This window comes from Aplidium turbinatum, chromosome 14, assembly GCF_918807975.1.
Source record: "Aplidium turbinatum chromosome 14, kaAplTurb1.1, whole genome shotgun sequence".
NCBI classification, from domain to species: Eukaryota; Metazoa; Chordata; class Ascidiacea; order Aplousobranchia; family Polyclinidae; genus Aplidium; species Aplidium turbinatum.
This window is the reverse complement of record NC_137485.1, coordinates 771,895-843,983: the sequence shown is the minus strand read 5'-3', so window position 1 is coordinate 843,983 and position 72,089 is coordinate 771,895. Positions and strand designations below refer to the sequence as shown.

The window sequence follows — 72,089 nt, the reverse complement described above, 5'->3', positions numbered from 1 at the left end:
ACACGCGTGCCAAAGTGGGGTTGTAACCCCCAAGGCCTAACCCCCCCCCCCCTCCCCTTGGCTATGCCACTGGCCATTGATATCCCAGACGTCTTCATGATATCCCAGTATTAGTCAGGTTCGTTATGTAATTTCGTTCAAATTTTTTGGAGATTAGCAAACCTATACATTTTCGGAAAGCTTAGACCATGAGGAATCCGAAAAATGTTGATTACATTTGCAGAGATGTCCCCATGGCCGCCATTTTGAATTTTCAAAATGGCCGCCGCAGAATATATATTTTGATATATCTCGGCTCCTAATAAACTTAGAAACTTTATCAAACATGCTAATTCTATATTTTAAGGGTCAAGAAATCCATTAGAAGCATACCTAGATACCAAGCGTTAAGTGCTTTGCAATTATCCGCCATATTGGTTTTCAAAATGGCCGCAGAAATTATATTTCGTTACATTACTACTTCTTCTTCTTCGTTTGAACCTTGTTCTTCGCCACTTCAAGGGTCGAGGGGCTCTGCCTTTTACCACCCTTGGGCAGTGGCGGCGACGCGGTTTAAATGTTTGGGCAGGTGTCGAGCAGCCATTGAATTGATTCGTCATCCAGTTCACGCAGTCCACGCACACCATTTGGCGCATGGTAGATGGCGCAGTTACAGATGGTGTGGTCTGCGGTTTGTTCCTCCATGCCACACTCACAGATCGCGGATGGAGCCATCCCCCATTTGTGCATGTTGAAGCGAAATAGTCCGACGCCAGTACGAAGGCGGTTGAGCCGCACCCAGGCCTTCCTGGGCAAATGCATTCCGGTTGGATGGTGGCTGGTGTCGGAGATGAAACTTTGGAGTCTTGAGGAGTTCTTCTTCCACTCCGAGCTCCATTGGTGGTCCGCCCAGGTTGCCGCACTGATGGATTGGTCTTCAGCACTTTTCATCAGGAGTTGTGCGGCACGTACAAATGGGTGTCTCGATTTCAGTCGCCGAGGTTTCTCGTTCACAGACTCGTAGAGACTTGAGTAGAGTAAGTGGTTGGGGTTCGTAGCTCGACGAGAGAGAGACAGGATGGCTTCTTCACGACGAAGCTCAGCTGGTTGGATGCCTGCAAGGACAGGGAGATTTTCCGATGGTGTAGGTCGCAGGCATCCTGTCACGATACGCAGGGCGTCGTTTATGGCAGTGTCGATTTGATGGCAGTGGGCACTGCGGCTCCAGACAGGTGCACAGTATTCTGCTGGAGCGTGAACTAGCGCGATGGTGGCAATGCGCAGGGTATCAACTCCGGCTCCCCAGCCAGAGCCGGCCAGACGCCTTAGCAAAGCTGTGCGTGTTGAGATCTTTTTGCGTAGTGACTCCAAATGTTGACGGTAAGTGAGCGACCTGTCCAGGACTACCCCTAGATATTTAGGGTTTGGGCAGAAGGGCAGGGTTTTTCCATTGGTGCTGATCTTGAGCTCACGCTTTGCTTCCCGGTTGTTTAAGTGGAAGGCTGTCGTCACTGTTTTGGTTTCGCTGAGCTTCAGTCTCCATCTCTGGAGGTATGCCGAAAGTGTCGACATGTCCTGGTTTAGAGTCCCTTCTAATGTTTCCCAATGATTCGACAATTGTAGAATGGCCAAATCATCGGCATAGGCATACTTTGCGGATACCGTGATTGGCAAGTCGTGGGTGTAGATGTTAAACAGAAGGGGGGCCAGGACAGATCCCTGAGGGACGCCATTTTTAAGGCGTCGTAACCTGCTTGGTTTACCACTTCCGGTGGTGAGAGTAAAGCTTCTGTTGTAAACGAGCTCCATGATCATGCGGACCATGTGCCTGTCCGGGAGCAGGCGGAGCAGTTTGCAGGTGAGGCCTTGGTGCCATACAGTGTCGTATGCAGCTGTGAGGTCGAGAAACACAGCACCAGCCTTCTTCTTTGCCTCAAAGCAGTCTTCGATGTCTTGAGTCAAGAGAGTGACTTGGTCCACAGTAGATCTTCCATGTCGAAAACCAGCTTGCTCCCGGGGCAAGAGTGGGTCTATAATTGGTTCGACTCGAGTGTAGATAAGACGTTCGAAGATTTTAAAAGGGATGCAGAGAAGAGATATAGGTCGATAGCTCTTCGGATCCTCTTGTGGCTTATGAGGCTTAGGGATCGCGACTACTTTGGCTCGTCTCCAAATTTTGGGGATCTTGAGTTGGCATAAGCAGGAAGACAGGAATTTTCGCAGCCAAGACTTCATGGCGGTGCCAGCATGGAGTACAAGTTCGGGGCAGATGTTATCGGGACCAGGGGCCTTACGGGTCTTAGTAGATTGTAGGGCAGCGGTGAACTCATCCGACGTAAACTCATCAGAGATGCTTTCCTCGTCTGGTGTTGGGATTTTCCAGAGATCAGACGTTTCCCTCTTTACAAGTTTGGAGAACTTGCGATCGCCTATTTTGTAGGTCCCATTTTTCACCAGTTCTGATGCGATGTTATTGGCAGTAACGGGGCATTGGCGGGAGGGGCGTGCTGAACGACCTGTAAGGTTATTGACAGTACTCCATGCTATCCGGCTAGAGTGTGTAAAGTCGATAGTGTTGACGGTGTTTTTCCATCTCTCAAGCCTCCTTGAGTCTAGCCGATCGAGCAGTTTTGTTGCGGCTGAGGTAGAGGCAGCACCTGGTGAGGCACGAACATAAGAGCGGTATAAATTTTCGCACTCTGAATCCCAGCACGGCGTGTAGTTCTTTCGGCGGCCGCGAGGGATAGCTTGTTTAGCTGCGGATTTGATAGCACGGCAGAAGTCTTGGTAGGCCTCATCCACGTTGGCGGTAGAAGGTGATGGTAGTTCCGCCACATTTTGATTGGTTATGAGGCTGTAGCGATTCCAATTGGCCTTTCTAAAGTTCCATCGCTTCACTGGGGCACTTGGGATGGGAGAGACAAGCTTAGGAGCAGTGATGAGCGAAGGTCGGTGTTGGGAACGTGGGAACTTCTCCAGCACACGTCTGTCAGAAAGAGAGCTGTCTGTGTCCATGCTTGCAAAGGCCAGGTCAGGGTTGGTGCCCGTTCCCCAGCGTCCGGACCAGAAGCTGGCTGGATCTTTTGGGTTGTAGAGGAGGGCGAGGTTGTTGTTCGCAGCCCAAGTAGCCAGGCTTTCTCCGTCGCTGTTGATGTATTTGTAACCCCAGTCGGTGTGCTGGCAGTTAAAGTCACCAGCATAGATACTGGGTGAGGGGAATGCGGGTATAGATGATGGGTTCAGGCGTGAGGATGGTGGCTTGTATACATTGATGATGTTGTAATTTTCAATGCTCACACAAACCCATTCTATTTCTTCATTGACTGAGGAGTTTGCAAGCGTCCAGTTCAAACTCTCATGGACGAACGTGGCGAGGCCATGTTTCCTGCTTTGGGTTGACCCAGCTAGTGAATAGTGTGGAATTACTAGCTTGTCTGCAGAAGTGCAGTGGGTCTCCTGGAGGAGGATGACAAGAGCTCGGTTCTTATGAGCGAGCTGCTCGATCACATCAATCTTGCTGGATGTGATGCCCTCAGCGTTCAGCTGTAAGATGGTGGGACGACGGTAGGGGAGACTCAGGTAAGTTGGCCCAATGGGCAAGTTGGCCCACTCTAAATAATTTTTTAAGTGCAATAGTTATTGTGACGTATCATACGCATACCGAGAAAATGCTGTTGAAACTACCTTATCACCAGGTTGGGAGGCTCTAGCAAGCAGTATAAACATGTGAGCACGATTTTTGTATAAAAAATCACGATTTTTAATTTTTTTGGATTTTAGAATTTTTTAGATGTCGATTGAGTTTTTTCTTACTGTATAAAAAAGGTTATTATTTAGTGAGTGCAACGCTAGGGTAGTTATTAAGGCTTACTTTGACGGTGAAGCCGTTGTTAGAAGCTCAATAGTTTGATATAAATTTTAGTTTTTACAATATGGCTGCCATGCAGGGAAGTTGGCCCATTTCGTGGGTGGGTACGTTGGCCACCATGGCCAACATGCCTTTATGAGATATTATATAGAATGATAATGGACTAATAAATACGATGACTTTTTTTTCAAGATTGAAGTATCAAGTAGCCTATCCAAAGTAAGTAAATCGCGGCTTTACATCAGCATTAAGCAATCAATAACAATAATTCACTTCCTAACATCGTCTTTATGCCATAGATTACGACAACTTATTCCTAAACCATATTGTAATAATAAAATAATGGTAAGTAATTAGATCAAGAAAACCAATCGTGGAAATGTGTCTCAGCAGGTGTATGAAGCAGAGTTTGAGGAGAAAAAGCTTTTCTACTGTTTAATATACCAAGAGATGGACATGCTGGCCTCGTGGCCAACTTACCTTCCATGGTGGGCCAAATTACCTGCACAGGCGGGTAAGACGGCCCATTTCAATTTTTTCGGAAAACTTGAAAAATTACATACTTAAGAATGTTGGTTTGATGCAAGAATATGTCTACTTCTAGAGTGATGAATTCTCTATTTTTCAATAGCATTCGCTTTGACATATGTTTTGTTATTAGCTCACAAATTCAATTTTTCATTTTGCTGGGCCAACTTACCCGAGTCTCCCCTACTTGTCGACAGTGGGACTGCCGCGCTCTGAAAAGAGCGGTTCTCGTGGGGTCTTGTGCTGAGCGCTCCGGGTCTTGTGCTGAGCGCTCCTGGTCGCTCCGAGACATTACTACTTATATACAGTGTTACGTCGTGTCTGTCCGTAATTAAGTATAAAAAATGAAAATAATGAAATGAAAAAGTATTTATTCGTACTTGTTGTCCGCGTACTGGAAAGGCACCACACAATGGAACAATCACTGTAGTATATCAGAAAGCAAATGTTCCAGGAGAACTAGTCGCACCAAAGCTCGATCTTACTGCAGGTAAGAACTTATCAATCCTTCCATATCATGTGCACATTAAGCCATGTGCCAAGCCAAAACCAGAACTTGACAACAGAGCACGGAGGTTTGAGGCCAACACAACAGGCGTTGCTCAGTCAAATGAACTGACCCAGTTAGGGTGGGTCACAGCATGTACTTTGTCCAGAGCAAGAGAAAATGATAAACAGAGCAAGATCCCCGGATGGGCAGGATACAAGTCACTCATCTCATCTTGCCAACCACTCACTCACGTTGGTGCACTGCCCCTGCTACCTGAAGTTGCCACGAGTGGCCTACTATGCTGACTGTGATTCTACAAGTAGGCTATCCCAGCAGAAGACGTTGGTTGTTGGTCAGGGGTACTCAACTGTGATAATCTTCGACATGGCCTTCTACGAAAAGGCAGTATAGTTGCTAGACGCAAGGGTCGACCTGAAAAAAGAAATTGTTTCCAGACTGGGTGAGCTGCATGCTGTGATGGCTGCACTAAGAGCTCTCGGAACTTCCATAGAGAACTCTGGGGTTGATGATGCCTGGATCGAAGCCGATGTGTATAGATCTGCGATCACAAGACAAATTCTCAAGTGTGCGCACTACAAGAGAACTCTTCGTGCACACATCCACACTTAAATAGCTTTGTAAAACTGGCCTTGGATCAGTTTTTCACAGAGAAGCCACATCTGAAGATTATCTGCTCAAAATCAGCAGATAACGTCCAGAAGGCATGTACATCGTTATCTGATAACAGAAACATTACTCTTGAATCCGTCTCGACTGCTCATGACCATCTGGAACGAATCCTCATAGATGAAGATGTGATGCAGCAGTCGAAAGCATGGGAAACGGAAAAGTCCTCTAATGCGATGTTCAAGTCAATGATGAACTATGTTCACTGTGAGGAAACAATCTTATTATTTGTCGAGGCGTCCCGGAATGCAGATCTCAATCTCCATTTGCAAGCTGGTGAGGAACTGAATAAGCCCTAGATCGGATAAAGTACAAGCGCCTTTGGCCACGTTATATTGCAGATATGCATGACCTGAAAATCAACCACCCAGAGACTTGGTGTGAACTTCAAGAAGGCAATGTGTTTGTTACCAAGGGTGAGATTCCATTTGTGTCCATTGGTGCAGATCGTGCATGAGAGCAGTTCAACAAGATGATGAAAGTCCGCTCTGGACTAATTGGCATTCTAACAACACGAATTAGGGACAGTAGAATATCGGAAAGCGCAACTACATCCGCTTTTGGCTTATCCGCAACACTAGAAGGGTTACGATTTTTTCTGATTTACAAAATAATGTACATTTTATAGGTTATATAAGAAAAATGAAGTTGGTTTTAAAGTAATTTAAGGTTTTTAGTTGAAAACAAGCGAGCAACAAAGCGTGAAAAAAATGTCAAATTGGCAATTGACCCTTCTAATGTTGGCGGAACAACGGAGTTGCGCGTCCCGTAATCTACCGTCCCTAAACACGAATGCCCGGCAACGTTTTCCTGGCTGCACCAAAGATGTCGCGCCTCTGAGAAAAGTTCAAAGAGCAGTTTGGAGACACTTCTTCCAAAAAAAAGTCACCCTGAAGTACAACCAGCCACTGTCAGGAAGGAGCATGAAGCTGTTGACAAGATAAAAGCTACCATACTGAGTCACGGAAATCCATTCGCAGTTGAAGGTGATGAGTTGTATAACTTCATCACACACGCATGTGTTCCACAAGAAAATGTCAAACAGATCCTGACCGTCGATGAGCAGGGACAACAGCTCTACAAAGAGTATGCTGCAGAACGCATTAATGGCGATGTCAGCTTATGGGCACCAGTTAAGAAGCAGAACAACCCCATGTACATGTCAAAAAACAAGTAGGAAACAGTCAAGGTTCGTGACCAGTCGGTCGATCTGAAAGAAACAAAAGATCCCTACGAGCGCTTCATGGTCCTATCCAGATCAAGCTGGGACATTGACCAGAAGAATGCTATCAGTAACTATGAGTTCACCCTCACACCGAGAGCACTATTCGCTCCAGATGGATCAGTTCTACCATGCACTGATAAATCAAAGCTCATCCATTGCCTGCAGCATCTGGTTGAAACTGATGGAACAGAGCATGATGCGCATGAACCAGCATCGGGTGGACAGAGAGTTGACACTGCTAATGCAGAACTGTTACCATCGGCATCGCACATGAGTCAGAAAATTGCCATTGTCAATAGCATGGTGGTCGTTCAGAAGATAACTAGAGCAAGACGACGAAAAGACAAAGATCCCGTCTAATACCAAATCATGGATGACACCAGAACCAAGCACATATACCACTGAGTAGGTTCCTGTCCCATGACCAAACGAAAGCAGATTTGACATAGTATCTTGCTGAAGAAGTAATCGGATACAACAAGCATTCTCCAAAGCTGGTGATACTTCAGCGTCAGGCCACACCAGAAGCAATCTTCAAACATCACGTTTGAAGTGAACAATCACGAAGCTGACACCTTGATGATCTGCCCCCCAGCATCACAGCGGAGTCTTGGTGCGCAGTTAATCTTCTTCAGTCTGGACACAGACGTTCTTGTCCTTGCTGTTGCAAACTACGACCAACTCTGCAAACACTCGTCCATTTCCATGCTATCAGGTACACTGGTGATCGCACCAATATGGAGAGCTGTAGGACAAGAGAAGGCAAAAGCATTACCCGTATTCCATACTTTCAGTGGAGCTGATAATGTTGGCAGATTCTCAGGATTGGATAAAACCAAGTGGTTCCAACAGTAGGCTACTTGAAGGCAGGAATGGAAACAATCAGTGCACTAATACACTTACCTGAGGACAGCACACTATCTCCGAATGTTAAAGAAGTGCTGGCAGCTTTGTCTGCACGATATGCTGCCTGAAGGGTGTCCACATAAACAACAATCCAGAACTGAGGTGGCACCTGTTTTGCAAGAACTTGGAGGCAAATCAAAACTTTCCTCCAACAATTGGTGCATTAGAGGAGCACATTGAACGCGTGCGAGTTCAGAGTCGTGTCTGGTGCCACACTAACTGTCATGTGGCAACAGCTCCTTCATCCACTTCGGCATGGCTACCATCAGCATGGAAGTGGGATTTCACCTATCACCACAAAGATTCTACCTGCACCACAAGCCATTATTCAGCTAGACCAATGCCAATGCAAAACCAACTGCTCAACCCAGAGATGTTCGTGTCGAAGGAACAACTTGACCTGCACCGACTTGTGCCTGTGTGGGATAGACTGCGAAAATGACGTTGACTGTAATGCTGGAAATAAGACTCAGGACAGCAGCTGTTGGAAAATGTTTGTCCAAAATATGACAGTGGCGTGCAGGCTTGCTTCTAATGATTTTCTTCGTCAACATAACTTAGTACTAGCATGTTATTGTTGAATGTAGTTTATATCTCAACTAGTAATTAGTAATGGAAACGAAGGGCCATCTTCGGAAACGAAGGGCAAACATCATCATCATCAATTAGTAATGTAACGAAATATAATTTCTGCGGCCATTTTGAAAACCAATATGGCGGATAATGGCAAAGTGGTTAACGCTTGGTATCTAGGTATGCTTCTAATGGATTTCTTGACCCTTAAAACATAGAATTAGCATGTTTGATAAAGTTTCTAAGTTTATTAGGAGCCGAGATATATCAAAATATATATTTTGCGGCGGCCATTTTGAAAGTTCAAAATGGCGGCCAAGCAGACATCTCTGCAAATGTAATCAACGTTTTTCGGATTCCTCATGATCTAAGCTTTCCGAAAATGTATAGGTTTGCTAATCTCCAAAAAATTTAAACGAAACTCTTTTTTTTGACATAGTGAACCTGACTATATGGTTTTAGTTTAGACTTTATCCATTTCTCTCTCACTAATCACTATAATAGGCTTACAGAACACTATATGCTACATTGGCATACCTGGGGTGGGGTAGGTGGATTGGGCCATGTATTTCGTATTGGCCTAGTCTATAAAACAAGATTGTTACAGTAATTGCTTTGACAGAGCAATGCAAAACATATTAAATGCCTTAATCTACGTCGTTAACTACTAAAACATTTTTAAGGGGGGGTGGGGGGGGCATGGCCCAATGGCCCCCCCCCCTGCGTACGCCACTGCAAACACTAATAACTTTTTAACTTTACTAATTGAATTTTTAACTTAAATTTGAGTAGCCTACAAAAAGTGAAAATGGCTTACCCTCGAAAAAAATTAAGATTCAATGATTCCTATGTTCAATTTGGTTTCACTGTGATACATTCTGGAGGAGAAGAAAAGCCGCAGCGCGTGCTATGCTGTAAAGCTTTAGCAAATTCTGCTCTAAAACCTGGCAAGCTGAAAAGACATTTGGTAACACATCATCCAGATTATCAAAACAAAGATGCAGATTTTTTTAAACGGCAAGCTAATAGTTTAGTTAGGTCAAGATTTGATAGCACTAGTGATCAATGGAAGGAAAATGCTGCAGGGTTAAGGGCCTCCTATGAAGTTGCAAGAAAAATAGCTATCGCTAAGAAGCCTCACACCATCGGAGAACAACTGATCTTGCCTTGTTGCCAAGTTATTGTAGCAAACGTTTTGGGAGAATCTGAAGCTCAAAAGCTGAAGCAAGTGTCTCTGTCAAACGACACTTTGAGTACTGTAGGAGAATATCTGAGCTATCGGAAAACATTTTGTCACAGGTGGTGTCAAAGATACAGAAGTCAATGTCACATTGATACCTAGCTCAAAACATGTTAGATGTAATGCATAATATCAAGATCATATTGAACCAAACGGAACCTAACATAGATTGATAACACCCAAGCAGGTGCACCCAATTTATTGACGTGTGCATTTTTAATTGCATGTAACAAATAATTATTATTTATCGTTTTTGCGCTAATTTGCCTTAAGTTTTTGGTGGACCGTGAGTAGTTGAAAAAATCGCAAAGGGGACCGTTCAAAAAATTTTGAAAAAGTTTGAGAACCACTGTTCTACAGAGTTGTGACCCTGGCCTTGCAAATGACGTCCTGGTTATGAGAAATGACATCGCCTACTTGTCAGACATATTTTCCAAATTTAATGAATTGAAATTACCCCTTTAGGGTAACGAAATAAGCTCGTGTTGTATCAGCGAAATTTAGCTAGACGAGAATTTTACCAATTCTCAAGCTTGCATCAACTTGATACCAGTGACAAAAGCATATCTGATATTGATGTAGAGACGTGCAGCAATCATCTTCAAGAAGTACACAAAGGCATGGGAGTTCGATTCCAGGATTAGTGTTAGGTTCGATTCCAGTTAGAAATCCATGACTATGGATAATCGACCCATTCTGTGATATTTCCGAACATGGAGCTCTTGAGCAGGAACTGATAACATTGCAAAGCGATTTTGCACTCAAACCGAAGTTCAATATCTCGTATCAATTGTTCTGGCTTCAGAACCAAATCAAAGAGAAATACCCTCACGTGCGGAATCGGGTCAAACTTTTTATCTTTGCCTTTCCCAGCTCATACTTGGTGAAGCGTGTTTGCAGTGCCATGAAAACGCTTCTGGATAACAAAAGAAACCGTCTTGACATAGTTAGACGGGGAGACTTAAGATTGCTCCTATCCAAACTGAAACCCGATATCAAGAGGGTGATGACATTACACCAACCTCATCCGTCTCACCAGAGTTGGACTTTAATTTGTGATGAATGGAAAACAACTTTGGTTTTACTTTTTCGTCGAAGGGGGCGTTTGATACTCTGTTCGTTGTCTAGGGTGGCGCTATTAAAAAAAAGGTTTGGGAAACACTGATCTAAATTGGCACCAAGTGGGTGAAGCATATTTGGAGGTGCTGTAAACAAGCGCACTTGTACGGAGTGTGGATGTTCTAGCACCCCAGGATGTTCCAGCTAGGCATCTTAGCAAGTTGTTGCTTGATGATAGCTTAGCATGGTGTTTGTAGGTTAATTGTCGGTCGAGCTTCAGATAGTTGGTCGAACCATCTGATTATACGCGATCGCTTGTTTTATCTGACTTTGCTTTGTGAATGTGTGTTATTGATTATTCTGCATTTATTCGCAGCAAAATAAACAATCTAATGTAATAATGTTTCCACCATATGGTCGATTTCTTGTCCAACATTCTTTCCATACATGGTTTAGATAATAGTTCTTGATTGTTTATAAAAGGGATAACATGGTTTTAGTCGGTGAATGTTTGGTTTTGTAATGGTGAATTACTCCAAGTAGGCTATTGCAAGTCTTTGATTGACGTCAGCATATCGCTGAGGTATAGAAGAGGGTTAGGCGCCAGTAGCCTACTGATCTTTGAGGAGCCCTATTTTATTTTCAAGTCTTTCTTCCTAGACATACGTGAAAATAGCGAGGTCCTGTCATTTTTTAAGAAGAGTCGAATATTTTTTAGTTTTGCGATTTTGAGCATTAAACCGTCACGCCAAACTACGTCATATTCCGCGGATAAATCAATAAAAATCACACCAGTGCATAGGTGTACGAGCCGGGGGTGCAGGGGATGCAATCGCACCCCTGATCTGTCGAGACTTTGGGCAAGATTTCTTACCTATCTACCCTCCTTAGTCTTCAAAAAGAGAATTTTTGAAAGATACAAATAATGCCAACCAACAAAGCTTGAAGTTGATATTTGAATGCTACACCGTGGAACAGGATTTCCTGGAATCGGAATACCAACTTTTTCGCCAACTCACTCGAAACAGAGAAATCAAAACTGCTGTACAATGTACAAAATTCCTAATTTCAAATGGATTAGAATAAAACTATGCCCCACTTTGCACAAGCTGCAAAAATTCTAGCAACAGTTCCTGCAACTTCATGTTCAGCTGAGAGTTTTTTTTTCCGGATTGCGACGACTGAAGACAAATCTGGAATTCTCAGTGAGATCAACACGATTGTCAAACTTAGCTTTGTTGCACTTGGAAAGACCAACAAGAAATAAAGTGGATGTCAATCGCATTGTAGATATATTTGGACAACGAAGTGAGCGAAACAATTACTTCTTTTTAATTTGTGTATACCGTCCACCAGTCTACCACTGCATTTAATCTACTAAGCTACCGTACTCAGGGCCGGATTAACCATTAGGCTAACAAGGCTATAGCCTTAGGCTCTGGAAAATTTCGGCCCTCAAATTTTGTAAGGCTGATACTTATACAGATCCAACACCAGAACAGTAAAGTTTTTGCTTAAAAATGAATGACGGAGTTGAGTCAATACTTATGAAGAGCCCATTTCCAAAACCACGTTTCTCACTATCGTTTTCAATGGCATTGAAAAAAAATTGTGTCGGCTATTTTGTTTGAAAGTTCTGTCACCAACAGGTGCAAGCATTGACAAACTTAAAAGTTAAAAATATGCAGCACCAACCATCTCACTGAAATTGATTTAAATAAATCCATAAAAGATTGCAATAAATTCAACCGGTGAAAGTGCGAAAACGTAGATAATCCCATTATTTTTTCTCCTATTATCTAGCTAAGCTTGATACAAAATGGAAATAACAATCGCAGAAAATGTAATAAAAGCCGTGATAATATCGCAAAAAAACGTATTTCGTTTCGGAAGTTTACGTTGGAACAGCAAAACTAAATATAACTGGATGTCGGCATGAATCAAATTTGGTTAAATTTTACATTAAATATGCTTTTGTTGAATACTTTAAGGGGGGGGGGCGCGAGACTACATTAATTGTTCTGAGGGGTCGAGGTGGAAAAAAGGTTGAAAACCCCTGGTTAAAGTGTCATTAGGTGACGTATTACCATGTGTAGGCTACCTACTATCCATTTCTTTCCAAAATCTTTTTCATCTACTTCAAATTAGACAATAAAAATTGCGTTTGTTTCCAAAACCAATTATGCGCCATCATTAGCCATTTTTATGTTATTTTGCAGTAAATAATTTCAATTTTTCATGTAGGCTATGTATTTTTATTACTTTTTGTAGCTTGGTTTGCAAAATTAAGCCCTTCTCTAGTAAACAGCTTTAGGCCTACAGTCCCTATAATCCGGCTCTGACCGTGCTCATTACTTTTTAGCTTAGCGGTTTTAGAGGCATGTACCGGTAGTACTGCATTCTACTGGTTCGTTAGTGTAGTGTCAATTACACCCTTCAATTGTCTTTTGATGAATTTGTTGTTTTGTAAATTAGCATAATGGTAAGCTATAGCCTACTTATCATACCAGTGGCTTTGTGGAAGTCTTGTCAGTTGATGCCTTACACCGCTTTATTGCTTTTTCTTACGTGTGTACTTTTGTTTAGGCGCAGTTGAATATATTTGGGCAAGAAGTCTTTCGCACCCCCAAAAAATATGCTTCCCGTACACCTATGCACCAGTGTGTTTCTCATGATTCGAATCCGGTTATAATGCATGATGTCAGAGCCAGCAGTTGTTCAATAGACAATGGTATTACGATTTCTTCTAAAGTATGTATTCTTCTAAAACCAATTTGTTCAAGAGAGGGGGACGGTAGGCCTCTAAGTAGTTCGACAAATGGGCTTATTTGGTTCAAGATCTCTGGAATGAACCCCATAAACTTTTTCGTTGTCAGCATTCAACAACAATCGGTTGAAGCAAGTGGGCAACTTCTATGTGCTGCAGCATTGAGTGGTTGCCGCAAAGCCATAACCCTCAAACGCCGCAAGCTTTTCTCTGAAATCAAATCACGAAGAACACAAAAGCTCCGATACATCGCCTCGCATGTTTGCTGGCAGAAATAAACCGAACATTCACAGTTGCCTAGCAACGGAATGCAGTAACTTTTATTACACAGAATATCCATCGAACGACGTCACATAATCGTCACAATCCATCGAACGACGTCACAATTCAACAGCATTACCTACCAAGACAGTCACTTCACTAGAGCGACACCTTGTGAAGGAAAATAGACTGCGATACTATGGCGAAAATAAAATCTATAAAAATTTAAGTACGCTAAATAAACGTTGTCAATATCATGCAATCAATAATGTGCAACGAACGACAATTATGAATGAACAATCAGTGAAAGAGACAGGCTGCTTTAGGGGGCGCCTCTCCATAAACCACTAACTGTGACGTCATCTGATGAAGAAAGGTGAAATATAGAGCGGGAAATTAACGATGCTGTTCGATGACGTCACACAGTACCATGCGATTGATTGAGAGGAAGTTGGCCACTGAGTGAGGAACAGGAGGCAGCGATTGCTGTCTATATGACGTGGATGATGGAAATGAAAAGTAAACCAGCCAAGCGTGGCCGCATGAGGCTGACCAATCAGATCTGTCCAAGGTCAAAGTTCACGTCAGTCTGAGATACCACATGAAGGTGAATAATGACTTGGTCACAACAAGTCATTCCCTCAACAAATATTTCATGTATCAAATAACGAAAATACAACGCACGCTTGCAGATAAATAGCGATCTCTGAAATACTAAACTATGATTAGATGAAACAGAAAAGTCGCGGAGTTCCGGATGCGAACATCCACCATTGTTACGTTCCTCTTGGTTTGGCAACACTGCTGTCGTACTGACGTATGAGCTGCGACTGCGACACCACGCCGCCCTCTTCCTGAGAGAACGCGTACCCGTAGTTAGCGCCGGAGAGCGATCGTAAAGATGACGTTCGATCGCGGTCATCCGAAACCGCAGAGAGGATTTCGTGCGATCCGTTCCGCGCAGCCATTCCGAACATGTTCTTCAGCAACTGAGCTTTCTCGTTCAAACTGGAATGCACGTTCAATCATCATCATCATCATGACAAATCATTATCATCATGACAAATCATCATCGTCTAATGACAAATCATCATCATGACAAATCATCATGACAAATAATCATCATCATGAATCATCATCGTCATGACAAATCAATGATCAAATCAATGAATCATCATCGTCATGACAAGTCACCATCATGACAAATCATCGTCATGACAAATCATTATCATTATGACAAATCATTATCATTATGACAAATCATCATCATGACAAACTATCATCATCATTATGACAAGTCACCATCATGACAAACCATTATCATGACAAGTCACCATCATGACAAACCATCATCATCATCATCATGACAAACCATCATCATCATCATGACAAGTCACCATCATGACAAAACCATCATCATCATCATGACAAGTCACCATCATGACAAACCATCATCATCATCATCATGACAAGTCACCATCATGACAAACCATCATCATCATCATGACAAGTCACCATCATCATCATCATGACAAGTCACCATCAATGACAAACCATCACCATCATCATGACAAAATCATCAATTCAATTAAAGCGAAAATTGAAAATCGTTGATGAAACAGCCACCAAGCATAAGGTGTCATGCACGATCAACTGAAAGGATGCGCGTGGGGTTGCAATGACGTCACTGTGGGGTCACCAGCAAATACAGGTGCATCAAATAAACAATGTTAAGGGGGTATCGGTCAACCGGGGGACCACAAGTAAGTAGAAACCATCTATCTGGTTGCTGGATTTGGTAAGCATTAGGTTGCCATGGAAACATAGGGTTTACCATGACAACACTTCAAGGAGCATTTTATGAACTGACGGATTCCCACAAAGCAACAAACGAAGAATCATGTCGCCAGTAACCGACCCAGCCATGCAGGTGACGGAAGGCGGTGATTGCGTCATCGAATTAACATCGTGCGCTTCAAACAGCTACGTCATTACCAACGGGAGATTCGTCATCGAGCCAATGCTCATGACGTCACTACGCTACACTAATCGAGTCTACTTTGAGGCAACACGTCATCGAAACTGTACGAAACGTGACGTCACGATTGCGGTATCGTCAAATCTTGCCGTCAAACTAATTAAACGCTACCATAGCAACCGATCACAAGCACCAATAGGAGCTCACCACGTCAGCATTCTGTGCTCTCAAGCTCGTCCACAATGCAATGCAACAACCCCTCCCTGGGGAGAAACAAAACAAATCAACGTCCGCAGATAACGACGTCGCTCGTGCTTTGATTATAACGAAACAAGCACATGCTGATACGGGGGTCCTAGGGGGTTACAAGGAGGTAGTGTATGCTCGTACGCAGGGAGGCGCATTGCTCCAGAAGGATATCACCCTGAACAATCGGGGGCCCACATCATCGGGGGGTACTAACCCAAACACTTTCTCAAGTGAGCAACGTTGAATCGACGTAAAAGTGTGCACACTTGTTATCTGTCAAACGATGTTTCGCGGCGCTCTATGAAGTTGTTCATCGTGAACAACAGATGCCGCCGACACCAGACAATCGTGGTTGTGATGAAACAAAACAAGATTCCAAATTAGTGTTGGAAAATTAAAGTAAAGGTTTTGAGATAAAATTCATAACTTTTACAGCTTTTCAACGTCAGATGACAAAAATGTGCAAGAATTATGAATTCAAGGTTTGAGTGAATCATGCAAGCCTGGTGGCCTGTACTTACAGTGTTGCCAGGTTCGCTTAGTCATAGAAGGCGGACATACCTAAAGGCAACAAGACGGAAAATATAGCGCCAGGCTCTGAATAGGAGAGTTTGGTGCGTACACATTATACAATGAAATTGACAGAAATGTTAAAAATAGTGGCAACTGATTTAGAAAAACAAACAGGCAATGATAATAACATAAGGTATTACTTTCCAAAACCTCTACAGCAGTGGTTCTTAACCCACATGTGGGTAATTTCAGGATAGCAAACAAACAATGTCACAGGATGTAACAAACAATGTCACAGCTGTAAGTGGTAAAGTTGCTTTATTACTTACACTTTTTTTGATGTTTTGAGTCCGTTCAAAACAACCAAACAAGCACAGTGATATTTTATCATTTTTAGAATTGTTTCGTCATAGTGACTTATTTTTCGCATCATTTTTGTTGCCGGTTTTATGTATTTCGTTTTTGTGACATAATAGTAAGACTTTTCTTGTAGAATCAGTTCATTTACAGTTGTTTTATGAGCAAGCTTGATGGCTGCGTTGCTGTTAGCAGTTGTTTGAAGTAGTTTATATAGCTAAGTGTACATTTAGAGTTAGTGTTGAGACGAGCGAGCTATATTCTTTTGAAGATGAAAGCTTGGGAAAATGATGGGGAGAGCATATCTAAAAGTTGTGCAAAACCATTAACATGGTTGACCATGTTCCCTTCCACTTATCTCTGTGAATCAGCATTTTCAAGTGTTAGATCTGAAGTCAGATTTGCTTTGTGCAGTATCCAAAATCGCATCCAATATTGTATCGATTGTACACAAAAAAAGCGCAAGCGTCTCACTGAAACTATTGATGCCGTTCTTTACATTAAATGTTGTTTTTGCTGAATAACGCTGTTTTATATTTTTAATATGGTAAAATAGATAAAATTAGATTTTGGGTAATGGGACTTTGATCTGGACAGAAATGGGTAATAAGGGAAAAAAGGTTAAGAACCCCTGCTCTACAGTCTATTTCACCCTAAAAGGGGGATCGTGAGAAGGTCCTTATTCAAATAGATAACATTCAATTTGAATAAGGGCCTTCTGATGATCCCCTTTTAGGGTGAAACAAGCTATAGAGGTTTTGGAAAGTAATAACTATATTTGATGTAATTTCCTCTGCTTGGCTTTTTGCTTGACATTGAGCATTTTTGTAGCATTGATAGAATGTTTTGTTTAATATAAGGCATAAATGATAATGATTAAATATTGAGTATGTTGATCTTAGCTGCTGCTTCTGCACTGCATAAGCTAGTCCGAGTACAGCAGTGGTCAGATAAACTTCACAATTTTGCTTTCACTGAGACATTATACTTCTTTCAATATAAGCTGTCGCCTGGCACCACCTTTCCTCATGTATCACAACAAACTGTAACCTACTTCCTCATTAATTTAAGGACAACTTTCTCACTTTTCCGCTGCTGACCTCCAGAGGGATAGCCTGCCTTCTAGTGGTGACCCTGTAGTCATGGCAACCTAACCTCGCAATCTTTTCTAGACTTTCGTTGTCTCTCTCCTGCAATGAAACAACCGTCAGTATCATTACATCGATTCAACGTTGCTGGACGGGGAAAGTGAACCGAGCAATGTAGCTACAGCCCCAGCAAGTTGTTCGGGTTTCACTTGAATCAAACTTCCATCCGGTGGTTGAGTGCACAGGAAGGCAAAAGGGGGCCAATCTATGTGTCCACCTTCAGGGATGTCACCCAGTGTCTTGCCAAAGACACAATGCCATGTGCTCTCGAGTGGTGCCAAACTGGTACCCTTCCGAACGTTCGTCTGACTTCCCCACTATTCGATCACGCAAGCTACTTCTGCTTTTAAACTTAGAGCACAATTGATCGTTTTTATAACAAATGAACGTCAAAAGACGGTTATTGAACACAATGTTGATGATGGACCAACCTCTGTCGTGCAGCAGCCAGTATGGTAGGAGCAGGATCCATGTGCAACATCTCCAGCTCCTGGACTTCTTCCACCACAGACTTCTGGAACCTCCGTCGGAATCTACAATGGAAGTCCTCCTCATCAGTGGTGGAGGCACAAGCGACAAGCACGGTCTATCGAAGTTAGCACGAGGCGGTATTGGCCACAACACATCATATAGACGTAAAAGTATCAGTTTGGAACAAATCGGATTTCAACCGAAAACTTTCAGGTTCCGCTTCGTTCCAATGACTTGTAGCCACTATGTGTCGCCCTACACAAACTCATCAATGGTGACGAGATAGAAATTAACAAAAGTTTGTTCTCAAGAATAAGTTGAACGACAGCAGCCAGAGCTGCCAGACAATGTCAGTGAGATTTGAACTCAAAACTTCATACATTCGTAACCACTAGGTGTCACAGGTACTTACACTTTCCATAACAGGTCGCGAAACAGAACCGCCACTGGGAGGAGCAAGAGGCCCATCCAGAACACGGCCACGCCCAGCACATTAGTGGCCTGCCCCACCATCTCGGCCCCCACTGGGAAGGTGGGGAAGAAGTAGGAATAAGCCCCAAAATAAGCGAACCATGCGATGATGCTCCCCCATACGGCGACGTGGGTGAACTGGAACAAGAAGCAGTGTTGCCAGTTTCAACATCAAACAAAATATTGTGCCATTGAAAGTCTAAATTATTAGCAATTCATGCGCAGCAAAGTGCGTTCAGTGAAGATACAGGACAAACACATGAACTGTGAATAAAGAGGCGAATGTTTTGTGCCGATTACGTCACAAATATCAGGTTCAACTCCACATGCCTAATTCAAATAGAACAATGCCACAACTCACTATAGTCCATGTTCCTGACTCCATGCCTGCCTTCAAACACACGGTGACCACAGTATACTGCAAGCAACAAGTTGTTATTGATAAGCTAGATCAAGTCGTAAGCAAGCGACCTTGGTTCGAATCCGGACCGAATTTTTTTTTAAATTACTGCTGCTGATAGCAAAATATATACATAGGGAGGTTGTTAAACTATAGTTGCTTGGTTGCTCGGACGACGAAGACGCTCAAAGACGAAATGCATTAACATCAATTGCATCAATCAATTATAATCAACATTGGCCACAAACTACCAAGATCCGTACATCTACTAACCGTGTATATGAAGTTGCCCAGGAACAAATAGCCTCCAGTCTTCCCGTCACCGAAGACGATATCTGCAACAAGAAATTGAACGAAGTACACACAAGATGTTCTACGCACAAGTCACCACTGCAGGGTTGCCAGTGGCTACAACCACATACAAATTAAACCAAGGAAGTACTGACCGTATCTGAGAGCCAGGGCCGGTATGAAGAACAACATGAGGGAGTGGAGGGTGGCGTTGAGGAACATCTTCCAGAAGACCTTCGCGTTGTACTTGACCGCACCCTGAGATATCGAGTACAGCTGGGGGTACTTCAACATGACGTCACTGCTACAGGTGCGTTCGAAGAGACCCAGGGCCAAGGGGGGCAGTGATGTGAAAAACTGGGGGTGAAACAAAGCCAACATAATAATTGTGCATGAACATGTACGTCATAATGACGTAATCCCTAGGAGTACTTCAAACTGTACGAGATAACTGGCACAATTATTGAAATTATATAATCTTTCGATCAATTGAAGATTACCAACATGACAATAAAGAAACATGCAAGATCCGGCCACTTACAATATTGTAGAACGCGATGTTCCAGCGCTCGAAGATGATCTGTCCGGAGAAGCCGTTGAAGAATGCGAACCAGAGCTGGAGATTACAGACAGGAAGATTAACTGGGGGGGACTACCTCCCTACGAAGGTGGTTACCCTTACATGACGTCACAACAATGACGAGACCGCACAGTTGGTTTCGAAGGTTCGCGAGACTGCGCCGTCCACAGAGACGTTGCACGGGACCAACTCGAAAGCGATCGGCCTCCCGTGCGAGAGACAACGTCAATTCTTGTCAACATTACTTCCGCACATTGACCGATCGGTGGTAGGCTTCAATGGATTGCTCATGGTGACATCATAATGACAACGACAATGTGAACAATAGGACGTCATAATAATAGCAAGCAACGATGGAGTTTGCTGCCATCTAACAAGGACGTATCACGGCCTATAAAGGAAATATCGCGCCGCCGAGTGGAGTGATCTACAACCCCATCAACAACCACCAACCTCGATCAGGTAGAGACAGATGTTCTTGTAGAAGGAGAATAAAATGCACTTGGTCAGTCTGTTGTAGTTCCATGCCCCATGCACCAACAACAACTTCTGCAGGTACTTGAACTGAAAAGTACGTCATCACTGATTACGTCATGGTAAGAAACGTTTAGGAATGTATAAACTTGTATCGGTGACAAAACCAACTGCGCACCCGATAACACAACATCGCATCAGATGGAACCCATTTTGAATCAAGAAGCGATTAGGACCGCTGTATCCATCGCAGATCTGCGTTGCTCTAAGCGCTTTACAAAGCAGACAGCGTCAATGCAGCCGCATAGAGGTGCAACCGAGTACATCACTACACAAAATAAATCAAATCGACGAAGCGAACTGCGTTGAAGCGGAAGTTTATTGCCGATACAGAAAAAATTTACAAGTTTTAAATTATATCGCAAAATGTAAAACATGCTTCAAACCTTTCCAATACGTCATCGAACGAGTCAACAGACTTCGCTGCGGCTCTAGGAGGCTTACCTGTCCTATGGAGTAGTCTGATGAATTGGCGGCCTGCAGTCCCTCAAACCCGCTAATGCCTACCCCCACATGGGCGGCCTGGATCATGCTGACGTCATTAGCTCCGTCCCCTATCGCGAGAGTGATCGCGTGGCAGTTTGTCTTCACCTGACAACAAGCACCGCGTTAGTGGGAACCGCGTAGTGCTCTCGCGGCACCGGAAGACGGCGATGACGTCGCATGGATTGTTATCCAGCATTCGGCAAACAACGTAACAGAGGCGGGTTTCAGTTTCATATAATTTTGCAAAGTTACATGTAACTTGAAAATGATAGTTTTGTTCAAAACTTTAAAAACTCGATGAATTATTTGTAACTTGTTACTTTACAGTACAGACAAAAGTAGGAAACAGCTTCCTCACCAGATCCACGATTTCTGCTTTTTGAATGGGGGAAACCCTGCAGCAGACGACAGCCCTGCATGAAAGAGCCAAGTCGAGAAAGGAGGACCGCAACTCACAGTGGAGGGCGTGCTTGAGGGCGGCTCCCGATACAATCAAGGCCACGTTGTTCTCCTGCCGCACGAGGTCGCTCCCGATCTCGTTCAACGCGTCATTGATCTTCTCCCTCGTCGTCTGCGGAGGATGAGGAAGAGGATTAGGAGGAAGCACAGATGAGCTCCTCGTAAAAAAAGTAAATAGTCTCCGAAGTTCTTTGTGGCAAGAACATAGTGCTGGTTATAATGTTGCACGTGGAAGATTCCATTCATAGGATCCTGGTTCGACACCCGTGCAAGTTGGGCGTTGAATATGACTTCTCACCTCAACCCAGCAGGTATGGAGGCTGAATGAAGCTAGCGTTGGTAATGTGGGACGAGTGCAATGGGAACCTGGTGTGTCAAGCACCAGTGGCCGGTGACGTGAAGGTTTGACCGGATAGAATGTCGATGACCGTTTACTGAGGGGGCCACCTCAAATATATTCATTGGGCAACGCGTGCTTGTGTGACTAATGACGAAACAATCAGCAATTCTCACATCGGTTGACGCGTCGTCCAGTATGACGACAGACATGTTGTCGTTGATGAGTCGACACGAATAGGCGATGTTGATCGCTGTTTCCTGCTTGTCGCCTGTCAGCACCCAGATCTTTATGTCAGCCTTCGCCAACGTTGCTATCGTCTCAGGTACGCCATCTTGCAGTCTATCTTCAATAGCTGAGGCGCCCACTAGGTGTAAATCCTAAAACAAAATAATTCAGCAAGACACACTTCACGAACTTCTTCCCAGTGATAAAATATAAATTCATTGTTTAAAGACTTGATGCTAGCTTAAACTTAAGTTGAGCGACTCATTTCCATGATATGTTTCCGTCTATTATCTCAGAAACTGGCAACACTGCAACAACAAGCGAAAACATTCCTTCAGCTTCGGTGGCTGGGTCAAACTTTTATGGTTACGTTTCAAGAAAGCGGCCACACAACTTTCATCAGCCTCAGTTACCTTCTCAACGAACTCATAAGCGGCGGCGAGTTGTTCATCTCTGGCGATCACCGCGGTGCTCGCCTTGTAAAAGGTGACGTCGTTCCATTCCTGGAGAGGAACAATGTGACAGTGCGTCATTGATCGTTACGTCATCATGCATTACGTCATCAAACCGGCGACCAAACGACGCGCGGGGAACAAGCGTTCGAAACTGATTCGTGCGATTCCACGTTTTTAAAGACATTGATATTTTTCTGTTAAAACGATGAAACATTCCGCAGGAAAGCCAACACCGTGGCTTGGCAATGAAATAAAGGCCGCCAAGGACCACTCACCTTATAAGCATCTTCATTCAGCATAGTGTAAGCGAAACAAAGTGTACGCAATCCTTCCTTTGCAAAGTCCATCAGGTGGCGTTCGGTGTCATCTGTGGACGGGGACCAAGAATTTATTTTGGCCTCGCACCACACGCTCCACCAAGAGGCGGAATATTGCGGGTGGAAACGACACGATGAAGCGAACCTCACCTTTGAACTGGGAGTCCTCTGCCAACCGCTCGAATATGACGTTGTCCGCACCCTTGCACATGAGCATGATAGCGCCTCCTGGTGTCCTCACAATCACCGACATCCTCTTCCGGGTGCTGCTGAACTCAAGGACGTTCAGGATCTCGTATGTCTCCTCCTCGCCGCGCTGCAAACACCACTGTGACGTCAGTGCTCCGTCACAAGCGGTGGGAAGAATGCATTGCAAGGGCTTCACAAGCAAACAAGTTGACACGCAGTAAGGCCAATGAGAGGGGGGTAACAAACCCGCATCAAGTCAACATATGAGAAGCTGAATCTTCAAAAAAAAATTGGCATTTGATAATTTCTAAAAACTTTCCTGAAAAACTATGTTCCTGGTAGCAAATGATTGTGATCCCGGTCAGGTTGGCATCACCGTCGTGCACTAGATCGTTAGAGTGGCATTGTGTCATCACAAGTTACCTCAACACTTGACAGCAAACCTCTAAGAGAGACGCTTACCACATTGACTGTGACGTGTGTGGGAGTTCGCTCAGTGAAGATGTAGCCGAGGCTTCTTGCAGCTTTGACCATCGCTGTCTCGTCGGGGGATGACGACTGGTACCTGGACAGTCATAAACCAAATGGAGTTGAAATCACAAAAAACAAAACCAAATACTGACTCAATGACTCGACACAAAAGCAAATACTGACTCGATGATTTGAAACAAAACCAAATACTGACTCAATGACTCGACACAAAAGCAAATACTGACTCGATGATTTGAAACAAAACAAAATACTGACTCAATGACTCGACACAAAACCAAATACTGACTCGATGACTCGAAACAAAATAAAATACTGACTGTAACTGTTGACAAGTTGGACATTCGGGATACTTGTACTTAGTACTCACTCGATGTCGCTGTTCACTTCCATGTTGATCTCATCACGATTCGAGGTCAGGCCATTCTCTTCCTTGCCCATGTGCTCTGGTACCACCGTGTGGCAGACAGACATGAGGGTTACAAACTGTCTGGCCCACTTGTCGGCCTCCTGCAAGCAGCAGACAGAAGTTAATTGTATTGGACAGGACACAACATGGTGGTTACTATTCAAGCGTGTTCTAAACTCACAGAATTCTTTTCAAGTTTCATACGGAATTCATCATCGTCGAAACCTTGCCCGCTCATTGACCTGAAAGAATGCAGGATCAGAGAAAGTCCCTCAAACTTAAACTTTTCAAATCATCATGAAGAAGAACATTCACCTCAGCAATAACCCCACCACTCATCCATACTTCACCCCAGCAATAACCCCACCACTCACCCATACTTCATCCCAGCAACGGAGCACTTCTTGAATTCCATCCGGTTCTGCGTCAAAGTTCCAGTTTTATCCGAGAAAATATATTTAACTTGACCCAACTCCTCGTTCAAGTTGGAAGTGCGTGCCATCGCAGGGGTGTTTGTGACGTCATAGTACATGTCGATGTCCTGGGGAAAGATGCATTATGAATAAAAATTAGCATCTCGCACGTTACTTTTCGTCGTAGCAGTTCCCTTCTCGAAACACCAAGTACTAACAGCAACAACCAATATAGCTCCCGATTGATCGCGTGACGTATTTGATGACGCTTCAAACTGAAGTGCTGCAATCGACTAAACGACGCAAAAAAGTGCTTATTCAAATAGGAAGAAATTCTCGCAAGTTTAGTTGAACAAGTTAAAGCAGAACTTAAACAAATCCGAGCTTCCGGTTCAATCAATAACTTGGTAAGAATACAACAACAATATGGTGGCCCATGCACTACAGACGTCGACGTGTTCCTTACAGAGTTGATGAATATCGCTTGGATGAACTTGACAATCTCCAGAGTTACAAGGAGGGAGATGGGAACCAGGTTGTTGTACAGGATGATGAAAGTCAGGAACTCCAAAAAGAAGCCACGGGCTCCTTCTCCTGCAAATCAAACAACCTCTTATGTCACATCCAGTGTGGAAGCAGAAACCAGAAGCATATGACCATGGCTGTGAGGTCACACGGAACACATGACGATGGTTGTGAGGTCACAAGGAATACATGACGATGGTTGTGAGGTCACAAGCAATATATAGTGATGGTTTCACTATGTAGTATTATAACATCATCTAGGCTGCGATAGATTGACAAGAACACTCACCGTCCCCATCGATGTACCATCTGTGAGGAGTCTGCCCTTTCCACACTTCGCTGCCCACTGATGATCCAAGGGATATCACAAGCAGGATTACCATCAAAAACCAGATCTGAAGATAAAGAAGCATATGGCATCAATGTTCTTTAATTGAAGGATTCAAACTCTAACTTTCCATTACCCCACAAACCCCTTTGATCACGCCACAAGCCCCTTTCATTACCCCATAAGCTCCTTTGGTTACCCCACACACCTGCATATTGGTCGTCCTGTCCACATTTGACATCTTCAGTGGAGCTCTATTTGCGTTCTTCATGAGCTTCGATTCGTGGCCAGTATACACAACGACTCCGTATATCCACTGAGTGTTGCGCAGCATCGCACCGCGCAGCAACATCTGGTCGGGGCCAAGCGGAATGGACCTGTGAGGTAATCGAAGCACGAAAGATTTAGTTTAAATTATATAAATCACAAATTACAAGACTAAGATTTGTAAACAACCTGAAAGATTTGTCAAACTGGTTTGATAATACGATATGTATATTTTGATGTTATTTTCTGAAAGAAAATGTTGACAAGACAACTGTCCACAGACTCTTTGTTTGATGTTGCTGGAATTACTAAACGAAAAAACAAAACATGCAAACAACTCGAGCAAAGCGTTAACGCGATTATTTGCTGAATCTTCAAGTTCAATCAGCAATAGGATACTGTGTTGAATCTTGGTAACACCCATGTCGGGGTAGTAGCCCTCATCCTTGGACATTGCAGTGGAGAAGATGGCCACACCTCTATGATTGGCTATAACATTGGACAACACGTTTTGAATGGCAGGCGATCAAATAAAAAAGCATCAAGGATTCTTTTCAAAAAACTACTTTTACAAATATGAATAAAAATAGTAAAAAGTTGAAACGCCTTGATCTTTCTTTCACTTAACGATGATGGGCTCTTCATGTTTTTTAGGTTCTAAACTCCTCATTATGCCACCCACCTGCCGTCGTTGTTCCCCAGTGTTACATTTCCAGTGAAGTCATAAAGGTGGCGGTTCGGTCCCTCACACTCGATGCAGCCGCTGACGCGTTGGAGGTCGTCACTGCATCGGGCGCCACCGGTGGCTGGAAGGCCCTGGAAGTATCACAATTCACACAAATAAAAACTTGCGCAGATGATCAGAACTTAAATTGATACAAACAGCAACTAATTCGGGTGCCAGTATATTGCTCAACAACTCAAATGGCCTTTATACGTCCCATGCTTTCCAACATTCCAAACCTCAACTGGTTTGGAAGTTGTTCATATAACTGGGCAAGGAATCGTACCCAGGTCCACCAATCCCCGACCGTCACCTACCTGTCTAATCTTTAAGTTCGTCTCTCCGTCCAAGTTTGCGGTTTCGATGTAGCACATAGCTTGGGGTTCGCTGGATGAAAGAAGGATGAGATCCGCCGGAAAGAAGTGTCCGTTCACAACTTTCACAATGTCACCGACGACAACCTGAAAGTCAACCATCCTTCAAATATTTCAATCGCCCTGATGACTCCAGATTTAAAGCAATTGATGTGCCGGTGCATCACGTGACACGGGGGGTGCAACCATGGAGGGTGGATACGTTCAACGTGATGTTTGTAACTGGCGCGATCCATTGGACAGTTCAGGTTGATGCAAAGTTGCAACGAATCACGTGACAAGATTCAACCAGGTGCAGTGAGCAAGCAATGCGAGCTGTGTTTGCTACATCAGACAATAGCAATTGTTCAACAAACAATTGCAGTAGGCGAGCGCGCATGTACCATTGTACCTGTATCGGTCAAAAACAACCTTCTTCTTTGCCACCAGAACAATGGCATGATGGTTACGACGACGGGCATTGGTAGCACTGCATCATAATGGGAAGGTCTAACATACTCGTAGCCATGACAACCTAAGAGGTCATCAAAGCGACATGAAGATGCTCTCAAGAGGGCCCGACCACTGAGCATCACGGGTAAGTTGCTTTTATATAAATTTACGTTGCATAAACACGGTTCAGTCAATAGGATGGAGCGAAATTTCTTGAAGGTGCCACCCGGAAGCTTTAATGATTAAGCATCGTAGTCAGTTCTCGCATTAAAAATAAGGCTTATAGGCAAATTGTTCGTAAGCAATAGTTCGTAAGCAATTGTTCGAAAACTGTTTTTCGTACAGTAAAATGAAAGCGGTAAAACAATTCTTCGTAAAGCATTTCTTCGTATACATCAAACTTTAACTGCATGCACGAAGAAATGCTTTAGGAAGAATTGTTTTACGAAGAATTAATTTTATGAACAATTGTTTTACGAACAATTGCTTACGAATAATTTGTCGGACACCAAAAATAAGTTCTTTATTTACAAGAAGTCAGCGTCCGCTGAAATCAATGTACAATGTACATCAATTCTGATTTGGTTGCAAATGCATGTCCCACTCTGTACAAGTTGCAGCCCAACCAGCAAAGTGCCAATCATTCAACGGGCGGATAGGACAATAGATATATCGAGGACAAGAAGTGTTGAGAATACAGAACACATTGTAGCAACCAAGCCAGCAAATCACTACATTTTTACATTCATTTGCAAAGAGCTAATTCGCTATCTGGAAACACGTTCGACAACTGACAATACGTCGATTGCTTGGTAGACACATCATCTACTGGCAACACACACATATACCCGTTGTCAGATAGCCATCGACAGCGCGAACACCACTTCCTGGTGACGCTCTGTGATGGCGTAATCACAACACACACTGTGTGGTTGGCCTAACTGCAGTGCAATGTGTACAATGAACAATATGCCAACGGGAGGTATCCTACTTCACACCCCACAGGCGGGGCTTGGGAGGTTCTATAAGGCCTCACCTGGGTCCATTGGGCCTCAATGAACCTTCCCTCCCTGAAAACCTCAACAACTCTGTTGTTGACCGCATCGTCTTGCCGGTGACGTTTCTGAAAGAGCAAAGTGAATAATAATGTTTGTGGGAATGGAAGTTGGAAATTTGGGAAAGTATATATTGAAAGCACCTTCCAGTATTTTAACTTCGCTAACAAAGCAAACCGCGTCAGCTTCCTTCGACAGGAAACCCTGCTACAGTGCAAGCCTCGGTACAGGCTTCCTCGTTGCCACAATGAGCGCGACCTTTCACGGCTTCTAAACTGCGGCGTTTATGCTCGCGCGGATTGCTGAAAGCATGCGACCAACACATCTTATTCTTAGAAGATACAATTCAAGATTCCGATCTACACCTTATCAACCATTATAAAACCTTGTAACATAAATCTCAAAACGTTTGCCGGCTAATCCACGAAATGATTTCACAACGTTGATCACATCGGCGAATCGAGCTTATAACAAGAAAAATGGACGCGAGAAGCTTTAGTGCGTGTGGTTGTTACAGCGAAAGAACTCTTGAGTTTATTCATCGTCGACCGCACGATTGCTACATGGCTGAATGGTAAGAGCCTTGGTACGGCACTCACAAGGGGGCCGGTTCGACACCGCTCAACAGCATGCGGTTGTGTCTTTGGTGAGACGCAAAGGCATGTCTGTAGGTGGGAACAAAGATTGGCTTCCTTGCCTTCCCATCCACTTAATCTAAATTTTCCACCTGATGATGGAAGCCTGGAAACGATAAAAAGTCGCCTGTATGCCATTGTGACGTCACTCACGTAGTCTTCGATGATTTCTTTGATGGCTGCGACGAGAAGAATGAAGATCAATGGGACGATGGTGGTGAAACGGCCAGTGGGGGATACACCAGGGATTTGCTGGAGAGGAGGAGAAAATATTATATCTCTTTCAAGAATAACACAGAAGCGAACTATCTGATAGGACCTCCAAACAACCTTCTCAAATACGGAGACAACTTTTTACAATAAAAACTTTTACAATTTGAAAAAATTGTCTAGACTAGAACTAAAGTAAAGGAATATCAAAACATTAAATAAAATGTCATTTGATGCATCGTTGATGGTGCTAAGGACTCACTTGTAAGACGCAGATGATCAAAAAGAAGATGTTGAAGGCCTTACGGAACTGCTCGAATAAAAACAAAGGCAGAAAGGAGAAAAAATTGTACTTGGCGGTGCTGCAATACATAATGTCATCCATAACATTTAAACTACAATGATGCTGTTTTAGGTCAAAGATTCCCTGATGCTTGAAATATCTTGTCCATCATCAGGCAGGTTAGTTCCGTTCATCTATATAGAAGGAAGTTAAACAGCTGAGCTTATGCATTACGTCATCACCGCATCCCATGCAGGATGACGTAATACAAGGTTCCCTCGCACAATCGGATTTGTCAGAAAATCTCCTCACCTGATGGAATTGTTGAGGAAAGATTGCTCCAGCACTCCTGGACAATTGAAATATAACTTCCTAGTTCCTAGATCTTCCTGAGACAACGAGGAGGAGGAAGTTGCTGCAAAGATATGAACAAAATAAGTCGATGCAGCTTGATGACGTCACATGACGGACATTGCTGAGTTGGGAATCCACGAGTTGCGACATTCCCGCAACCGCTGAGCCTTTGTCGAACCTGGGATGGTGATTATAGTAGCAGCTAGAGTAAGCGATCTACCGATGACGTAAGCTCTGGTTAGTTGTGCGTGGGAGGTTTTGCAGCATGTGATGGATGAGGTCACGTTTCTATGGTTACGCTAGCAGTAGTCGCTATTTCGTGGCCACCACACAAACAAGATACTGAGAAGCAGCATCAATATGAAAGGACAGATTTACAAAAGCTCAGGTAAGTCGTCTACGTTGAGTAGCACAATGGGTCTCTAAAGCAGAGGTTTAAGTATGTCACTGTGCAGTAAGTTTTGTAAGACAGAGAACCAACCACCGTCATGGATTCGGACAACAAAGCCACTCACAGCAACGACCAACATCTATCCCAACCATAGAGAACTCTCAAGCAAGGGTCAACCAACCCTGTTCACAATGCGAGCTCCATTCAAATCTTGTGAATAATTTATGCAGATGACCGGTTGCCATAGCGACGCGTAGAATAATTCAAGGTAGCGGCGCGACCGTGACGTCAACATGATCAGTGATGCCACTAAAGGTACAAGTTGCAGCAAGGAAGCAATGGTGCTCCTAATGAAGTCACAAAGCCAGAGATTCGGTGGCAGCAACATTGCAAGCCTGAGCGACAGGTGCTGAGTAAACATTGGTCTAGTGAACACTTCGAGCTTATCTTGCTCATTACATCAATCATTGCCGGATCAATGCAAAATTCACAACAGGCTAGTTTCAATTGAAGCATCGTTAATATTCGCTTGGCTGATATTGAGATGATGACGGTGAACAAACAAAGCTATGATTGACAGGTGAAAATGGTTAGTTTCGAAGCTGAACAATATTCACGTCCATAAAGTTCACAGAATCAAAGCTCTTCGCTTAATCGTTCTAAAACTTTCATAACATCAAATTTTCATTCGAAAATATTTCAAATTATTCTTACAAATTTTCATTGGCGAATGCATTGGGTGATTGCATTACATGGCTGGGCGATTTCACTTTTTACAGTAAACTATGTCGAATGCATTCCCATGCCAAATCCCGTTAGGATCGTTTTATAGAAGGAAAACCATATTTTTTGCTACAGTAACAAGTTGTACGCGAGCATCTTTCTAGATATTTCATTGGATTAAATGATTGAAATAAAATGCGTTGTCGAAACATGTAACACACCACGGTGGCCAACCCTCAACTAGTTTGGACAATTGCTCTTTGAATGACCTATCACGGATACTGGTGGTTGACCAAGCACCATTTGTTTAGTCCAATGTAGACAAAATATACAGTTAAGTTAAGCTACCATAAGCATTCTTACATTCATCGAATCAACGGACAAAATTTAGACAAGCAATCGATAATTTAGAGCGTTCTCACTTGAAACCAGTCTAGCGTTGGTCAAACGAAACGAAAAGGTTTTGAAAAGATTTTAGAAGCGTTACACACCGCACAGCCATTCTGTTGAAACACATCGTTGGGCACCGATGCATAAAGCTCTTTCAGTCTTTCAAAGTACTAGGACTACGAACATTGAAATAAACACAGCAGAATTGATGGTTTCAAATCTAGACAGAAAAGTTTTTATTTGACTTCATGAGTGTTACTGTATTTAATTAGGCAACAGAAATTACAAATCCGGTGTAAATGAGACATATACAGATTCCCTTCAATCGATGAAAGAATCAAAAGACACAATTTCAAATGTTTGATGCAGTAAAGCTTGAGACGCGGATCGAAACGCAACATTCCGAATTGAAGCGCAGTAACTTATTCAGTTTCAATAGCAGCTTAACTTAATGAAATGCAGCGACCGTTGAACAGCACATCACATTTTGTCATTCTAACTTTTTCATGTGACCATTTTGGTGGTAGGCCATAACTTTTGGTGTGATAAACATTTTATTGATTGACTGAATGACTGGTTGGTTGCATATGCATTGAATAGTTCATTACTTAGCAGGAAACAACCACACATCAACATGCAAGCTAATTGGGAGCCTAACAACATGAAACGGTTTCCAGCAATCGCATAATCATCATCTGAACTCAATATCACAATTTATCAAATTAGAACTTGAAATCTAAAGCGACCATCGCCTCTTGTTGCTCGATACGAAGGTCACCAGGTAAAGCATACTTCAACACAAATTATTATCTTTATTGCCTATTCCCAAATATTATCTGTTTCAAACTGCGCCAACAGCTTGAGTTTCCTGAGAATAAGAAAAATTAAAACTAATACACAATGTTTTAAAGCCTGAATACTGAAAATTTTGGGTGTTCATCATGACAATTATCATTTCTAGCACTAGTTGCAACGGAATGGCCCGTTTCGGTGAGTCCGATTCGTTGAGTTCGATTCGGTGAGTCCGATCCCTTAACGGGGAATTTTTTCAATTATTTTTTTGAATTATTGGGTACCGTAGCATAATTATCATTGCCGTGTTAGGGTTAGGGGTTAGGAGTTAGGGGTTAGAGGTTAGGAACTCACCGAATCGGACTCACCGAGTAGTAGCAGACCCAGTTGCAACGTTCATCTGGTGAAAGTGAAAGCAACAACGAACAGGTTGATTTATTGCTTTACTGACGTTTTTTTTGTCTCCACTGCTTCGAATGTTTAATGTTTTTAATGTTGGAAGTTTTTACGTAATTTAACGTGGAAAGTAACAGCTCACACATCATTGGCCAATCTTTAAAATATTGTGTGTTTTATTTTTTCTTGCCTTCAATCGCACTGCAGTATATAACTTTGTAAAATTTATGTTGTATGTTATATGCTTTTGAGGATGCGCATTGTCATTGTGCGCGAAACGTCAGTGAAGCAATAAACCATCCCGTTTATTGTTGCTTTCACTTTTATCAGATGAACGTTGCAACTAGTGCTAGAAACGGTTTAAACCCCAATGACTTTCACAAGTAAATGTCCGTCATTTCCGAGCTAACAGTCAACCAACCACCAGCACAACAGTTTCACCACAATTCCATACATACAGGAGGCTTGTGACTTGGACAACTAAAATTTTTGTAGTCTTTCGAAATTAGATTAGAACTATAATTAGAGTAATTTAAGCTTTTAAAAATTAGACTAGGATTAGAATTAGAGCTACCCAAGATTTCACAAATTAGAGTAGAATTTAAACTAGATTAGAATTAGTTGGACGCAGTTGTCACATATCTTTTTTTAGTTGGATAAAAACGCCAATGTGGCAACTCGGGATTAAAGTATCATTCCATTACAGCGCCAAAACCACTTATAAACGTCATTATATACATTGTAACATTGTGAATTAATCGATTTTGTCATGATTTTATTGCTCAAGGGATGAAATGACACTTTGATCTTGATCGTTTTATTGCATTTTCTTTGTATAACGCTTATAAGAGCGCAGTATCCTTCCATTTGCCAAAAATACCGTTGGACAAACTAAAATTTTTAGCAAAACTGGAGATTGGATAAGAATTACAATTAGAACAAACAAGTTTTTACCGAAATAGATTAGAATTATTGACATTTTGCTCTAATTTATCGAATTAGACAACTAGAATTATCTAGTTGTCCAAGTCTGCTTGTGAGTGGATAAGGCGAGCATTGAACCGAGCTGGAGTCGCTATGAAACTGTTTCGAATCACCCGCAATTATCTTTTCACTAACAAAAAATCCAAGTTCTTTTTACAATAAATGTGGTGAAATGATTGTGACGTGATATAAATCGGAATGGCCCGGTTCGGCGAATCCAATTCGGAGAAGGCAATTCGGTGGAATCCCATTTCGGAGACGCCTTTTTGGGAAAACATCGATTCAGAGAATTTTCGAGAATTAGTACTTAGTAGGGATTATTTAGGTAGGCGGTTTTTGTGTTCACCTTGCCATACCCATGCAAACGGTTAGGTAATTAACTTAACCTATAACACTGGTCAACAAGACATTTTTACAACACAATCTAACAATAATTCTGGACCTGGTGCCCAAGAATGTAAGTACTTATCAAAACTACTATGGAATTTGAAACGTCAGATCTATGTTTAGTGTTCACACATGCTCAAAAAAGATCAACTGATCAGAGTCAGAAAAAAGAAACAACAATTTTAAAAATCCAACAAAGCACCACAGCAACACTAAAGTGTCACATCAATGTTATGTCTAGAACTCTATAAAATGCAATGTACTCGACCTTTACGAGCAGAGTAGGCCACACAAATCAAACATTTAAGTCATTAATGCCATAATGAGCAACCTTCACGCCAGGTTTGGTGCAACTGGAAGCTTCCTACTTCAGTTCAGATGACAAAGCAACACAAATTAAGTGGTTAAGTGATTAGTGTGGTTCACAAATAATCGTTTCGTCTTTTCAAGAATCTGTAAATATGTGACAAACATGATCGTGTTGATTTGCTAGATCGCAAAAATGTGACTTGCATCAGCAACTAGGTTAGTAACAAGCCTGTGAACAACTAACAAACTTCAGCCGAAGACAAACCATGCTTTTGCCAAGCTACAATAGACGGCACTGTTACATCCAGTGACGCACAGTGAGTGGCAACATGCTACTTGCCTGGAACAGCAGGGGCAACACTGCTAGGATGCATTATCAGATCAAGCTCAACCTCTTCCATCTCGGATGGTGAGGTCAACTAAACACCAACCAAGCAGTCACCATGGTGCACCCATACAAGGTTAGCAATACTTTGCTAACAAATATTTCTAAAGGTTTGGCAGAAAGTTAACTTAACTGTACCACGGACATATAAAACCGAGTAAGTCGATGGGTTTGATGCTTTTTTTTAAGCAAAAATAACTAGAAACGGACATAGCATTAACAAGTAAGAATTTTCAAACGTTTTCAACTCATTGTCATGTCCTCATCAGGAATAGCCCGACAATTACATCTGCAATATATAGTATGCGATAATTAATACCACATAAAAATTAAGTTCAGTTTGAAATATTTTTAAGTAGACAATAATTATGTTGGCTACACACTGTTCTCAAAAAAACAATTTTCTTCTTTCTATTTTAATCCATAAGCAATTTTTGCATGTTCTTCAAACTAGTGGTAAAACCTCATCAACTAATGAAAAGCACAAGTACTTTTGATAATTGCATTGTATGTATAATTGTATATTACAGCTTTAAAGTAACTCCTGATGAGGACACAAGTAGGCCTACATGTCAAAAATGTTTGAGTTTATTTTAATTGTGTTATATTTCTCTGGGTAATAAAAATGTTAAACCCATTAAAGTTACTTCGTTTTGTAAACTAATGGTTCAATATAGAAAACTACAGTATATATCTATTAAAGCTTTATGATTCTGATAAACTGCCACTGCCTTAAAATGAAAGGATAAAAAAGCAAAAGTAGCCAGTGAGCTCTTTATGTTTGAGCTTGTGGTGGAACTATAAAGGCATCAGTGAAGAATGAAGATGCACAACCAAAGAATTAAGGTTTAACTGCAATAACATTTAATTTATTGTGAAACTGTTTTGAAGCATCACCTCAGGTGCAAATGAGCTACCGGTATCATAAAAATTATCTGCGTGGAAATTAGAAGTTATTATTACACTTTTAAATCTGACATCATCTTCATCCTGACAACAAACTTGCCTGCTACACACTGCGATGATAAACTTATGAACACATCACCGCTGGCAACCTCTGAAGTGAACCTTTGAAAACCCATTTGAAGCAAAAACTCAAATAACAGTGTGGAAATTTAATACAAGTATTACATATATTAATTATTAATCGAATAGTTAATAAAAATCATGGAGTCATGCATTTGAGAACAACCAATAAAATCATCCTTTTTACATTGAAACAACGTAAATATTACAACTTTCAATTTATAAAGTAAAAAGTTTTATGCTAAAAAAACAGAACTTTGAATCCCAATATGATGAATGGTTTCCAGCAAGTTTCAAATCTTTCAATACCGGTACATCATGTGCCAAGGAAGCAGTTAACACGGAACTGACCATCATCATCATCATCATAATCCATCGTCGGTTTGTTCCCCACTAGTGGGGGTGGCCGATTGTTTCCGCGCAGCAATTGTTTTAATCCCTTTTCTCCATTTCACCCTGTCCCTTGCATCTTCCTCCTTCAGTCCGACTTTTTTAAATTCATCCTTCACTTGTTGTTTCCACGTTCTTCTTGGACGACCGCGTTTCCTCTTCCCATCCACCTTTAGATCTAGTGCCTTTCTAAGAAAACTTCCTTCCTCCCTCCTTATCACATGTCCATACCATCTTACTCCATTTGCCCTTGCCAGTTGGTCTATGGTCTCTCTCATCTCTAGCATATCCAACAATTCTTCAGTCCTTTTTTCCCTTCTCGTTTTCACCCCACACATTGCTCTCACCATTGACCTTTCCGTTCTTCTCAGGATTGCCAGTTCACTCTCTCTCAATATCCATGTCTCGCTACCATATAGCATTGCAGGCCGCACACAGCTCCGATATACTTTCCCTTTCATCCTTAGTGAGAATTTTCTGCCATACAACATTTCCCCACATTCCCTGAACTTTGCCCAGCCCAATCTTGCCCTTGTTGTCACCGCTGCTTCACATCCACCACTTCCATTTATCCGATCACCCAGATAACAGAAGTCTGTCACTGTTTCGATGCCATGGCAGAACTCATCATCATGGCCTTCCACTTCATTCCTTCCTTTACTGCATTTCCCACAAACAAAACACTTCGCCAATCTTGTTGCGGCTCTCTTGACATTAGCACATCTTGCATGTACCCACTTTCCACATTCCTTGCATTGCATTGAATTTCTCATCACTCTCTTGCCACATATTCCACAGGGATCTACTTTGCTCTCAACAACTGTTCCTTCTGCTCCACTCACCATCACTTTTGTTTTTTCAAGATTCACCTTCATACCCTTGGTTTCAAATGCTTCTTTCCATTTCTCAAACTTTCTCTCCAGTCCCTCCATACTATTACTTGTCAAGACCAGGTCGTCTGCATACAAAATTTCACTCAATAACCCCTCCCTCACTCCTTCAGTTACAACGTCAACCACAATAGCAAATATCAGAGGTGACAAAACTGATCCTTGGTGTACACCAACCTTCACAAAAAACTCGTTTGAATAATTTGATCCAACTCTCACTTTTGTTCTTGCATCCTCATACATAGACATCACAGCTCTCACTAATACCTCCGGTATACCTCTTTTCCTCATTGCCCACTCCATCACTTTCCTTGGTACTCTGTCAAATGCCTTTTCTAAGTCGACGAAACACATATATAGTTTTCTCTGCTTCTCTCGGTATTCCTCCTGCATTCTTCTCAATATAAACAGAGCATCCACTGTACCTTTTCCTGGCATGAATCCAAACTGCATATCATTTAATTTCACCAATGTTCTCAACCTCTTTTCTAGTATTCGCTCCACAATTTTCATTCCATGCTCTAGTAGTTTTACACCTCTATATGCACTGCAACTTCTCACATCCCCTTTTCTCTTGAACAATGGAACAAGAGTACTATGCTTCCACTCCTCCGGCATTCCCTCTCCATCTAATACCCTTTGGCTAAGTTGTAGCATTACTTCAATTCCCAACTCTCCACTTGCTTTTATCATCTCTACGCTCACTTCTGATGGACCGGCTGCTTTACGCAGTTTCATTTGCCCCATTGCCTCCACCACTTCATCACGAGTAACCTTTCCCACTGGACCCTCCACCAGATCAACCTCTGTCATATGATCCCATACATTCTCCTTATTCATAACATTTTCCATGTGTTCCTTCCACACTTCTCCTCTGCTTTCCGGGCTGAAATGCAACTTCCCATCTCCACTCCTTATACATCTTCCCCCTACAATATCATTCCCATCCTTTTTCATTTGCTTTATGAGTCTGAATACTTTGTTTTGGCTTTCCCCCATTTTATTAAGTTCCTCCTCAGCACCATTCTTCATAGCTCTTGCAACAACCCTCTTTGCCTTCTTTTTCATACTCTTATACTTCTTTTTATTCTCTTCTGACCCATTTTTGCGCCACTGCTTGTATGCATCTCTTTTCTGTGAAATCGCATGCTTCACCTCTTCATCCCACCACCATGTGTCTCCACGATCCCTCCTCACTTTCTTTTTCCCACATACTTCATCACATGCTGCTAGGACACCTTTCTGAAATGAAGCCCACAAGTCCTGCGCACTCATGTTTACCAGCTCTTTTGCTCTTTTCATAAACTTAATTCTCGTTTCTTTTTCCTCCAGTTTCCACACATTTCTTACAAAAACTCGTTCTTTCTTCACAATTTTCTTCACTTTTTTCATATTTAAGTCTCCTACTACTAGTCTATGCTGCAACTCCCACGGAATTACTTTCACATTCTTCAAGTACTTTCTCTGTTCCTGCCCAACCACAATAAAATCAATTTCCGACTCATGTCCTCCTGAGCTGTAAGTCACCTTCCTTTTCTCTTTCTTTTTAAACCATGTGTTGGCAATACAAAGTTTCCTTTCATCACAAAATTCAAGTAGCATTCTTCCTTCCATGTTTCTCTTCCCAAAACCATACCCTCCATGAATGCCCTCGAACCCATTTGCTTGTTTTCCAACATGTCCATTAAAATCTCCTAATCCAAACACCAACTCTTTTGAACTCCGTAAATCCCATTCCTCTGCCAAAACATCATAAAAACTTTCCTTTTCTAAGTAATCCCTACCACTTTGAGGTGCATATGCACAGATTAGCCTCACTACCTCCTCTTCAAAAGCAAGTACCATTGTCATCACTCTGTCACTCCTTCTTCTAACTTCTATTACTTTCTCACACAATTCCTCTTTTACCAAGAAACCAACACCACCGATTCCTGTGTTATTTCCTGACCACCATAACTTATATCTCCTCTCATTGACACCTAAAAACCGCGCTGACTGTCCCCTCCATCTTACTTCCTCTAGGCAACATATATCCACCCTTCTTTTTCTTAGTTCTTCACATATTTCAGTTCCTTTACCACACAAACTTCCCACATTCCAGCATCCGATTCTAACACCATAATCTTTTTTCAATGTTTTTTTGTTTTCTCGGAACCCAGAGATTCTTCGCACCCCTTGCCCATCTAAGGGCTGCTGGGGACTAGGGGCCATTTTTAGCTTTTGTTGCATTTAAATAATTATATTTTATATTTTATATATTATATTTTATATAAATAATTATATTTTATATTATCCATTTAAATAATATACCAGTGAGAACAATAACTCACACATAATCGCCCAACTTTATTTTTATTTCTCGGCCTTAGTAAGTTAGCTAGACCTGGTTGACAACACCAATGAGTACCACACATGCTTCTTAAACCTACGATTTTGCTGTTACCACAACTTTAGCTTTGTTTGCCATAGTAGACTATAATTTTTAAACAAATTCAAAAAAATGGAAATTTATGATACTACTTACATGTTAATATGCTGAATTGAGACCTAATTCGTTCCATGTTCACTTCACAAACTCTAAATATTTCATAACGTTACTGAGATGTTGATTTATTTAAGTTTTTTTCTAAAAGTCTAGTTAAATTATCATGACTGTTCTGCAAAAACAAAAATATACTTTTCAGAACCACGTTAAATCCGCATACAAACTTGACACCAACAAAACTTAACAAGGTGAAAAGAAATTCATTCACTCTACATTTTGTCATGTTAAAACTGTGTAAATTTAAACCCAGGCTACTTCAATTGCTCAGACACAGAAAATTTTAATTTGCTTTAACAATATGTTATTGTTAGCATTGGGCATACTAGCAGTCACTGTCCAATTGATGCATTCCAGTATTGCTCTCTTTTGATAAGAAATATTTGGTACAGTGGTATGGGTGGGTCCCACGAATTACCCATAAGCACCATAAGTCGCATCGAATTACCCATAAGTGGTGTTGAATTACCCATAAGCCTGTATAGCCGTCTAGTAGCCCAGTAGTCGGCTGCATAGCCGAGTGGTGAGGAGCACTGGCTCGACGTTCCAAAATAAGTTGGACATCGCTCAAGAGCCTGTGTCATTGGCAGGACACTTGAAGGCATGCCTAAAGGAGGACACGAAGATTGACTTCCTTGCCTTCCCGTCCACTTATGTGCAATCTGCAGTTTGAGTGTTTTGGCCGCTAAAACTCTTTAACACAGGACAATTTTCCCTATGAATCAGGTGACTGCAGCATAGTAATCGTTCTCGCACTCAGCCAGAGACTTAATTCTTGCTTTGAACTTGATAATTAAAGACAAAAAAGAAAAATGACAAGAGTGGGAATCAAACCTGTGTTATCAAAGTCAATAGCTCTTTGTTTAAACCACTACGCCATACCAGCGCTCGTGGAATCTTCACTTAGTTTAGTTTATATCATATCAGTAATGTTTCGAGAAGGCTCACAATATTATCAGTTTAATTTGTTTTTATTTCTGATCATCACAACGAAAAAACAATATACGACAAATATAGCACTATACTATAGCAGAGGTCTATAAAAAGTAGAAGCGACAAAACGGGGACGTTATAATGTGCATGATACCAAAGCAGGACAATCAGTTTAAAATATGACACGGTTGCAACACCTTATTTCATGTGACACTCCGTCTGCTACGGCGACCTGCAGATTACATATATGCTGACATGAAGGCGTACGTAATTCCACGTTGCTTATGGGTAATTCGACGCGACTTATGGGGCATATGGGTAATTTGACGTGACTTATGGGGATTATGGATAATTCAACGCGACATATGGGGCTTATGGGTAATCCGTGGGACTGGTCTTTCTGAGTCTTATGTTTTTGCCTACTCATACTGGTAGGTTTTGATTCTTTATCTTCAGACTGTCAAAACCTTGATAGGTTATTTCTGGTAGTTTCGCCTACTTGTAGGGCTTTTGACGCAGGCCGGTTACTGAGATTGACAGAGTAAAGTTTTCCGCTTGTTGTTAAACTTTTGTTGCCAGGGAATTATTCCATCCATTAGGTGTCGTTGAATAGAGAGCAGTCCTTAGATTGCGTTGCTCAAGCGCACACTCCAAGAATGGAATTAACGCCACTTTATCTTGCAGCTTTGCAGGAACTCCGATTAGCGACTTCGGCTTTGTTGTATTTTTTTCTCAATCTTTTCAGGGGACGAAGTGTTAGAGGGACAAAATATGTTGCACCAGTGAGCTTCCACTGGTGTTCTAGCACCCAGAATTTTAAGGGCTCAACTTCTCAACCTCTTAGTGGTGAGCCCTGGTGATTGATTCTTGCAATCAATGACAACAAATCGAGATAGCAATTGTAGCTCACAAAGCTCGATGCAACTACATCCTGTACAGAGTGATGCCGACGAGTAACGGCTAGTCGGCTATTCTTAGAGCAATAAGTCATAAGTGAATAACAACAAATCGAGATAGCAATTGTAGCTCACAAAGCTCGATGCAACTACATCCTGTACAGAGCGATGCCGACGAGTAACGGCTATTCTTAGAGCAATAAGTCATAAGTGAAGGCCAAGCAAGTAACGGCTATTCTTCTACAAGAGACACACGCCACTAGGGAACGAAATCAAGGTACAAAGTGTTCAAGGACAAAATAGGTTACATTCAAACCTCATTGTTGCAGTGTACATACTGTTACCACTGTAGCATGAAGTATACTGCTGCATTATCATGACTGGAATAGTATTAAATACCGGTACACAATTTATTATACATGATATCATGTATTTCCATATATTTATTTTGGAAATACACACTTTGTGCACACGCGGTCAGGTCATGCTGCAACTGGGTATGCGACATACGACAGTAGATTTCAGGCTGCATTTGCACCAAATTCCGTCATAACCCTATGACCCTCCAGTTGTTCACTTTCTTTGGAGGGAGCAATCCCCTACTTCTACCATACCTAGACAAAAATGCAATATGAAAAATCTCACAACAAAAAAACTTGAGCTTTATTGCCTGCAACCCTTGACAACTGAAAAAACTGAATGATGAGGAGCTTTATTATAAGTACCCAGTTACTTGCCTTGATAATGCACTAAAACAGCTTTAGTTGTGTCATGCAATGGCAATTTGGCATAGTTGTAGACTACTAGCAGAAGCGGGAAGCAGCTGACACGATGACTACGATAGGCCTACCGTAACTTATATACTTTTTCACTACCGATACGGTACCTAATATAGGATGCAACCTAGTTCGTACCCTGAAAAGATCGAGAAAAAAAAATAAAAAATGCGGAAGTCGCTGATCGCAGTTTCCGCAAACATTTTAAAATTTCCCCCCTGAAATGATAGCACAAAGCCGAAGTCGCTGATCGCAGTTTCCGCTAACCGTAACCCTTACCCTAACGCTAACCTTCGCTCATTGCAGTTTCCGCAAACATTTTTCCGCAGTTTCCGCTAACCCTAACCATAAAGTAATCTATGCTCTAACCCTCGCTGATCGCAGTTTCCGCAAACATTTTTCCGCAGTTTCCGCTTACTCTAACTCGGCCCTAACTCTAACAATCGAGTGATCTAGATTATGCTCTCTAACCAGGGCCGGATTAAGGTTTTATGGGGCCCTGGGCTGAGCTGAAAGTGGGGGCCCTTATCAAGTGACATTTTTCGCTAAAAATTAATGGTGGAGTGGGGCTACGATACGGGCCCAGTTGCATGTATCGGTTTCACGGAGTCCCAAACAGCAGACCAGTGGCGTAGCCAGAGAAAAATTTTTGGGGGGGGCGAAATATTTGATGAATTGAAGAGAACAACAAAGTGTTTGATTTAAAGCCATCGCTACTTGATGTGCAGTGGCGTATCTTGGTGGGTTGAAGCAATAAAAGTGGTAGGGGAGTTAGAGCGTGCCGAAGGCACGCGTATTCTAGGGGGGTCCGGGGGGATTCTCCCCCGGAAAATTTTTGAAAAATTACACTCAAATAATGGATTATAGCGCTTTCTGAAAACACTTTTAGGGTAATATTTGTATGAAATTTATTAGCAGATAAACAGCTATTAACTTATTAAAGATAGCTCTTACACACGAACGGGCAAAAACTGCGGCTAAATAAGAGAACACCAAAAATTCAGCTACACAAAAACTCAATAACTACACAAAAACCCAACAGAGTAAGCCATTCTGAAATTGCTTCCACAAGTTAGTTCAAAGAAACGTAAATCGCGTAAGTTTTGCGCGATTTACGATTTGCAAAATTTATTGGTGTCTTTCTGTGTGTCTGAAACAAATCCTTGGGGGTGTTAAAAGCTAGATGTCTTTGAAAACGATATAAATTTCTACAAACTTTATTATATTTTCAACAAAGGGCTCAACTTCGAAATCCAAACTTGGAAAATTTGGGGGGCATGGCCTCTTTTGCCCCCCCCCCCTGGCTACGCCTATGCAGCGGATCACCTTCTTGTTTGCCCTCGGCTTGCCACCCGGTGCAGTAGGTGGACCTGTCAGTGTATAACTCCGTTGCGGAAGAATGTGTCAATCTGTGGTGTATCAACGAACTTTAGAAGACTCGATAGAAGAAGAAGAACTGCATTATATCTAACTGACCATCTTGTAAGTTATCAGATAATGTCTTCAAAACAAGAAACCATCTAGGAATTTTGGATGGACTTGCCAACGATGAGTAGACGAGACGAGCCATGAATAAAGGCTTTGCAACAATTCAAAAAGCTCAGCGGCAGAACGGCATGTTTCTACAGGACATTTAGGATACCGATTAAACTAAGTGAATGTGCTGTGCAAGGGACATAATGAGCTACACTACATTTCTCGCACAGAAGAGCTCGAAGACCGTTATAGGCTACTTGCCACTCATATTGGCAGCATTATCATAACTTTGACCCGTAATCCGTACCATTTTCGGATATGAAAGTATCAAATAAATATGTTTTTTGTTAACAAAACGAAGAAAAATTGAATAACTGGGGCTGGGCAGGGGTGCTGCAGCACCGCAGCACATATGGGTGAGCCGCCCTTGCTTGTTTGAGATACGAATTAAAGCAGTAATCTCCAGCTGTGCAACTAAAAAAATTAGTAGATTTTTTTCTTTGAGGTGGGGGCCCCCAAAAGTGGGGGCCCTGGGCTTCAGCCCAGTCCGCCCCCCCCTTAATCCGGCACTGTCTCTAACCTTAACCCTCGCTGATCGCAGTTTCCGCAAACATTTTTCCGCACTTTCCGCTAACCTTTACCCTAACCATTGAGTAATCTATGCTCTAACCCTTGCTGATGCCGCGATTCTGCAAATATTTTTCCGCAGTTTCCGCTAACCCTACCTAACCCTCGAGTTTGTTTGCGGAAACTCCGATCAGCGAGTTCGGCTTTGTGCTATTAAACTGCAATCAGCGACTTCGGCTTTTTTTAAATTTTTTTCTCGATCTTTTTTTCAGTTCAGTTATTTGTCACAAACACAAACATGAAAAGAATACAAAGTATACAATAATAATCGGTTGTGTGTCATATGACGAGGAGACTGCGAAAAGACCAGGGTACGAACTGAGGGTACAAACTGTTCAGGGTACGAACTAGGTTGCACCCCCTAATATAGTCTTTTGCTGCTTCTTGTCTGTTTTTGAATATATTTGTACCAGTTTATATTTGTACCGTATACTATTTTTCGCAGCAGACAAATATAAGGTTTCTCTCTCTCACTATAGTCTATAGGTACGGTTGGCTACTGGATTAAAATAGGGTGAGTCATTATTACTACAATTTAGTGAAACATTTATATTTTGCTGGAATATTTTTTATCATTTCATTATTTTGAAAAAGACAAGTGGTCAGGTCACTGAAAACCTGCTATGAGTTACTTCGTGAAGCATGAGTCAATGGCCCACTAATACTATCTCTGTTCCACACTTACTTGCACCAACCAAAACATGTCAGAAAACTTCACAATTTTAATGATAACAGTGATAGCCAGAATATGCCGGTAGCAAATTAAATATAAAAGCACTTACAAAACCATGAATGACGCAACTAAAGCATGACGCTGGTCGGACATTCAGACTGACCAGGCTAGTTACACATCAAAGAGATAATGATAATGACCGATAGTAACCTTAATGAGGCCAGCCACAGAGATCGTAATTGGCCAGTGGCTTTGCTGGCAATTTTAAAAGATCAGCTAGCACAGTGTTGCCGCCATATATCAAGAAGTTTTCTTACAAGAAAATTACATTTTTACTTTGTCTGTTTTATTTTCATATAACTAACAATCAATCAAGAGTTTATTTGCCAGAAACAGGAACAGTACATGTTTGAAATATGCACGTTGTACAGTACATACACTGCAAGAGTTGTACAAAGTTTCCGTCCTGACAGGGAGACAACAAGACGAGTCCGCTCTATTAGCTCAGTGGTTACGCGCCGGCTCAAGATCACGCGGCGCAAGTTCGACTCTCGGGGTGTGCGCTTGAGCAACGTATTTCAGGACTGCTCACCGTTCAGCGGCACCAAGTGAATGGAATAGTTACTCGGTAACAACAACACTTCAACAATCGAAAAATTTCACTCTGCCAATCTCGGTAACTGGCCCTGCGTCAAAGCCTCCACAAGCAAGCGAAACTACCAGGAATAACCAATCAAGGCTTTGTCAGTTCGAGGATAAAGATTCAAAACTAACCAACAACCAACCATGCTGTTGCGGGTTCTATGTTTTTTTTTTATTGTTAGTTTATAATCCCTTGATGACAGCAGGACCGCTGCTGGCGTAACTACGCTCCGATAGCACAACGGTAACGAAATGAGTCTCAAGGAATTTCTTAATTTGTAAGTTCGAATTGCAAAATTTAAAACACCAACTTTTGAATTGGAGTTTTTGAAATGAAGCGATTTTGAATTTGGAAATAAAATAATGTGTGTAAAACTTGTTTGTGTGGAAGTAGGTTATATAAAGCACTTTTAGATTAAAAGAAGAGGCAAGTAATGACGTAATTTAAAATTTGCAAATTTCAACAATATGTTGACGACTATAGGCTACAACAACAAAAGGGAACTCATGATAAGATTTTGTCACAGACGTGAACTGCGAAGATATTGAATAGTTCAGTTGAGAAGGAGCGATCTTCCTGGCGTCAGCACTACCTGACTACTCACTATAAAACAGCAAGAAGCTCAAGTTGTCAACCTCCACGTGGTGAGCACTGGATTCGACTAATGACAACAAACCGACAAGTAGCAAAGAGAAAGCAAAGCTTATCTGAAGCAAACAACATGCAAATGGAGTTGCAGTCTCCGATTAATTCCGACCCCGATCAAGCGCCCTTATTAGGGCGGACATCAACGAATGTCGTAAGGGAAGGAATAACCTTGCTGCAGCTCAATGTGGAAGGCTTTTCAAGAGCCAAGTCTACAGTTTTAGAACACCTGATTGAACCCTTGCAACCGACTGCCATCCTGCTCCAAGAAACTCACTGTGTGGATGTTTCGCGCCTGAAGATAACGGGCTTCCAACTTGCCTCCTACACTCTTAGTAAAATCCATGGAGTTGCGACGTTTGTGCACAGTGCTGCAACTTGGTCACATGTGTCCTCTTCTGATGATAGTGACTCAGACATAGAGTGGGTCGCTACTACTATCGAGAGCGTATGCGTTGTTAACGTCTACAAGTCACCACAGACAAGATTTCTGAACGATTCGATCCCGAACTTCAGTTCCCCATGCATGTACGCTGGCGACTTCAACTGCCACAGCATTCAATGGGGTTATAACATCACTAACTCTGATGGGACAGCTTTGGAAGATTGGGCATCCCTCGTAGAGGCTCAACTTCTGCACGACCCAAAACAACCTGATAGTTTCCGCTCTGCCAGATGGGGTACCACATCTAACCCCGATTTGGCCTTTGTGAAGCTTGGCGGAATCCTCCCGCATCGCGCTGTCCTGGAGAAATTCCCTCGGTCCCAACACCGACCCTCACTGATTGTCCCATCTAACCCAATTCGACCAGTACCAACCAAATACATCCCAAGATGGAACTTTCGGAAAGCGGACTGGGAAAAGTACACCGACCTTGTAGAGCAGCAATGTAACCAGATTCCTGAAGCAAACACCGTAGGAGTGGACGCAGCATACAAAAAATTCTGTCAACACCTCATCAAGGCAGCCAAGCTATCCATCCCAAGGAGCTGCAGGAGAAATTTTATCCCAACCTGGGATAACGAATGTCAGCAAAAATATGATATTTTTATGTCATCCGAACCTGGCTTGGCAGCTGCGGCAGCCGCTACTGACTTAACAGACTGCATCAACAGGAAAAAAAGAGATAGATGGGAGGAATCCGTCGCTGGAATAGACTTCACCCACTCAAGTCGGAAAGCCTGGTCAACGCTCAACCGCCTCACAGGCAGGACCACGAAACCAAAGCCATGCCCTATAACGGCCAACTCCATAGCGAAACAACTTCTCGCAAATGGCCAATATCAAGGAGCTGATAAAGCGCATGCCAGAGCAGTGAAAAATGAAATCAACCAACTATGGAAGGTACCCAGCTCAAGCTGTTTCCTATCTACCTCTTTTAACATCTCTGAGTTAGACGCAGCCATCAAACACCTAAAAACTGGCAAATCACAAGGCCCAGACAAAATCCCACCAGAGCTAATTAAACATATTGGACCACTCGCAAGAGAGTGGCTGCGACAGTTCATGTCATTCTGCCTAAAGAAGTTGCTCCTCCCAAAGATCTGGAGGAAAGCTAACATCATAGCCATTAAAAAGCCCAACAAGCCAGCTGATACCCCTAAAAGTTACAGGCCCATTTCCCTGCTCTGTGTGCCATACAAGTTACTTGAGCGTCTCTTACTGAGCAGACTCGAACCAATCGTTGACCCAAAACTGCCAGAAGAACAAGCTGGATTCCGACGCGGCCGATGCACAACTGACCAGGTTGTCAAGCTTACCGATGACATCGAAAGTGGCTTTGAAGCCCGTGAGAAGGTGGGTGTTGTCCTAGTGGATCTTACAGCAGCCTATGACACTGTGTGGCACCGTGGTCTTACTATGAAACTATTACAACTCATTCCTGACCGACACATGGTTAAGTTTCTGGTAGAGACCATCTCGAACCGTACCTTCATACTGCATACCAACGAGGGAAAACCCAGCAGACCACGCCGCCTGAAAAATGGCGTCCCCCAAGGGTCAACACTATCGCCACTCCTATTTAATATCTATATAAGTGATCTCCCATGCACTACATCGCAACAGTATGGCTATGCGGATGATCTAGCTCTTCTATATGCTCACAGGAACTGGCATGAGGTGGAAAGAAAACTTGAAACTGACCTGAAACTGGTGGCTGACTATCTGGACAAGTGGAGGCTCAAACTGAATGCGTCGAAAACAACAATCTCTGCTTTCCATCTAAATAATCGGGAATCTTAGCGTCAACTGTCTGTCTCGCTAAAAGGAAATCCTTTACCATACACTGCAAACCCAACTTACCTTGGAGTAAAACTTGACCGGCAGTTGACCTACAGACCCCACATCGAGTCACTCCGTGCCAAGGTTACCTCGCGAAATAACCTCTTGAGAAGCCCAGCAGGAACAGGATGGGGAGCCCGAGCATCAACCTTGCGTACAAGTGCACTAGCCTTGGTCTACAGCTCAGCCGAATATGCCTCAGCTGTATGGAACCGCAGCAGACACACAAAAAAGATGGATGTGTGCATTAACGACACCTTGCGCATCATCACTGGCTGTCTCCGCCCCACACCTACTGCTTATCTGCCAACTTTGGCTGGCATTGCTCCTGCTCATGTCCGTAGGGAAGAAGCCTCTCACAAACTGGCTCTACATGCGAGACTCGATCCTCAACACCTTCTCTACAGTCACTCCCAAACAAATGGACCAGTCAGACCTCAACGCCTATCAACAAGGCGCCCATTCCATCGATATGCTACACAACTTGTGGATAAGAACTTCAGCTGCATGGAAACATGGACCCAAGAATGGAACGAGCTGCCACATATCCTTCCCCAGTTTTCAGTTATGCCAGCACTCTCCATCCCTCCTGGAGCAGACCTCTCAAGAAAGGCATGGGTCACATTGAACAGGATCAGATGTGACGTTGGCTGTACTGGAGCTAATTTGTTTAGGTGGGGGTTGCATAATTCGCCGATATGTGTCTGCGGAGCGGTAGAACAAACAATGCAACACATACTCCACGAATGTCCCATCTTACTACCCCCAAGTGGAATCACTGGTATTCGACAACTGGACCCAACTACCGTATCTTGGCTGCACGAGGAGGCATTGCCAATCTAAGCTACTGCAAGTCAAACGAGAGAAGAAGAAGAAGAAGCAAGAAGCCCAACCTCATGGGCGAAACTCGTGTCTATCGCTGAGTTCTTGCTATACACTCGACTTCCGACATATTAAATAGTTATTACCGTACTTCACAGCAAATTAAAAGTGACGCTATTTCTTAAAACTTGTTGTTGATGAAAGCACCGATTTGACGTCATCATGTAACGTTTTGCTAAAACGGAGAAAATTCAAAGCCATATGCAAAATCGAATCATTCGCACAATAACGTTTAGCAACAGAAGAGTAAAACTTTCACTTTGAACCTTACTTTCAGGAAATTACTGAAGTAGCCTACATTACCACGGCACGAGAGGTTTTCAAAAAAATAACTTTCACTTACCGTAAGCTACGTAGTGTCAGCTCAAGAAAAGGTCAAGGCAGTTTGAAATTCTTAGTCCCAAAAATATAGAATTATTTACCTTCACAAAACCTTTCAGAAATCGGACTACGAGTATAAAAACTTTCACGAAAAAATTTAAAATTTATAATCTGAATAAACTTTAGCCTAAGCCTATCTGTAACTGTTTTTATTGTCACAACATTGACGACTGTTTCGCAATTATTTCAGATTGAACATTGTTGGTAGGCTACTACGTAGGCGTTGCCCACTACTCACGAACTGGTGTTACGTAGCCTACTTACTGTATTTACGGAGGTCATCTTATTAATTGCATTGAAGCATTCATGTCGGCCAATAAACTGACTGGTTTTGTTAAAGTATGAAATTATAAACTATGATTAGGCTTGCTTTTAGTGCATTTGTTTTGTCCTTTATGTTAGCAGGTAACAATTGTTGTTTTTCCAAAGGTGTTTTGTCTTCTTCTTTGTTTTTTTTTTCTCCTACTACTTTTGTAGGCCATGATAATTCTTGATTGAATAAAACCACAAGAATTCTTTTGACTGTCGCAGCAGTAAGCAACATTCTGTTTTTATTTTACTACTTCTACCATCCCTATTTTTACAGAACAGCCTATCTTGTTTTAATATAATGCCGATGCTTGATATTTGTCACATTAAAAACACCGGAAGCAGCTGACTCGATGAGTGATATAGTCTTTCGCTGCTTCCTGTCTGTTGTGGTATCTAAATTGTTATGGTGATTTTTTATTCGCATTGTATATATTTTGTACCGTAGCCTATAGCCTACTATTCTCGCAACAGACGAAATAAATGGTGTCTCTCTCTCTCTCTATCCCTCTCTCGATCAATCGCTATTGAACAGAATCATTGGTGAAAGCTGCGGGTGGAAAGTTATTGGGTGGAAAACAATTTATCAATGATTTTTTTCACAACAAGTGAGTTTTTGAAGGAATGCAATTATCACAAGAGAAAAACATTTTGCACATGGTTGAAAACAATAGATTCTTCTATTGTTTTCAATTGTTCTTCATGGTTGAAAACAGTAGATCTTCCAGTGGGGGCTTTGGGGGTCCTCCCCCAGAAATTTTTGAAAAACAATTCCAATTTGGTGCGCTCTGAGAGCATTTCCAAAACAAATCAAAAATAAAAATCTGTCAAATTGTGCTTCGCTTATGTGGTGATCATACCAGAGCCACTATATACATAGTCTGGAAAGTCATGTTTTAAGGTTGTTGTTTACAGCGCCACCTAGGAGAGCTATGGTTAAATCACAGAATCTGCTTGAAAGGTATGCAAATACAGGCATATTGTCTACTATCAACAGTGAAACTGTGGATGATATTGTGGTTGCAGACTTGTTTTTAACTATTGTAGAATGTTTAGGATGTTAGATACAGTTATTATCTAGAAAAATTCGTTTGGTCTACTTTTCTGAGGCTTAGTTTAGCATGACTACAAGTAGTTAAAAGATGATGGGAGTTTTCAAATTACTAAGGAATTGATTAGTTTATAGTTTGAAGTAGTGGTCTTTAAAGTTCATAAGTTTCAATGTACCAAGTAGGGTATATACAGCAGCTTACTAATGGAAGGGTTTAATTACTAAATATTTGTGGAAGCTTTAAGCTGAAGTAGGCTTGAAATTAGTACCGTAATTGGCAGATGCTACTTAGCCAGCATCATTTCCAAAAACATTGATTGATCAACTAATTCAGTTGACAGTTATTTAAAAAAAGTGTATAAAAATACAACAAAAAGTTGATAGGTTTCAATCTGTGATACTCAAAATAGCCACTCCCAAAAATAATTTGTAAACAAAGAGGATTAGCAAGACAATTTTGAGTAGCCTAGGCTACTGTACCGGTAAGTATGCAGGTTCAGTAATTTAAAGCAACAATGTCACAAAGGTTACAAGTCCTGAGATTTAACTTAAAATTAGTTAGGCTGAGGGAAGATACAGCAGAATCAGATACCGTAACGTGTTCCATATTTGAAGAACCTGGTTTGCGACATATATAGCATCTTAATTGATTACGTACAGACTGGAAATTTGATTGAATGGACCAGTTAAGGCAGTTATGCTGACAAAGGTTACCGTATGTTTTGTTTATTTCCTTTGTGTTGTATTTTCCTATTATCTTAACCATGCCGTTCTTTGAAGATCAATTAGTCTACTTTGAGACTACTAGCAGACACTAATGCATTAACCGGTTAACCACTACCTTTGTTAGCAATTATCTTTTGTTGTTATTAGCATTACAGTTCATAATCAAATGTTGTACTCTATGTAGGGTTGTGAATTATCTTAGTTATGATTATTTAGTTTGATAATGTTCCAAGTTACGCGTAAATGGGGTGGAATAAACTGCTGTTTACCACAATGTAACAACACTACAACTATGGGATTTTGTTACTTGTACAAAGTTCCAAGTGATGAAAAGAAAAGGTTTTCTGTTTCAACAGCACAGTGGGAAAAACAGTTTCATCAGGTTAGATCAACACAATAAAATAGTATAATTTTATGCCTTATGTTATGATGGTTGACATTAGTAAAAATTAAGAGCTTATGCCTAATGAATCACATATTATGTTTTTTTTAAATTTGAGCAATAAGCACATGGTGCTCACTGCTACTTTACTCGTATATTGAGAAGATTCACTAATCTAGCATCCCTGTGTAGTGTGTATAGTTGATTAGTGATGAACACGTGTGCTAATTGTAACATACATTGCTAAATGTTATTTATGATAGGTTATTGATTTTCAGATTTAGTTGGGGATGTCAATAGAGAGAATATGCTACTAAGTAAAGCTTCAGATGCTCTTCTCGTATCGTCCTTACCAGCAATAATTCGAGAAACGTCTGCTACTGGCGCAGATTATGTACCATACTTGCAAGAATGAAGCAGGATCCTCTTGAACACTACTTCGGTCGACAGCATCAAAGAGTTGCATGTGATACCGCGTCTACAGTTCGAATGTTTAGCAGTACCGCCAAAAGTTTAGATATTGTAAAGCACTCTGCAGTGAAGGGATCTAATGTTGATAGTGAACATTAGACTAACCACTCCGGCATACTGCGCTTTACTCAAGACTGCATAAAACAGTGATTGAAATTGGCACTTTGAGAATCTGTACCGTACCTACATTGAAGGAACTCCGTATCTACAATGCATACTGCATATATCCGGTACAGTAAACCTCACATATAACATACAGTATGGGTATATAAACGAGAATTTTAATCCGCATGGTTTCTTATACTTTTTAGTTCATTCGAATGAATGGGGATTATAAAAGTGGTTTACTGTACTTTCACTGCAACTGCATCATCGCCGCATTGGCACCCTTCTGTGTACTTTTTACAGTATTTAAGTTACGGTATTAATAGAAAGCCTATTTTATTCTTTATTAAAGTAATGTGCTGTGAAATCAGCTTGAAAAGCATGCTACGATGTTTATTGTACAAATCAAAAACGGATAACAAAATACAACAGGAATCCCCCTTCAATGTTTGCTTTTAGAATTGTTTATACATACTTTTCGGAGTGCTAAGCCTACGAAGTGCACTGTTCGGCTTATGCGATTGTTTAGCTGTTTTGTTTCTACCATGTAAGAAGTCTTGTAGTGGTAAGTAAAAATATGACTCCTCATACGCATACAGTACTTTTTTTTATAAGTACAGTTTTTTTTTATTTCTGACCATCACAGCGAAAACAATACATGTCAACATAGCAAGGGTCTAGAAAAGTTCTTCAAAAGCGCCATCATAGAGGTTCCAGTTAATGGATTGCTGTATACCTTCCACAGTCCAAGTCCGGCAATAAGCTTTCTTTACAATACTCATGATATGCATTAGGCAGATTAAGGTTGTTGATTTCATTGGGCAATATGTCAGTGTAATACCCCACTTTTCGAAGAAAATTCCCCTTTCATAGGCGAATTTCCACCATCCAAATCTTCATTCAACTGTAAAATACAAATAAATTCAGTAATGCACCATCTTCATCAAGTGCCATTAATCTCTCCGAACTAATGTGACCATGTGATGCCATTGTTCTTTAGCATACCAGTAATGTAAAATAAGTCACGTTCAATTGCTATATATAGTATGCAAAAAAATGGCATCCAAAGAAGAACGTTCATTACTGGTACCTCAAAATGTAAATATAGCTCGAAATTATTGAATTAATACACTTCTAAAGTAGCACCAGCATAATCGTGTATATTGCATATTATGCTTTTGAAAGCTAACTTTTTCGACCTGAAGGCCCTGAAGCAGTTAAGTATTTCATTGGTTAGATTTCCAAATTTCATATTGATAATATTATTATTACAATTTATTTGCATCACACCAATAAGTCCATAATAATTACCATACATGCAAAAAGACAAAAAAAAATACAAGAATAATCACAATATAATAACCCGGTTAACAGATAATGCTGTTGCGGAGAATTGTTAACCAGTAAGCTTTAGGTTTAGATAGTAATAACTATATTTGATTGAATAGTATTTTGCATGTATACAAGTCAAGCTCAACATACCTCATCGAAAAATATAAGATGTTCTTCACTCATGTCTTGAAGAGCTTCCAAGCATTGTGACAACATTTTAATGACTTTTAAGAATTGTATAATTGTAAACCTTTTTGTACACTTATTGCTGCATTGTAAGAAATATATATATATTATATACTGTATTTATGAACATTCTCTATTTGTATTAAGCATATAAATTGTTTTCAAAATCAGGAATGACAGGCACACAAGTAACATGCTAAAATGTAACATATCCGAAATATTCAAATTGTCAAAATCAACAACTTGGCAGTTCATTTTAAATATGTGAATTAGTTAAGAAGTTGGGATGCAACCTAATGCCAAGTTGTTGATTTTGACACGTTATGATAGCCTATAGGTATTTTGTAACATATGTCAAGCAGATCACAAGCAATTAGTAACGGTAGCCACTTCAACAAGAAAAACTTCAGCCATGCCACTGAAACCTCAAGCAGTCATAAGCTATGTTTTCTGTGATGTGAAAAAGGGCGAAAAGAAGATGATACAAAGCAAAGTAGTGGTTAACCGGTTACTGCATTAAACCAGTGTTTGCTAGTAGTCTCAAAGTAGACTGATGACCTACAAAAAAACGGCATGCTAATAAAAAATAGGAAATTACAATACAAAGGAAATAAACAAAACATAACCTTTGTCAGCATAACTGCCTTAACTGGTTCATTCAATCAAATTTCCAGTCTGTACATAACCAATTAATTTAAGATGCTATGTCGCAAACCAGGTTCCCAAAATATGGAACAAGTTACGGTAGGTATCTGATTCTGCTGTATCTTCCTTCAGCCTAACTAGTTTTAAGTTAAATCTCAGGACTTTTAATATTTGTGACATTGTTGCTTTAAATTACTGAACCTACATACTTACCGGTACTCAAATTTGTCTTGCTAATGCTCTTTGTTTATAAATTATTTTTGAGAGCGGCTATTTTGAGTATCACAGATTGAAACCTATCACCGTTTTGTTGTATCACTAAATAAAACAACTTTATAGACCTTTTTAAAATAACTGTCAACTGAATTAATCGATCAATCAATGTTTTTGGAAATGATGCTGGCTAAGTAGCATCTGCCAATTACGGTACTAATTTCAAGCCTACTTCAGCTTAAAGCTTCCACAAATATTTAGTAATTAATCCCTTCAATTAGTAAGCTGATGTATATACTTGGTACATTGAAACTTATGAACTTTAAAGACCACTACTTCAAACTATAAACTAATCAATTCCTTAGTAATTTGAAAACTCCCATCATCTTTTAACTACTTGTAGTCATGCTAAACTAAGCCTCAGAAAAGTAGACCAAACGAATTTTTCTAGATAATAACTGTAACTAACATCCTAAACATTTTACAATAGTTTAAAACAAGTCTGCAACCACAATATCATGCATAGTTTCACCGTTGATAGTAGACAATATGCCTGTATTTGCATACCTTCCAAGCAGATTCTGTGATTTAACCATAGCTCTCCTAGGTGGCGCTGCAAACAACAACCTCAGGCAGATTTGCCATTGACTTTCCAGACTATGTATATAGTGACTCTGATCATACATCCATTTAATGTTTAGAAGTCATGAACAATCTTAATTTTAACGTTGCAGGACATTGCAGTGTTAATTAGGCTAATTGCTTCTGTTGCATTTCCGAATTCCAACTGGTTAACACATTATTAGCTACTATCTAGGGCTAGGCTAACTCTACTGCAATAATTAAAAGCAGTTGCTTCACAGCTTTATCCAGTGTAGGCTACCTATTGTACTGAGGAGGCAGGAAGGCCGAAACGGTGTGCCACTGTCTGCACTTACGAATAATAAGCTTATGTAGGCTGATTCTATCTGTTGATTCTGCAACACAGTCGGCTACCATCAGGGGTAACTGTTATGGAGACTGACATGAGATTTTATACAAGAAATGCAGTTTCTCTGCGGTCTGAAATATGTCTATGACATCTTTTCGCCTTTATGATGCTGTGCTGTGTGCACCGTGACGAGAGACCATTATGACAAGATAGTTGAGCGATTGTACGCATTGACGTCACTGGGAAAGCAACTCTAACTATAACACATCTGATTGGCTAAGCAGCTGGTGTTTTGCAAAACGAGTGAGGATTGGATAAAACGAAGGCGTTTTTTGACGTTTTTGAACTTGGGGAAAGCAACTTTGAAAGTTGATTTCCCTGGAGCCTCAGTGGTGGTTTCTGACAGGAGCGTTTGCGTTAATTGGCATTTATAAAGACCTCTAAGTCCTCAGGACTTAGACACCTCTAAGTCTAAGTCCTCACCAAACCGCAAGACATGCGGTTTGGTGAGGACTTAGACTACTCACAAGCGTTACGAGTAATTCTAGTCACAAACACAGTAATTTTCAAGTTAAAATAGACGTGATAAAAATAATAAGAAGTTAAACCTAGAATTCAGTCATTGTATTTTGCATAGTTTTCGCTCAGGTAAGCACTGCTTTCTTGCTTTCCCCCACCGATCGTCACTGTTGATTGATGTTAGTTTGAAAAAATAAAAAGTTTGTGTGAGCATTGAAACTTATTTTCATAATTATTCTTATTAATTTTTTTGTTAAAATTTTGTTGAAGAATCTAGTGTACTGTCACAGGCCCTTCCCCAACTTGATATGCGATACTGTACGCGCGAGTAGATCAAAGTATAATGCACAATTTTTAAAGTCTCTATGTTGACATAATTTCTTAGTTTGGTAATGCCCAATGCCCACAAAAGGCTGGTAGCTGTGATTGACAAAGTGAAATTTCTGATTGTTGAAGTTTTGTTGCCGGGGAATTATTCCATCTATTAAGTGCCACTGAATGGAGAGCAGTCCTTAGAATACGTTGCTCAAGCGCATACCGTACCTCAGGGTGTGCGCTTGAGCAACGCATTTTCAGGACTGCTCTCCATTCAGCGGCACCTAGTGAATGGAATAATTTCCAGCAACAACACTTCAACAATCGGAAAACTTCACTTTGCCAATGTCAATAACCGACCCTGCGTCAAGAGCCTCTACAAGTATGCGAAACTACTAGGAATAACCTGTCAAGGCTTTGTCAGTCCCAGGATAAAGATTCAAAACCAAACCAAACTTCGAAAGTCGAACCAGCACCGTTTGATCTTAAAGCTTCTTCGTTCACGAAGTCACGCGCTAACCAACTTAGCTAAAGGGGCGGATTATATTTGCTTCCCAGTTACGGGAAACTTTCAGCAGTTGTAGGTTGCGATTTTGTAGAATCCTTTGCTTTTCTATTATTTTGAATCAATTTTAATAGAATCAATACTAATCTTCAGTTCAGTTAAAAACATCCGGCAACACTGACAATGCCTGACAACTTGACATCACAAGTGACAATGGGTAGGGTTAGCCTATAATGCATATTTACTTAATCTAAATATTAATCATTAAATATAGCAAATATAGCATCACTCAGTAAATTCCAGTGTGCTACCAATCAACTGATGGTTAGTTTCGATGTAAAGTCATTATTCACCAATGTTCCTTTAAAAGAAACTATAAACATTATCGCCAATTGTATTTTTTGCAAGATCAACCCAACCAACCACCTATCAAAAAATAAATTTTTATAAAATTGCTGCACATAGCCACGGAAGGTATGTTTTTATACAAAGACAAATTATATAAACAAATTGATGGTGTGGCAATGGGCTCGCCTCTGGGTGCAACGCTTGCTAATTTCTTTTTGGCACATATTGAAAAAAAGATTTTTTCTGAAACTGATGTGAACTGCCATCCTAAATTGTACCTACGTTATGTTGATGACGTTTTTGCTATATTTAATGATGATAATTCTTGTATGCAGTTTCTCAACATTTTCAACTCGCAACATCCTAATATAACTTTCATGGTAGAAAAAGCCAACCAGACCATTCCCTTTCTCGATGTCGAAATTAAAATCAATAAAAACAAATTTGACACTTGGGTTTGGCGAAAACCAACAAATACCAACCTCCTTCTCAAGTTTAATGCTGTATGTCCTTCTACCTACAAATCTGGATTAATTAATTGCCTGCTCAAACGAGCACAAGATATTTGCTCTAATTTTGATGATTTTAATGTTGAAGACAATCGTTTACGGTCTTATTTTATTGCGAACAACTACCCCACATGGTTTTTCAATAAAGTGCTGAGGGGGTTTTTGGATTCACGTTCTATGCACTCTCAAGCGGACAAACGTGAATGGAAAAACTTTCTTACAGTTCCCTTTGTGGGTAAAGCATTGAGACGCTTTGTCAGCTGGGTTTTTTTTTTGGGTCATTTTTCGTTCATTGACCGATTTTTTAGCAAAATGTCCGAAAAAAATATAGTCAATTCGGTCAAAATGTCCGAAAAAATGTATAGGCCTAGTCAATTGACTATATATGACCAAAAATGACTAAAAATGACCAAAATAAATATAAAATGACCGAATTTTTTCAAGTTATTTCGGACAAATGACCGAAAAGTCTCAGCGAAAAAAAAAACCCAGTTTGTCAGTATAATAATATGTCAAGTTTTATCAAAATGAAGTTCAACGTGGATATTGTTCCTGTGTATAAAACGTTCAAAGTTGGCTATTATTTTCAACTTAAATCTAGGACTCCCTCCTACTTGTGTTCAAATGTCGTGTACAAGTTCACTTTTTCGCATGACGCGAATTGTACATACATCGGTATGTCTACGTGGCATTTGGCCACGAGAGTGAGGGAGCACTTAGATTTAACTAATTTGAACAAGCAAAGTGCCATTAAAGATCACATATTCGATTGTCATTTGTCAAACATGTTCAAATAACAAACCATCTTTGAAGTCGTTTAGAATAATGCGTAAATGTTCCACCGAATTCGACACTAAAATCCATGAGGCTTTGCTAATAAAATCATACAATCCTCGCCTCAATACACAGTTGTTTGCCTCAGGCGCTTCTTATTTACTCAACATCTTTTCTTGATGCATCATGATGCGTCTTTGCCTAGTGTAATTTAAACGCCATGTGATGTGCCTTTCTCCTATGCTCTACCATTTCTTTTTTTGCATTTCGCTTTTTAATTTAGTGTTTAGATCAGTTATTCATTTTCATTGTAGATATGTTAAGCAGTTATTTTTTTGTTACTTGATAAGGGCTAACGTATGTATGGCCGAAAACGTTTGTAGCTTATAGTTTATGTTCAATTTTAATGGATTATGTTAAATGCCGTGTGGTTTCTTGGTTGCATATTAGGGTGTGCCACTTTGTAACTTTTTTTTTCATAACCAAGGTCTCAACCCATTTTGGGGTTCCTTTTAGGACCAAAAACTATCCCAAAAATTTTTGGGGAAAAATATTCGAATTTAGTGGCGCCACAGAGCACTTCGGGCAAATTCGGAGCAAATTTGGCCAAAATCGCTATATCTGACTGACCGGTAAGGATAGAGAGTTGATTTTAGGCTCTATTGAAAGGTAATCATCATGTTTCTATATGCTTTAAAAGAACATTTTTCTCTAAAATAAACAGAAATTAAGTTATTGCCAAAAAACTGATTTTTGCTGAATTTTTGAGCATTTTTACTGTATTACATAGTATTGCCTTACACTTTGTATAGGTTTTAGCAGATTGTTTTATTGGTAGTTTGGTGTTATACATTACATGTAAGTGAGTTTATTCTTATCAATGTATAGTAATTTCGTTCTCTTCTCTGGATCATATTGCCCTTGCTAAGCTAAGGCTTTTCAACGAATGGTACTATGTAAATAAAAAAAATAAGCATGTTTTTTTTACTAATTAAAACAAAACAAGAAAGGATCATACAGTACAGACGATAAAGAAATTTACAGCAGAGTAACAATATCTTAAATTACAGTCCAGATAAAGTGGAAGCAAGATCAGCATTTAGCAAAGTTTCTTTCTTTTGGTTCGGAACCAATCTTCTTACTTCCAGGACTTTTTGAAAAAGTGCAGATTTCTGCGCCTTGTTCTGGGTTAATTTGTTATATGTCTTTTCTAATAAAATTGCCCTTTCTGCAAGCGTCATTGACTACATGCATATGCTCAAGTGAATGTTTAGCAGCTATATAGGAATCATTTTTGCTCCATGTTCTAGCATGATTTTCAATGAAAGCACAATCTAACTTGCTCCTGTGTGGAATGAGCCAAGAATCTGGTCCAAACAAATTATTCATGTTGGTTGACATTGTCATTTCTGCCAGTGTGACTATTTTTTCCAAGTTTTTCAACAATAATTCTGAAGCCGGTTCATATTTTAGCAATGTTTTACAACATTTTTCCTTTTCTTGCACAGACGGTAATGCAGAAAACAATACCAAAAATACAAATAGTTCACTAAGATACCACAGATGTTGCATAAGGCGGTGTATCATTGCTGCAATGAACTTTGAAAAAGATTCTGGAAGATCATTCTTTTTCTTAAATTGAAGAAGAGTTTTAAGCAGATGGAGATCGTTATATGGAGCATCAAATGGAACAGGTGCGGTTATCAATGCAGGAACATGAAATAATATCAAAAACAAGGAAAGAGGTCTATGTTTGTTTGCTTCTTCCTCTGTAATTTTATTGAGTTGAACAAACTGAAGAGAATACAGAGAAAGCTTTAACTCACACAGTAATTTGGCCATCCATCGTGCATGGCTCACTGCACCAATGCTTTTGATCACAGGGGCTATCATGCCATGGGGATATGATGCAAGAAATAGCAAAGGATACTCAAGAACCTCTTGATAGTTATCCTTTAGTGGGAGGTTTTTTAATGCATTTGTTGCAAATTCAACAAAATGTTTAACATATGAGTCAAGGCTTCGGCTAAATGTTAGAAATGGAAACTGGTCATTTACTCTGATGTTTAGCCAGACATCTTTCATAATTTTGTAAAGGCCAGTCTCAGGAGAGCTTGATTTAACAAGAACCGTTTCAGCAATATCACCCACCACTCTCTCATAAATATGATGACAATATACATGCAACAATTTCTGACCAATATGATTTTCCAGTCTAATCATTACTAGTCTGAACAGTCTAATTACTAGTCTAACAGTCTAACTTGTTTGGACCAGATTCTTGGCTCATTCCACACAGGAGCAAGTTAGATTGTGCTTTCATTGAAAAACATGCTGGAACAAGGAGCAAATATGATTCCTATATAGCTGCTAAACATTCACTTGAGCATATGCATGTAGTCAATGACGATGCAGAAAGGGCAATTTTATTAGAAAAGACATATAACAAATTAACCCAGAACAAGGCGCAGAAATCTGCACTTTCTTAAACAGTCCCAGAAGTAAGAAGATTGGTTCCGAACCTAAAGAAAGAAACTTTGCTAAATGCTGATCTTGCTTCCACTTCATCTGGACTGTAATTTAAGATATTGTTACTCTGCTGTAAATTTCTTTATCGTCGGTGCTGTATTACCCTTTCTTGTTTTGTTTTAATTAGTAAAAAAGCTTTGGTAGAGAGTTTGCTTTGTTGAACCATAGAGTTACAAAGTTGTTGAACCATAGAACAAAGTTACTTTGTTTTATTTCTCTTTAGTAAAAAATATGCACATTTTTTTTATTTACATAGTACCATTCGTTGACAAGAGAAGAGAACGAAATTACTATACCTTGATAAGAATATACTCACTTATTAACATGTAATGTATAACACCAAACTACCAATAAAACAATCTGCTAAAACCTATACAAAGTGTAAGGCAATACCATGTAATACAGTAAAAATGCTCAAAAATTCAGCGAAAATCAGTTTTTTGGCAATAACTTAATTTCTGTTTGTTTTAGAGAAAAATGTTCTTTTAAAGCATATAGAAACATGATGATTACCTTTCAATAGAGCCTAAAATCAACTCTCTATCCTTACCGGTCAGTCAGATATAGCGATTTTGGCTAAATTTGCTCTGAATTTGCCCGAAGTGCTTTGTGGCGCCACTAAATTCGAATATTTTTGGGATAGTTTTTGGTCCTAAAAGGAACCCCAAAATGGGTTGAGACCTTGGTTATGAAAAAAAAGTTACAAAGTGGCACACCCTATTGCATAATGTCTGTGGTTTTTAGTTGTTGGTGTCAAATTTGCTATTTCATTTGTATGTAGCCTACATGTTTGTGCCAACAATAAAAAACATGTATAAACTATAATTGCAGGCCTCGAAATTCACGGCGGGCACGGCGGTCATGTCCGCCGTCACAGCATGTGATGTCCGCGGAAGTACCATCTAGATCGGTCATATTTGTCCGCCGAAAAATAACACAGGAACTAGCGATACAAATCGTCATTGCATAGCACGAACAACTGTTGCGAGAATATAATTTCCCGCACATTCTAGCGCGCATCTAGAAAATGAAAATACTGTATGATATCCTTAGCTTCCACTCAAGCAGGAAAACTTTCGATTTTTACGTTGCTTCAACGATTGATGACATCGAATCAGCGTAACAAAGGTGAATTCTTCGCTAAGAATCGATGGGAGTACTGTACGGTTTTTCTACAGCAATCACGCGCGACTTAGTTCAAGTCTTACGTCACAATGTCTGGCTTTGATCTCTTGAGTAATATTGATAAGGCAAGGTTGGTTACAAAATTAGATTATACGAGTAGGCTATTACAGCAAGATGCAGCAAAATTTGTTAAGTTTTGGTATTAAAGTAAGAAAGAAAAGGTCCAGGGAAAATAATTCACTTTCGCTCACACGACACGCAAAAATAAACCTAAAGAAAAAATTCTAGTGAAACTTTGCACAGCAGAAAATAGTAGCGTTAGTGTAGAATTTTTCCGACTCGTGCCCAGAGCATTGTGACGCATGAAGCTACACGACCTCGTTCGGTGGAAGTTAATCAGATATGCGGCATATTAAGCAGCTACACGGCGCTTTAACTCTTCAAGCGCACGTCGTTGGTCTTCTCAAATGGCGAAGAATTATCAAGATAAACTGATTAAGCATGACGATCGACGCTAAAACTCGTGTGTCCGCCGTGAGACTTAATTTGTCCGCCGAGATAGCTGCTCAGACCGGACACGTTTGTCCGCCGTCAACAAAAACGAATTTCGAGGCCTGTAATTGTATAATTGAGTTAAGCATTAAGACAATAAATTTTAGCCAAAAATCACTAGACAATTAAAATCATAACATATTGATTGAATTAATCGTCTTTCTTGGTTTGAGAAAACTTGTTGACGGCTTAAACCCCGGTTGTGCATACTTGTAGAGTCTTCATCCACTGACAGTGACACAGGCCCCATAAAAGTTTGAAGTTTTTGCTTGTTAAAGTGCTGTGAATTATTCCATTCACTTGATGCTGCTGCTGCATAAAGAGCTGTTCTTGATGTGCGATGCTTAAGTGTACGGAATGGCCCATTTCGGCTAGTCCGATTCGGCTGGTTCCCTATTTGGCAAATTTTTAAAAATCCAACCATAATCTTTCTGTAATCCAACAAAATCCTTAAGTAACTCCAACAAACCAGCCGAAAAAGACTGCAGCCGAATCGCACCAGCCAAATAGTAGCAGACCCTTAAGTGTACCCCTTGAAAGTTTAAACCAGCTTTACCTGGTCTTGTTTCGTTTGAGCACTTCACTAACTGAGCTATCAAGTCGGACAACTTGTAAACACTCTTCATTGTACCATAGTGGTAGTTGGTCAAGTTGAGTGTTATAAAATATTTTAGTGAGAATGTAATGCTGTGCATAAACGTTTGGATTGCAACAACACTACACATCAATCATAGGAAAAGAGATAAATTAGCATGCATACAGTGGAATTTGCCTAATTTATACCCTAAAGGAGATTAGAAAAAGGTGAGAAATAATGCAAACTGACAAGTTCTACTGTATTAAAAATGACTTTTATGTTTAACACCAAACCTTTCATTGTTAACCATCTCGGCAGTTTAATAAGAGATTGAATTATGCTACAGGTAGGTTTTAATTTGCCTTGTTATTAAATTTTACTAACTAAACCCAATATCTACATTCAGCAAAACTGACAACACATAGGCCATTGTTTAGTTGTGAAATTTAGTTAAACTCGTCACAGAGCGACATGGAAGTTTTAGCAAGATGCAGCACCACCAAGGCTCGGGTGGGGAAGTTGTCGCTTTTCCACCAAGTTGTCGATACCCCGGTATTCATGCCAGTTGGAACACAGGGGTCAATGAAGGGGGTAACGCCTTCTCAGTTGAAAAACATTGGAATTCAAATTATTCTTGGAAATACCTATCACCTGGGAAACCAGCCGGGTGAAGCGACCATGATAAAGGCGGGAGGGCTGCACAAGTTCATGGGGTGGGACAGGGCTCTTTTAACCGACAGTGGTGGGTTTCAAATGGTGTCATTGATAAAATTATCACGACTCTCAGAAGAAGGAGTAGAGTTTGAACACCCACGTGATGGCACCATCATGATGCTATCACCTGAGAAGTCGATGGCGATTCAGAACGCAATCGGAGCTGACATCATGATGCAGCTGGATGATGTGGTGAGCAGCACGGAAACTGATGAGGCACGATTCAAGGAAGCTACACACAGATCAGTGCGATGGTTGGATCGATGTCTATTTGCTCATAAAAGGATCAAAGAACAGTTCTTGTTTCCAATAATACAAGGAGGTTTGGATGAGAACCTCCGACGTGAATGTCTGCACGAGATGACGAATCGTTCCGTGCCTGGGTATGCGATTGGAGGTCTCAGTGGCGGAGAGTGCAAAGATGACTTTTGGAAAATGGTAACAATCAGCACGGATGGATTACCTCAAGACAAACCAAGATATTTGATGGGAGTCGGATACGCATCGGACCTTATTGTTTGTGTAGCGTTGGGTTGTGATATGTTTGATTGCGTTTACCCCACTCGGACTGCGAGGTTTGGCTCAGCCCTGGTCCCTTCCGGACAAATTTTATTGAAAGCTTTATCTTACGCGAAAGACTTCAATCCAATTGACAAGGAGTGCAAGTGCACAACATGTCGGACATACACTCGATCGTATCTTCACATGCTCTTCCGCTCCAACCATCCCAGTGCTTGCCACATGGTTACCATCCACAACCTTACCTACCAGTTCAACCTCATGTCAGCCATCCGTCAGGCAATCCTCACTGACAATTATCCCGAATTCATCACATCATCTTTTTCAAAACTTTACAAAAATCCGACGAACTACCCGCAATGGGCGGTGGACGCTTTATATTCAGTTGGGGTGCAGCTGAGATGAAGCAGCGCAATCCGATGCTCGCAAACACCCAGTTCATGTGCTAGTCATGTTTTTAAGTCCAACTTAAACTACTAAATCATGAAAGTTTTCTATCCCCTTTTTAAATATGGCGCTGTACTAGATTGAAATTTCCATAACTGAAACCTTAGGCCAGGGGTGGGCAACCTTTTTGCTATCAGAACTATCCGCACGTTGCCCACCCCTGCCTTAAACCTATATTATCCTCTGTTGTACATTGTAGTCGGTTTATTTCAGCTCAATTATCTGAAAGTTAAATTGCAACTCACAAATTTGAACATCCACGGCTACTCCGCAGTTTGACCGTAGAAAGAGCCCACTACCATGATCTGAGCCACATTGAAACAGGCTTCTGCCTAAGGATTGTGTTTTATAACGTCTACAACTGACGATCATACTTTTTGGGCCCTTTCGCGACTTCAAGTAGTTCAATCTGTTTTACTTTGTCACACTACACTGATAGACCGAATGAAAATTGCTTGATTGCAGGCTGCAAAGCTCACCATCATACGTTACAAGATTGCCAAATAACTTCCTTGTATTAACATCTTACTATGTTCGCTGTCCAAGTTTTTGCTGCATGAATGGAACATTTCCTGAGCAACTGTGCATGGGCGTTTTAAATTATTCGAACTCTGCCACTTCTATTCATCGATGTGCTGGAACATCGCAGCTTGTGCTGTTTTCATCTGACAATCAGGGTCGGCGCAAGACTATTTGCATCCCAGGCAAGGTTAAATTTCTGCGTCTCCGTTTCACTGTATGAAGTGGACGATAACAGCTATGATTTTTTTCGGTTTTTGTAACTCACAGTGTTGTTGGTTAAATTACTTTACAGTGGTAAGTAGCAGTTCACTAATACAGCTTAGGCGACGTCAAAATACCACTTGTCATATGTATCCATTTGCAAGCTTTGTTACCAATTTCGTCATCTTGAGCGCTCAAGCATAGCCAGGGGCGCCGGAACGATTTTTGACTGGGGGGGCAAGATTACAAAAAAGGGCACTTTTGTTTACTAAAAGGCCAATTTTTTTCAAGTTTTAAGATAAGATATAGCGATAATGCTAATCTATCAGCTCACTATGTAGGCTATTGAGTAATGATAGCCTACAAGTGTCCGGTATACAAAGAAGGGCATCATGCTAAGTTATAATGATGTAACCTACTGTTAAGCCTTAAAGCAGCCTGCGGCCATTGCCGCTAAGTAGTGCTTGAATGACTGCCGGTGCTACCTCCTCAATCGGCCAAGTTTGGCCGCCGGTCTCTTCTAGCCAATTATTTAATTTCGCAATAGAATGATCGTGGATTAACTGTCGAAAATATGTAGTATCAAAGAGTGACGCAAAATTAGGTCAGCGCGTCATAATCGCCACTGTTGCATTGTGCGGGAATATTTGTTATTGATGGAATATATCCATCTGCGATCACCAGCGCTGTAAGTCTTGTTTGTATTTCCCGACGTTTATTTTAACAAAATCTTAATCCAAAGTGCTAATTTACATGGGCTGGAAATATTGTCGTTTTTATGTCGATTCAATGTTGTCGGACATTGAATCGTTGTTAAAAAGAAGAACTAGGTTAGTTGACATCCGAGGGGAAAACATTTTTTGATCAAAAGTTATTTTGCAAAAATTATGCTTCTTTTAACCCTTTGAAGGTTGGGGGGGGCTGTCAATTCAACTTTTTTGTATCAACAGTTGTATCTCTAAAACCACTGAGGCTGCGACTATGAGATTTCTTGACTTTTCCTAACTTTTATTCACCTCTATTGAGCTGAAATTTTGAGCAAATAAAGGTTATAAATTGAGAGATATAAGGCATTTCTCAGCACATCCTCTGAAATATTTCATATTCTATTGTTCAAAATTTTCCCACCAGCTGGATGAAAGCAATTAATTTGGCCCATGTCTCGTTAATCACATGATTTAAATTAAACTTATGTAAAAAAAATTTAATCACAACATTGCAATGCATGTTTTTCATTACTTTATCAAAAAATACCAAATAATTCAAACGTCATAAGTCACATCAACATTTCAACGTATATAAGCAGATCTAAAATTTACATAGTTTTAATTTTCGGATATGCTCTGCGTGAATAGTTTTACAAAGTGAATCCCAAATTTTGAAACCGTGCATCACTCCTAAAGCATAAGAAGAATCGACAGCCCCCCCCCCCCCCAAACTGAGCAAGACTCCAGGAGCCCAACCGCCTAAGGGTTAAGTTAGTAATGTCCTTCACATCATTGAAATACTTGTTTTATTACCTTGCCGTCATCGTCAACACATGTCGAACGTTGTTTTTCGTTGCTAAAAAGAATTCTAGAGAAGTGGCGAACTTTTTTAAAACCAGCCACATTGGAGACACTCGTGCGAGTGTCGTTTGAATAGTACTGGATTACAATCCCGATAAAGCAGTTATTGTAAGAAATATTCTGTACCTACCAAATATTTCTTCTTAGTGTGGTGGGTCTTGCTGATCGTTCGATGCGAGAGAAACCCAAAATAAAGCTACCTGATTACTAGAGAATCTACAGGGGCACAGCAATTAGTACTACCGAATTCCTAACACTGTACCAGCCGAGAATCTACAACCGTACCATTGAGATCAGGGATTTACTATAAGTGACTCTGCACCAAACAATTTACAAAAAAATATTGACCAGACCACACATCCGAGCGATCCAACACCGACGATCGAAAAGACGATTACAACTCATGGCAGATAAAATGTACGAGAAACAGAGTTGCCAAATACAGGGTCAACACACTAGGTGGCGGTAAATACACAAAGAATTAAGATACAATGTGCGACCGCTGTTTCCAACATTCCCACCCCTGAAAGCGGCAGTTAATAATGGCGCTTTTAAAACTAGAGAAACAGCACCAAAACCAAGAATTTAATGTGTGACAAGACACAACATACTCCTTAACATAGCCTACAGTATATTAACATAAACTAACATACTTACAAAATGAACATAAACAGTAGCACAAGTTGGTAAAGCAGCCAAAGTTTACTATCTTGCGTCACTACTGCAAGATGTTAATTGAAAAGGAAGATAATAATTGAAAATGATGTCATAAGACACAAAATAAACACATAAACAATGACACAAAATAGCAATGCAGTACGGTACTGCTATCTTTGCATTAGTGGCACAAAGCTGCAAGACGTTGATTTAAATTAAAGCAACAATGGCGCCTTTAAAGAAGCAGTCACAAATTAAATGGTGTACCAAAAGGGAACCCTAAATAAAGAACACAAAATGGAAAGCAGCATCGCTATCGTAGCATCAAAGGTACAATGATATTAATGCTGCATGATATTAATGTAACAAAAAAAAGACTAACAAACGAGAGCAGCCGAAGCAATGCGTGTACTACACAGACCTACTGACTTATTTAAAACAAGAAATCACATAACAGTCTGTACTTATGGCTATAGCGCTTGCGCTGCAAACAGAAACTAATAAAAAATGTTACACTTACACTACTCCTACAATATAACAAACGATGCAATATAACATAAGCCTCACAAGGCAGCCAACACAAATGTCTGTTCATTGATTGATAGCGCCCTCCAGCAAACAAATCTTTCGAATGTCTCATGAAAGTTGACCCATCCGCTGTGCGCACATGTACTCATCTCACAAGCCCTACGCCTACATTGTCTGGTAAAGTTTCAAAATAATGAAATCCGCGGGTCCCCTTAATTGTGGATGCTTCTTTGAATCGATTACACTGGTCAACAAAAACTTTGTTGCATTTTCAAATTCACTTGATTTTGGGTAATTTTGGGGTGCTGAATCCGAATATGACGTTGTTTTTGGTCTAAAAGCTCTAGATTTTTTGCAAATTTTGATTTTTTTCCTTTTTTTGAGTAAAAACTGAATATTTTTCAAAACAATTATGTTTTGAGGAATAGGAAAAAAAACATCTTTTACGACTGAAATAACTGCTTAACTGTTTTGTCTATAGCTTAGATCTATACTTACTGATAGAAATGCACCAAAATATTGGAAAAAACATTACAAAATCATTCGAAAAGCGTCGTGAACAAAATTTCAAAAACTATATAGGCTAGGCTATATACATAACAATTAAATCGATGCTAAAAGCTCAGCAGCTTGCTTGGATAAGTCCAAGTCTCGTACCAAGTCATTTAGTTCTGACTGGTTAAATTTCTGAATGGTTTCAGAACTAGAGCCTTCTGAGTCTGTACCTGCTTCCTTAGTATGCTCGCATTCCATACTACCTTGGTAAATCTCAAGAGTCTGTTTCTTCATCATCGGAGGATGCAAAACCATTAAATACTGGAGGTGGAAACGTTTCAGAGTAAAGGACAGGTTGAATAGTGGAAGGAATATTTGGATAAGAAATGTTTTGTCTGTTTTTCCTGCCAATGCCCTTGGTGCTAATCAAACAAAAATAACAATCAGTGCAGTGGTCCTTCGGTTCACGCCACATCATAGGGACACCAAAAGGAAGTCCGTTACGTGTTTTCTTTGTCCAGTCTCTAAGCATTTCTTCGCAATTATGGCAGACAATATGTGGAGCCCATTTCATCTCTTGATCTCCCAGAGGAACTTGAAAATAAGCTTTGTAGGCCTGCTTCACGAATAAATCGTAGGTTAACTGTAAATTGACTGTAAATGGAGTTTAACGGCCGTGGTAACTAGAACTAAATAGTTGGAATTTTGTTTTAAATTTCAGACCAAATGCTGCAAGCCTCAAAATATCCACTGGTGTATTGCATAAAAACTAGAGCTTGGAGAAAAAATCTGATTGCAGATTTGGAATCAGTGGCTAAAACTCATTCAGAATCGATCAAAAAATCTCTTGCAACAAGGAATTTTTTTTTTTTGACCAGTGTTATTGAGACCTGTTCTTAATTCATTTAGATCTTCTTTGAGTAGTTGAACAAATGAGATAGTGGGAAGTTTTTCTTTGCAGTGAGTCATCATTGCAGAAACAGTTGTTATTTGATTTTCTAATGGTCGTCTAAGGCTTTCCATTGCAGTTGATCTTTTTACAGTGCCACCAATTCCATCACAAGGGGATTTTCCGTGACTAGTGGCAAAAAAAGACCAAGCTGCTTGTACACCAAAATCAACTTCATGTTTGGATAAATTATAAAATAACTTGCAATTTTTGTACTGTGCAGCACAGCCATCAGTGAAGTATTCTACATAATGCAAATTTGAAATTTTCGTTTTCAGTAACTCAATAGTTTTCTTTTGAATCAAGTACACCATAAAAACATCATGTTGCAACTCTTCTGAAAGAAAACACATGCATGTGTGATGCAATTCGTCATTTTCTTTATAGTAACATACTACTGGGTGGACAGTGCAGGTCTGGTGAGTCCAGTGGTAACCTTGTGCCTCATCTTGCACATGAAATGAAAAATTTTCTGCGAAATCCATGAGAATAATAGCTGAATTACAGTCAAGATTTTCCTTATTTTCTCTCAAATATGAAGATTGTGAGTGTGAAATAAAATGATGGGGTATTAATGCTGACATTTTAGAAGAAATTACATTTCTGAAGTCCGAAACTGGTAACTACTGCAATACGAGTTCAGTTCTGTCCACTGTAGTCCACTGTCTGAAAGTAATATCTTTGTTTGTGCCTTCAAACTTCTCACACAACTTTGCTTCAACCCCTGCGATTCCTGGGCATTAATCGCATCTTTGTAACATGCAATCTCTGTTGTTCATGTCACAGACTGCAAGTCTTATAAGATCTTTGTATGACTCTTCCATCTGTGCGGCATGCAACAAAAGCACCACATTTAGGTGTATTGTGCACACACACACAGAATGTGTTCCGGATGCGCCATTTAGGTCTAAGTGTACAAAATTTCTTCATCTCGTTCTTCATCTGTCAGAGTGTCAATTGGTATGATACCTTGTTTTTGTGTTGGATATGCCTTTTTGTGGCATTCAGTATCCAGTGAGACACCAACACTACACTTTTGCATCTTAACAACTTTTAATCACAAATTAGGTCACATAAAGTATAGATGATAGAAGCAGGATCACGTAAATATCTGAAAAATGAAACTGTGTTTTATTATAACCCTGCTCGAAACAAATTACAAAAAGCAAGCATAAAATTAAGAACAAAGTAAGGTACTCAGCAAGAGCTTTCATTTGAGCCATTACTCAACTTTCTAGCTAGTGTACACTTCAAGATATGAGCTTTTAAAGTTATCGTTACGCATGAATGCACATGCACATACCCCCAAACTAAACCCCCCTTTAATTACTGACCCATATTTCAAAAATATGAAAAACTGTAATGGGGTGATTGCGAATGTCTTAAAGGTTCACCTAACCTGCTAAAATGACAACAATATACGAATTAGAAAGAAATATGACATTTTAAACACAATATTATCAAAAGGCATTGATGCGTGTCGCCGCAGTGATCACATATTTGACATATTTTCATAATGTCTTGAAAATAGACTGGCTTTTGGTTCCTGGGAACTGAATGTGGTCCATTGAGTCACCGGTGTCTTCCTCCGCTGGAGGTCTGACGGCAAAACACCCTGATATTGGCCTTTAGATGTTAATGTAACATGCTATGTGATTTCCTCCGGCTGCTCTCAGATATGTGGAGGTCTTGTTTTAGAAACAAGATCTCCTCCTGTAAACACAGGATCTTCTTCAGTTCTTCGACCAAGCTTGGTGTCCTCTGGTCCATCATGTAATTGTGCAGTTGTTGGTTCAGATCATTAATCCTCACCTCATTTGCAGATTCTCGCTTTTCAAGTTCCTTGGTCGAGGCTGTCGGCTCATATTTGAGGTCTTCCCGAATATTCAGAAGCACTCGTTCTTCATCTGTCAGAGTGTCAATTGGTATGATACCTTGTTTTTGTGTTGGATATGCCTTTTTGTGGCATTCAGTATCCAGTGAGACACCAACACTACACTTTTGCATCTTAACAACTTTT

At 40.7% G+C, this 72,089-nt stretch overlaps 2 protein-coding genes across 2 annotated transcripts; one reads left to right on the top strand and one right to left on the bottom strand.

The window, feature by feature from the left end:
• Positions 1-13,608: 13,608 nt before the first annotated feature.
• Positions 13,609-39,266, bottom strand: LOC145783117 (putative phospholipid-transporting ATPase IA). Its single transcript, XM_082594895.1, has 28 exons — positions 39,132-39,266; positions 29,503-29,605; positions 29,170-29,269; positions 28,851-28,949; positions 28,044-28,130; positions 26,519-26,662; positions 26,160-26,293; positions 25,419-25,587; positions 25,172-25,277; positions 24,824-24,951; positions 24,319-24,485; positions 24,126-24,186; positions 23,906-24,045; positions 23,509-23,611; positions 23,008-23,173; positions 22,816-22,907; positions 22,499-22,588; positions 22,034-22,237; positions 21,420-21,632; positions 21,020-21,166; positions 20,495-20,605; positions 20,003-20,077; positions 19,617-19,818; positions 19,444-19,505; positions 19,132-19,188; positions 18,712-18,908; positions 18,260-18,361; positions 13,609-14,591 (listed from the first exon to the last, which is right to left on the bottom strand). The coding sequence occupies exons 1-28, from the start codon at positions 39,166-39,168 to the stop codon at positions 14,360-14,362; spliced, it is 3,528 nt and encodes a 1,175-aa protein (XP_082451021.1). The 5' UTR covers positions 39,169-39,266; the 3' UTR covers positions 13,609-14,359.
• Positions 39,267-63,880: 24,614 nt separating this feature from the next.
• On the top strand, positions 63,881-65,970 carry LOC145783119 (queuine tRNA-ribosyltransferase catalytic subunit 1-like). The gene has a single exon (XM_082594897.1). The coding sequence runs from the start codon at positions 63,941-63,943 to the stop codon at positions 65,105-65,107; it is 1,167 nt and encodes a 388-aa protein (XP_082451023.1). The 5' UTR covers positions 63,881-63,940; the 3' UTR covers positions 65,108-65,970.
• Positions 65,971-72,089: the final 6,119 nt, after the last annotated feature.

Excerpts from the sequence above, each read along its gene's own strand:
- LOC145783117 (XM_082594895.1), bottom strand. The coding sequence starts at position 39,168 with ATGGAACGAATTAGGTCTCAATTCAGCATATTAACAT. Across the intron at positions 28,950-29,169 it reads TGATCATCTGCGTCTTACAA|CAAATCCCTGGTGTATCCCC; the intron begins GTGAGTCCTTAG and ends CCTCCTCTCCAG. Across the intron at positions 20,606-21,019 it reads CAGACTACTCCATAGGACAG|TTCAAGTACCTGCAGAAGTT; the intron begins GTAAGCCTCCTA and ends CGTACTTTTCAG.
- LOC145783119 (XM_082594897.1), top strand. The coding sequence starts at position 63,941 with ATGGAAGTTTTAGCAAGATGCAGCACCACCAAGGCTCGGGTGGGGAAG.